Genomic DNA, 72,089 nt, shown 5'->3' on the forward strand with positions numbered 1-72,089 from the left:
TCCTCGACTGAGGAGGACAATCATCACTTGGTGAGACCACCAGAGGAGCATTGCTGCACTGGGTAAACCCCGAATATGTGGCATTGATGGTTGCTTCACAAGTGACCACAGAAGTGGATTCTAGCCAGGAGCTGAAGAACTGAAGATCTGAATTTGGACAGAGTTCACAGCAAGGCTGACCACAAAGAGAACCTTCTGAAAAGCCTCCAGGAAGATGTTTAGAAAGCTCAGCAGCACCATGCAGATAGCCAGAGAGTCCTGGACACTGTCACAAGGTACTGTTGGTTTTTCCCCTCCTAAAGATGAGGCCGTTTGCAGTTTGTAGCTGCTCATGTGGAGGACTGCTCCCCTAGGAGGGTTCCATTCTCCCCTTCAGAGGAGAAACTTATTGCCCTCTGGCAAAAATGGGGTGAAGAGGATGGAATTCTCCTGTTGGAGACAGATTTCTATGAGTTTTTTCGATGGGCAAAGCTCTTTGGGTTTTTTACAAATGTGCTATATGCCCTCGATATGTTTGTCTGGGAGTGTATGGGCTCCATTTTCCAATTCTTTTTATACCGTGGGTTTGGATGCCCCTCGATTTATCCAGCCTTTTTGAAGCTCTTTCTAGTCTTGAAATGGAGAGCAGCTGTTTTTCCCTGGATTGCTAACTGCAAGGGGAAAGCCCCGTTCTCCCCAATTCCGGGGGAAGACCCTTTGGAGGGGGACGATCTGCTGCTTTCCAGCCCCCCTGAACCACAGCGCGGGGGCGAAGTTTCGCCCGCAGCCGAAGTTTTTTTTACCGCGTCTTCGGAGCATGCTCAGACGGAGCCGTTTTTCCCCCCTCCCGTTGCTCTCAGGGGGGATGAGAGTGGGCGGCTCCGCCCCGCGCAGCGCCGCAAGCACCGCCCCAACCCGCCCCGCGCGTGCGGGCGCTTCCCCGCGCGGCCCCTCCCGCGGCCGTCCCTCCGGCAGAGCCTGTGGGCGCTCTGGCCGTGGTTCCGCCGGCTTCCCCGCCTGCATCTGAGACCTCAGAAACGCCGCTTCCCGTGACTGCGCCGATGTTGCTAGGCAACAGCAATCCACCACTCCCCCTGGCCGTCCCGCTGCCTCCCGTGTGGACTCCGCCGCCTTCTGCGACTGCGCTTCTGCGGCCGATGTCAGAGCCCGGCGCAGAAGATGCTGCCGACCCCGTGCCACCCCCACCGCCCCCGTCGCCTCCCCAGGCGGCCCCACTGCCTGCCCCGGCAGTTCTGCCGCCTGCAGGGACTCTGTCCTCCATGACTGCGTCAGAGGCTGCCCTGGAGTCGGCGGCAGCTGCAGCGGCGCCTCCTGCATCCAGCGTGACTTCCTCCCCGAGTTTTTCGGGTTGTCCTGGGGCTCCCCCTATGGGGGGAGCTGGGACAGGGGAAGAGGGCATCAGCCTGTCTTTCCATGGAGGAGGCATGGCCCGACAGCTGGCTGTGGGTGCAGCCCGGCTGCCTGTTTTCAAGATCAGCATTCTTGGCGGGTTGGGGGGTGTTTGGTCTGGGGTTTCCCCCTGGGGGATGTGAATCTCTCTGCCGCCCCTCGTGCGCCCCAGTGGTGAGGGGGAGGCGGGTCCCGAAAGTTCTGCCTCTGGTCCCCAGCCCAGAGGGGGTGGCGGTGGTGCCGTGAGGCAGATGGCAGGAATACCTGTTGCATTTGCATTGCAGAGGCAGAGGGCACAGCAGGAAGCGAGCATCGCTTGTCTGCTGTGGGGAAAGGACATCCCCAGACCCGAGACGAAGATTCTCGGGACAGCTTTTGTCTTCCCATTGCCGGCATGCCTTGGTGATTTTGGGGAAAGGAAGCGTTTGGTCACCCCTTCTGCCACTGTACTGGCAGCAGGGTGCGGGTCTGTGCCAATGCAGAGCCTGCCTTGGGGACTGGGCCTGGGCTGTCTGGCTTGGTTGCTTGGGCCAGGGCCACCTCCCGGCCTCCTGCTGGGTTTGGGGGCTTTGCTTCCCCCTTCTGGTCCTGGGCCACCTTTCTGTGGGCCAGGTCTGGGGTTCCTGATCCTTCCACATGGGCCAGGGCTCCCAAGGGTCTCTCTCTGGCTCCTCTGCTTCTGCTGCTTCTGCTGCTCTTTCCAACAAAAAAAAAAAAAAAAATTAAGTAAAAAAGGGTGAAAGAGCTGACAGCAGCTTGGAGGCATTGAGGAGACAGGGATTTGCTTCAGCAAATTGTTGTTCAATACAGTTGTTCAATGCAGGGCTGTGACAAGACATTTCAGAACTTTTCTCAAAATTGTTTGAATTGAAGACTGTCAATGGACTTTTGATAACTATTCATGGACTTTTCTGTAGCAAGCCTGTTTCAGTACTAAAAGAAACTTTCAGATATGGCAAAGAGGAACATCTTCAGACCATGGACTTTTGCTGAAACTCAGCTGCTTAGACTTGAATTTTAATTGCAGGGTTTTTGCATTTTCTTATATTGTAGAATTGTTTTAGTGATATGATAGAATTTTATGTTCTAAAGGTGAAGAAATTCCCAGTTGATTCCACAGCTTGAAGCCAGCGGGGGGCACTATCCCAACTTCGATGTCGGGCGACAGTGCCTGACAAGGCCCAGGATCCGCCGGTCGATGAGGTGAAGACTGAGTCCCTTCCAGACCGGGCACGCGGGGTTCACTCGGTTGGCCTCGTTCCGCCCTAGCCCGCGTCGGTTCCGCGAGCGCTGTCGGTGGGACACGCCCTGGCAAGCAGGCAGAAACACTTGAAGCCAACGGGGGGCACTATCCCAACTTGGATGTCAGGCGACAGCGCCTGACAAGGCCCAGGATCCGCCGGGCTGTGGGGTGAAGACTGAGTCCCTTCCAGACAGGGTGCGGGGTTCGCTCACGCGGCATCATTCTGCTGTAGCCTGCGTCAGTTCCGCAAACGCTGTTGACGAAACAGGCCCTCACGAGCAGGCCAGAAACCACTTGAAGCCAACGGGGGCACTATCCCAACTTGGATGTCAGGCGACAGCGCCTGACAAGGCCCAGGATCCGCCGGGTGGCGAGGTGAAAACTGAGGCCTTTCCAGACAGGGTGCAGGGTTCGCTCGTGCGGCGTCATCCCGCCGTAGCGCGTGTCGGTTCCGCAAACGCCGTCGGCGAAACAGGCCCTCGCGAGTGGGCCAGAAACCACTTGAAGCCACGGGGGGCACTATCCCAACATGGATGTTGGGCAACAGCGCCTGACAATGCCCAGGATCCGCCAGGCGGCGAGGTGAAGACTGAGTTCCTTCCAGAATGGGCGTGCAGGGTTCGCTCGGGCGGCATCGTTCCTCCGTAGACTGCGTCAGTTCCGCGAGCTCCATCAGCAGGAGACGTGCTGGCAAGCGGGCCAGAAACCACTTGAAGCCAATGGGGGGCACTATCTCAACTTCGATGTCAGGCGACAGTGCCTGACAAAGCCCAGGATCTGCTGGGCAACGAAGTGAAGGGTGAGTCTTTTCCAGACAGGGCGTAGGGTTTGGTCGGGCGTCATTCTGCCCTAGCCCGAGTCGGTTCCTTAAGCGCTGTCGGCAGGATACGCCCTGGCAAGCGGGCCAGCACCGCTTGAAGCCAACGGGGGGCACTATCCCAACTTCAATGTCGGGCGCAGCACCTGACAAAGCCCAAGATCTGCTGGGCAACGAAGTGAAGACTGAGTCGCTTTCAGACAGGTCATAGGTTCTGTCGGGCGTTGTACTGCCGTAGCCCGAGTCAGTTTCTTAAGCGCCGTTGGCGGGACATGCCCTGGCAAGCGGGCCAGCACCTCTTGAAGCCAACGTGCGGCACTATCCCAGCTTAAATGTCGGGCACAGTGCCTAAGGTCAGCACTCTGTGTTAAAGCAGCAGTGCTGCCTTTGATAAGGACGTGGCCGCGATAGCACCTCTTCCCTCAGGAAGAAAGAGAGCGCTCTTCAGTGGTGGCTAGTCTGGGTTTATTGTAGATCCAGAGGGGGCCAGGAACCGAAGAGGACGGGGGAGGGATTACATCAGGTTATAAAGGGTATGGACGGCAGAGGCTGGATGCAGCTGTGCTGTTGAAAGTAAGACGTCCAGCTAGCCCACCAGCACCGCTAGCAGCACAAGGGGCACTTGTCCCGATAGCAGGCTTCGGGACAGTGCCTAAGGCCAACGCCCAGCTTGCGGCTGTAAGCGTTGCCTTGTGCAGGACGAGATCCAGTAGAAGCTGCGGCCAGTGGAACGAGAGGGGGGACTCCAACTGTGGTTTTATCCAGGCTTTAATGACTCCAGGGGAACCAGCAGGAGAAGACAAGGGAGGAGGGATTACATCGGTTTTTAAAGGGTGGAGAATGTAAGGGAAGTGCCAGACCTAGGACCAATAGGAACAGAGTAGGGAGTGGGATCCGAAGGACTGACACAGGGAGAATACCAATGGGGGCAATACGGAGGAGGGACCCCAGTCCCTGGACCAATCATCTAATTCCCCAGCTAGAAACTTCTAGCAATAAAGGTGGGGACGGAGGATGACTGGCAGGGCACCGGGGAGGGGTTGAGAAAGGGATACATTACTAACTGGGGTGGAGACAGGGTGACAGACATTACAGAAATGGGAGGGAGAACCGGGGCAGAACCATTGTCAAACAACGGGGGGAACAGAACAATCCAACTTTAACCGAACACAATACAACAGCTGGAACCATCCAGGAAGGAATGGGAATAAAGGGAGGAGTGGGATACAGGAGATTGACTTAAAGGGAACACCAATAGTAGCGAACCAAGGGAGGGGCCCCGGCCCCTAAGCCAATCACTCAGCATCCTTGTTAGAAAGTTCTAGAGAAAAGGGTAGGCGTGCAGAGTGACTGGCAAGCAGCCGGGGCAGGGTTTGAAGAAGATACATTCGGTGTCAGGGTAACTAGGGAGGAACTTAGGAAAACTGACAGCAACTGGGAGGGGAGGAGAACCAGGGCAGAACCCTTACAAACAAGGGGGAATGGAACATACCAACTTAACACACCACAACAGATTTCAGACAGAGTATAGGTTCTGAATCTTGGAACTATTTAGAAACATACAAATATCAACTTCCTTGAACAAAAACTAATCTATTGAAAACCAAAACATTGATTATACACAAAGATCAATGGAAAATTACCAACTGAATTTATTGCATATTATAACAAGTGTACAGCCCATATAGAAATACAAAAATACCAGAATCTCTATGTAATACCAAGAACTCGATGAATAGAATTCCACCACTATACAACTCCATACACATTTAAATAGAACTGAATAGATATATAACCACCACAATATGCAGATGTTATAGATTATACATATAGAATGTAATATGTAAAATTTAATATAGATTAAATGTTACATATTACATTTAAGAATCAGATACATAAAAAACCTATTTATAAAGGGACAAAGAGCACTACCAATCTAAATAACTGTACTACTGCATAGATACAATATACATCTATATTGTATAGCTATACAGCTATACATCCGGATATATATGTAAATATAACATCTATAGAAATAGATCAATATATAGCTAAAAATATAAAACCAGACATATATGCCAATACAAATACCAATATAGCTATTTAAAAAAACATATACCGAAAACTACATCAATACAAATAGATACCTACACAACTGTATACTTATGGAAATCTAAACACAGATATTACAACATACATAAAGAACTAGATACATATACACACAAATATGTAACTGCAAACCTGTATGTATGTATGCATGTACATATATACATACTACTTTCATAAATATAATACCATATATATAGAAAATATGCCAGTACAAATACCAGGCTACATATGTACATATCCATATAACAATCCCTGTCACATGCAAGTCCATATGTATCTTTAAACAGAGCTCCAAGCAGAGGGATCCCAGCTGCCCCATCTTCAAAGCCTCTCCCTTGGTCTCCTCCTCCCATGCAGAGCAGCTCTCCTGGACAGCGACAGCAGATGGGACATCTGGCAAGCAAAGGGAACACTGAGTGAGTATGGGGACATTTCCTTTGGCAGCAGCTGCACTTCCATCAGGGAAGAGGAAATGTCAGAGCCTCCCCAGGACGGTCGGAAAGAGAAAGCAGCCGAGCAGGCCAGGCTGTGGTGAATGCAGCCGCAGCGGGACTGTCCTGCAGCCCCGGCAGCCCGGCAGAGCCGGCACAGCTGCCGGGCCCTGCCGGCACAGGTGCCTTGCCCAAGGACAGCCCCTGTGCCAGCCGGGGCAGCTGCGCTGAGCAGCCCCAGCACGGGCAGGGCCCGCTCCTGCCCCGCCGGGCAGTGCCCACGGCCACAGCCCACGCCAGCCTCAGCCCCAGCCTGCCTCCCCGGGCCTGTGGCCTCAGCCGGGCTCTCTCCAGGCTGGCAGCAGCCGGTCCCTGTTCACTGCTCTTGCTGCTGGCCTTCAGCTCCTCCCTGCTGGCTCCCGTCAGTCTCTGGCTGTCCTCAAGGTCTTCCTTGCAGCTGTGGCAAAAGTAGAGGCTCTAGAATTGCTTCCAAGGCCTGGCACAGCTGCAGTCCCGGAGCCCTCTGTGCTCCCTGCTGGCCCCCTCCATCCCCTCAACCCCACCATGCTCTCGGTGAACTCCCAGCCCCCTTCAGGTATTTATAGGGCTACTCATCAGTAGTTTTTCAGCAGTTTCTATTGCCAATTTTTTACTCATCAGCAATTTTTATTCCAAATTATTACATCACAATTCTATACACTATTGTGATCTTAGTTTCTCAGGATCTGTCTCAAAAGGAGTACCCCAGATGGTGGCGGTCCAGTTTCCAAAAGAAGAAAGACAAATCCCATCTGGTGGAGTCCAGCTCCCCAGATGTGGGTCCACCTTTTAATTGCAGAGACTATAAACCTAACAACAGTGATGTCCAGCTTCCCTTTGGTTGAAACCATAAATCCTTGAGGTGATGATCATCTTCCTTTCTCAAGCGCTTTTTCCCTGCTTCAATAAGGCGTGAGATAAGCATATTTCTTTTATATATATTCCAAAGCTATAGTTTCAAGGATACAAGTAATATTCTAAAATTATACTTCAAAAGGTTATTATTGCAGAGCTCTTTAGGGATTAACTACAAGCAAAAAGCTACATCCTTAACGCTTTAATTCCAATGCTCCTAAATCAACCAGGGTTAATTGCAAACAAAAGATAGGTTCAAAGGCCTTTTTCCATGCTTGATTTTCCTCAGTTATTCTTAGAATTCACAGCTCTCCCATTGTCAGGGTCCACACATTCGCATTCACAAATACACGCGTCGCCTGTTTGTACCTGACATGAAACACAGCTTTGTATTTCACAGCAGAGGCAGGCGGCAGCGCGGCGGGGCCAGCAGCAGCGGGCAGAGGCCGCAGAGAGCAGCAGCCCGGCTGGGCCCGCTGCGGAGCGGCAGGGAGCTGCCGGGCAGCCCTCGGCCGTGTCTGTGCGCACAGGGCAGGAGCAGAGGCCGGAGCAGAGGCAGGAGCCACGGCAGGAGGCGGCCATAGTGGCAGGCTATTCCATTTATCAGTCGAGGGAATTCTAAATCTTCTATGGCAAGTTGTTCCCAGTCCAGACTTACTATAGTACCAGCTGAAGTCCAATAAATCCCTCTAAATGAACTCATTCATCTCCTCTATCTATCCAATACTTCACAGGATTCACAAACTCCCAGGTGTCAAGTCCAAACCACTGGGGCAGAGGAACTCCTTGAGTTCATCTAGCCATGGTTAAAGTGTGCACAATCTACACAAATCGCCACCTTTGAACACAATAAATGTCCTCACCCACGCTACTCCACTTGCTCCACTTCTTTGCCCGGCGCTCCCTGCCCCCCCAGCCTGCCCCAGCTGGCGCCTCAGGTCTCACTCAGCTGCTTCAGTGGTGGGTGGAAACCCCCCTGCACTGTAGGTATATTCACTTACTTGCTCTCCTTCATACACCACGCACTCACACAATTACAAAGATGAAGCTGGTTGGCCGATGGAGAACGTCCCGGCTAGCTGGCCAGCCCGCTTGCAGCCAATGGGGGCACTCTCCCAACTCTTGTGTTGGGCACAGCGCCTAAGGCTAGCGGTTCACACTACAGTGACAGCACTACCTTTCAAGGACGTGGCCGTGCAGAAGCTCCAACCTGTGAGAATAAGAGGGGACTCTTCAGTTGGTGGCAAGTTCAGGCTTATTGGATCCCCAAGGAGGCCAAGAACAGAAGAGCCCCAAGGGCAGGGAAACATCATGCTTTAAAGGGAGTGGGAGGTAGGGGTAGTAACAACTTAGGAACGAATGGGAGTCCAGGGAGGGGCGATACGTAAGTGATTGACATGAAGGAAGAACCACTAGTGGAGAACTTAGGGAGGGACCCTGGCCCCTTAGCCAATCACTCGACACCCTGCTAGAAGTTTCTAGAGAAAGGGGCAGGAGTGCTGAGCGACTGGCAGGCAGCCGGGGGTGGAGAATGAAGAGGATACATTTGTAACCAGGGTAGCCGGGGAGGAGCTGGGTGATAGACATATAACTGGTGAGGGGAGGAGAATTTGGGCAGAACCATAACAGAATATAAGTGAGGGGCAACAGAACATACCAACAGAACAAACCACAACACAAAGACTCTAACATTAACCACAAAATGCATTTACCATACAATGTCCGGACACCACAAACACACACACAGGTTCACTTGACTCACCCCCAGAGCTGCCAGTGGTCGCTCTATTCAACAGTGAATCCCCGTTTTTAGTCCAGCCGCCCCATTGACTGGTCTACCTGCTGGCACAGGAATGAGGCTGAGCACTCAGATGTCTTTGAGTGACTCATTCAGCTGTCCTATCTCTCTCTCCCCCAGGGCTCCTCAATACATACCGTGTTTACCTCTGCACACCAGCAGGTTCTTGTCTGTCTCTGCAGGAGGCAAACTGAGACAGGCAGAGGTCATCCAGGAAAATCCCAGGGCACGCCTCAGGAGGTCTGTCTTCCCTCTGCCCCTGCGAGAACAGAGATGGTCTCCTGCCTGGCTCCAAAAAGATTTGCAGAAGCAAACAAACTTCACAACTTTTATGAAAGTTGTAAAGCCGGTGTGTCTATAACACCGCTGGACGCATGTGGGGACCACTCCCCTCAAAATACATGCTGTACCTCTGGGAACTCCAGATCCTTTTTTATCCCCCTCTCAAGTACATATACATGCAATTTCACAAGAGGTTCATACATATCCATTCTACTGTTTTCATGTGGCATTTGATGCTAATTCTTCTTTATCAGAAAGAACTCCTGGGTCAGGCTGCCCTCTCTCGTAACAGTCTCTCTGTCTGCCCCCCTTATCTCTGTCTTTCAGCTGCAGAAGTTCCTCTGAGCATAGGTTTTTTATGAGAACAGACAGTCAGACTAAACAGCTATGTTTTCAAGCTACAGACTTAACTCAAAGATGTACATTTCACCTAAATCAAAATGGATTTCTACTCTGGAAAATTTCCACTCTGTCTCACAGGGGAGAACAAAGCACTGAAGGGAGAACCATCCAAATTCAGTGGATGCACAAACTTAGACTCAGTGGATGTGACCTTGGCTGTTGCTGGAACAAGTCGGGAGACGTTCTTGCTTCCTCCAACTTTCGGAACAAGTTTGGAGGAAGCAAGAATGGAAATGGAAAAGGGGTAATAAAAAAATTAAATAAAAATCCAAATAATAAAATAATAAAAGAAAACTGAAATGAAAAAGAGAGAGGAAGAAAATTATCCCTAATGATACTTTCCTCCCAAGAATTTCTGACAGTGGAGCACTGTTACAGCTGGCACCAGAGAAACAGGAGCAATTATTTCTTCAGTGAGGACTTTATCTATTGTGTCCATTCTGTCCTCCACTGCTCAGGCTCCATTCAGGCTCAGCAGCTTGTTTGTAAATCATCCAGTTTTCCTTCTTTCCAAAAGAGACTGATGACACAGTGTTTGGTTATCAGTTTCCCTTGCACAAAGCAGGAGAAGCTTCTTCCTGACTGACCTGTGTGGGAAGGGACCTGCTCTATAAATGCACAGTGCCAGAGGACCTCCACCACTTTCTGTACCTGTATCACTGTCCTAGGGTGATGTTATGATGCTTGTATCCCCAGCTGTCTGTTCTGTTTATGCTAGATATTACATTCTGTGCCTTCAAGACTGGCTCTGGGAGCAAAGTGGGAGAAGAAACGCAGAGTTTTGCTATCAGGCTCACTCACTCCTCCACAGTCTGCTGGAACACAGAACTCCACTGTTGTTGTCTGGGCATGGATGGGGCAGAACACCGTGCTCCTTTTGCTTTTTAGTTAGTTAGTTAGTTAGTTAGTTAGTTAGTTTAGCTGGCTGAGGCAGTCCGAGTTTTCCCTGGACTGTTTTTCTTTCCCTTTTCTTGGAACCATTTGAACCTGCTCCAGACCGGGACCCTGGGACACACCGAGGAAACATCGTACTCTGCAGCTTGCCAGGGCTACTCTGCAGCCTTTCCAGCGCCGGAGGGACTGATAACAGAGCGACCAGCCACCGGGGAGACTTTCTGAATTTGTCATCTCTTCAGAGCAGCGAATCAGTCTTATCATCTGGTATTGTTCATTTTGTGTGCTGGGGAGTGCTTTGCCGGTTAAATAAACAGGTTCTTTCCACTTCTCTCCGAGGAAATCCTTCCTGAACCAGTTGGGGAGAGGGGCTGTGTGGGTTGTCTTTCTAGGGGGCCACTTTTGGAGGTTTTCTCCCAAATTTGCCCTAAAACCAGGACAAGATGGAACAGTATAAGTTGCAGTTCTGCTGCAAAGTTTGGACAATTGCTCACAAATGATCTCTCTTCATCACTGCTTCAATCTGAACATAATTTATGCTAGTCTTATAGAAAAAAAGAGAAAATCAGTTTAAACTGCTTCTGTACTCTCAATTTAATTGTTTTCTAACCAAGATATCAGAGACTTGGCCCTTTTTTAAAATAAAGGCAAACACAGAAAGGCTTATGCAGATTCATAGTTTTCCTTAGAAAAGGTGTGGTTATGCAAACTATTTCTTAAAACTCACTATTTTCATTAGCATGCACAAGGCACAGGCGCAGTGCACTGCTGTGGACCCTCTGAGGAAGGCTCCCCATCTTCCTCGGTGGTCTCCTGATGAAGGCTGGAGGTCTTCATCGCCGTGCCCTTTTCACATTTCTCCTCTAGGCATGTGCAGTCTCTTGTTGGCTGTTTCAGTGATTTCCTCACTGGTTTTAGCAAGCTCTGTCCTTCATTTTTGCAAGTTCTGTTCTGTATTTCTTGCCACATTTCATCCTGTGTCTTTAGCTTGTGGCTAATTATTGCTAGCTTCTGTGTTGGGTACAATGTATCTGATTCTTGCCTGAGTATGTGCCTCACATTAACCTTTTAACCCTTTCAAATATTCACAGTATAGAAAATCTAGGCCTGAGTTTGTTGCTTAGCATTTTAAATTTAATACATTTTGATTAAAAAAAAAATTAATAAAACTGAAATTACTGTAGCACAAATTGAGTATCATTAAATACTGCTTATTACAATTTAACTTTAAACAAATACAACTTTTGCTTGGGAAAGTGAACACAGTAAGAGGGCTGAGGTAGTTAGGTCTGAGCAGCAGGCCTCAGCCAAAGTTGACTTATAAGATGAACCCTGGGCGTTATGGGAGTAACACCATCATTATTGTTTATGCTAGCCGTTTAACACCAAACAAGTGCTTCAGAAACTTACACATAACCTTGTGTAAATATCTGCAAGAAATGTATCATTTTAAGAAATCTTCCCAACTGATATGAATAGAGGCTTGTTCATAGGGTATTTAAGGGAAACTTCCAGACAAGGCCTGGGCTTTGGCCAAGCCCCTGCCTCTGCTGGTCAGGAAGTGTGCCATCAGATCCACGTGTTTCTATGCTAAAGATGTAATCAAGTCACTTTGACTTGGTGATTTGGGCCTATAAAAAGCTGGACCCACTTTCAGGGTGAATTTGGACACTCAGCTACAGGTGAGGATTTTACCAGCTGCTGGGAAGATTTCTCCAGGTCCTCTCTATGAAATGGGGCTCCATGGCAACTGTGGACTCTGGACAATGGTAAAGCGTTCAGACCATTGGTGATGGATCTTTCTCAATCACTGTCCTGTCTCATACAGTAATGAGATTACCTTGCCTGTTTTCGCTTGTCACTAAAGCCAAGCACACAGTCTTTTTGAATGTATTGTTTCACTTTTCTGTTGCCTTAATATTCCTAGTAAAATACGATCTTTCTTTCCATTGGTGTCTATGTCCTTTAAAACACTCCTGTCAATTGACAGAACGAGGGCCTAAGACCTACTGGGATCAACGTTTCTTAGACTTGTTGGAGTTGCCTAAGCAATGGTTTGTGCCCCTCATTTTTTTCAACAATAGCCCAAGTCTGTAGAAAAGGGGAACTTAAGCAAGTATCTTGAGATTCCTGAAAGGAACAAAATTCTTGGACAGCAAGCAGCATTCCCAAAGACCTGGCAGCAAACTGAAGATACCTTGATGAATGGATTAGTGAGATTATGAGCCACGTTTGCCTGTGATGGCAATGTTGCCTTTTTCCCAGCCTGGAAATGAAAGTAGAGATAATTTTAGTAGGGAGATAATAAAAAAATGGATCTTCACTTGGAGGTTTTCAGGGGCAGTTATGGAAAGATGTCCACAAAAGCCCCCTCCCTCCAGAGATGAGTACATATTTGTAGGTTTTAGGAAATTAGCATCATTGATAAAAAGCACTAATTAGGACAACAAGTGGTGATGCAATTCCTCCCCAGGTCAAGTTCCTTCTCTGGAGTCCCCCCTCTTGGCACTGGCTGTACTTTGTCCATTAAAATGCATCTCAAAGAGTTGTTCTTGTGTGTCAGGAAGAACCAAGATGGCACCAGGGCCTTGGATCCCCCAGCGCTTGGAGCTCTGGAATTTGTTTTGTCTTTCTGCTTAGGGAAAGGACTTGGAAAAGTATTAGGAGAACTGGTCACTAATACAGTAGGATACAGAGCTACAAACATATATGCAAAGAATATAGAAAACATAGAAAAAAAGGCAAAACCCAAATGGCATCAGCAAGATCTTGGGCATGAACACGCATGTCCAGATGGCCTTCTCACCCCTATTTCTTTGTATTTCTGGGAACCAGAGGAATCCTGCTTGAGCCTGTGCGGAGATGGATTTGGGAAGTAAAAATTCATTTCTTTTTTTCTCCTTGGGGCAGCTCCTGTTCCTAACATCAGCTGAGCCTCTCTCCACCATGATGCCTCTGATTGTTGCAGCAAAACAATTCATGGCAGACAGAAGACACTGACACTTCCAGGGACATGGCTTTCTCCAGTGCCAGCTGTGAGTGGGAGTGAGAATAAAAACTCCGTAAACCACAACTCCATTGGAAGATTCCCTTCCTTTTCATTCCATAAATAAGCTCTACATTCCCTTCTGAATTGTCAGTTGTTTGCTAAGGATGAGAACTTCTCTTTTATGATTTTTTTTCATGTGGTTTGGAATTAGATAAAGGTCTCCTTCATTCACAAACTCCAGACCAAACTGCCTTTGAAATATATAGCCCACATATAAAAACAGTAGTTTTTGCCCAGCCATGGTACTTCTAGATCAGAAAGCAAAGGCAATGGTATTTGCAGCCAAAACCCAACAAAGCCTGGGACAGCCAAAACATCCTGGGGAGACAGAGGCCTCCAGCTGTTCCTAGAAATCAGCAGAGTTCCTGCCAAATGGTTGTGTAGCACCAAGTGCAATCTCTTTGCCTGGATCAGAGTCTTGCTCAACGGAAAAAACAGAAAGATCAGCAAGAGTGCTCCCAAAGGCCCATCACATTGTTTTTATTCTGCTCATCTGACCTAAGTTTGCAACTCAATATGTGGCTGCAGTTACATTGATGAGGAGGAGAGAAAAACAAACCAAAGAAACAAACAAAAAACACCAATAAAAAAAGAGCTTCAAGGCAGGGCTATGACGTTCCACAAGAGGAATCACTGGTGTGCATTTCATGGACCTCTCTCAATTCTATTAAAGTACTTTAGTCCTGGTTTAAAATAGACAGCTATGAAACAACTTCGAGAGACAGAGACTAAAATGGCTGGTGGATATTTTTTTTAAGAATGAGGAAAATGACCCAAAAGGTGGTTTTTTATAACATTTTAAAATATATTACATAAAAATAAAGCACTGCAATAAGTAAGAATTAAAAAAAAAACAAGTGCTTAGGTATACAAATAATTAGAAACACAGAAATGTGAAGATATGAATGCATATTTTCATAAAAATATGAAATTACAGACAAAAGTCACTGATGGTAGAGACAGGAATGTGACATACACACACACTGAGCTCATGCAGCAACAGCCAATGCTTATTGAATGGCTGTGGGAAATGGATTTGTGAAGAATTCTCACAAGCTGACAGAAAGCTCACAGTCTTGTACACCTGTATGCAAACACTGAGATAAGGTGTGCTGACTTAGGAAGGCCATGGAATAGAAATGACGTTGCTGAGAGAGAGAGAGAGACTGTACTAGAAAAAGGTTTCAACAAGTTTCAAAATATGGCCCTGCAAAAAGACTAGATATTTTAGAGAATTAGAACTGTGAAAGATGCATTGTAGCAGGACCATGTGGGGAAAAATAGAGGTGATTGGTGTTAGAGGTAATAGCAGCATTTTGTGGCAAAAGCTAATAGGTTGAAAAACATTTATAAGGTATTGTAACCAGGAAATAGGTTGGCTTCTGATGGAATGGCATTGAGTTTTACATCTCTTGTGTCTCACTATTCATCTAGACTGATAATGGAATCAAATCTTTTTAAATGCCTCTCAGTTGCCCCGTCTCTGTAAAAGCTGGGAAAACAACAAAAGGCACCCTCTTTTATAGGGGCTTCAAATTTCCCACTCTTACATAGCTGATTGGACAAGGGTTTTAGCTCCGCCAGCTCACTGGCCAATGATATGGGTGCATTCATGGTTCAAATGGATTGGCTAAAGTCCCCTGTTTGAACTTGAATCCAGCCTATCAGTAACACACCCGGGGACTTGTTTGCTTCTACTATCCAATGGATTAGGCTGGTTGAGTTGCTGTCTTGTTATGCCACATTATCTGTGCACCTTTGGCCACCTACAGCTGTCACAACCAAAAACTACATACATTGAACTACTACACAAAGTAGTACACAAAATTACTGTTCAAAGTACTACACAAAATTACTCCTTTTTTAATTATGCTTTAATTAGGTCTTTTTACACTGCTGGATTTTTTTTTCTTCTGAAGAGAAGCTAGGATACTGCTCAAGAAAACTGTCACATCCAATAATTGAATTCCCTGATTTCTTCTGGTGCTGGGTAAGACCTTCAGGCTGAAAGACTTGATTGAAGGCAAAGAACTAGTTCTGCGTGGTTTTGTTGACTGAAGACCCAGTACCAGTTCTGCTCCCTGTCATATGGGAGGCTGCACCCATTGATGACCCAGTACTGTTTCTGGTTGGTGTCAGGTTGGTGAATGTGTCCCTTGATGACCCAATGCTTGGTCTGCTTGGTGTCCCGCTGGAGGATATGTTGCTTGCAGACAAACTGTAACTTCTGTCGGATATCGCATGGGAGGATATGTCCATTGATGATCCAAAACTCGTACTTAGGTTTTGGGTCATCAGTGGACATATTGGACAGTCTGGTGTCACACTGGAGGGTATGCTGCTTGCAGACAAACTGTAACTTCTGTCGGATATCGCATGGGAGGATATGTCCATTGATGATCCAAAACCTGTTCTGTCTGGTGTCACACTGGATGATGTGTCGGTTGTATACAGAGTGCGCGTTCTACGTGGTACCACACTGGAGGGCATGCTGGGTACAGGCACAGCTCTGTCTCGTGACACACTGGAGAGTCTGTCAGTCGCATACAGAGTGCACGTTCTGCATGGTACCACACTGGAGGGCATGCTGGGTACAGGCACAGCTCTGTCTCGTGCCACACTGGAGAGTCTGTCAGTTGCATACAGAGTGCGCGTTCCGCGTGGTACCACACTGGAGGGCACGCTGGGTACAGGCACAGCTCTGTCTGGTGTCACACTGGATGATGTGTCGGTTGTATACAGAGTACACATTCTGCGTGGTACCACACTGGAGGGCACGCTGGGTACAGGCACAGCTCTGTCTGGTGTCACACTGGATGATGTGTCGGTTGTATACAGAGTACACATTCTGCGTGGTACCACACTGGAGGGCACGCTGGGTACAGGCACAGCTCTATCTCGTGACACACTGGAGAGTCTGTCAGTTGTATACAGAGTACACATTCTGCATGGTACCACACTGGAGGGCAAGCTGGGTACAGGCACAGTTCTGTCTTGTGCCACACTGGAGAGTCTGTCAGTCGCATACAGAGTGCGCGTTCTGCATGGTACCACACTGGAGGGCACGCTGGGTACAGGCACAGCTCTGTCTCGTGACACACTGGAGAGTCTGTCAGTTGTATACAGAGTGCGCGTTCCGCGTGGTACCACACTGGAGGGCACGCTGGGTACAGGCACAGCTCTGTCTGGTGCCACACTGGAGAGTCTGTCAGCTGTATACAGAGTGCACGTTCTGCATGGTACCACACTGGAAGGTACCCTGGGTACAGGCACAGTTCTGTCTGGTGCCACAGTGGATGTTGTGTCAGTTCCAGAAACAGTATAGGTTCTGAGTCTAAGCTCTCCCCTGTGTGCTGGAATAATAAAAATAGAAAAACAAATCAAGAGCAAATCTACGTTTCCTGTTAAATACCTCTCACAAGGGTATGTATGTGAAGTACTTATAACTATTCGCTTCTTAAGTGCTTCTTTGAAACACACGGCACCTGATTATAGATACTAATCTTTAATAGACAAAGGACATTAGCACAAGTATCCTGCCCTCAGAAGGGCTGTAAAACAATGGCACTTTATTTGATGTGCTACACAATACTTACAGAGATCTTTTATCCCTCATCATTATAATTCCAAGGCTGTGTTTTTTAATCAAGTAAACACACTTTTTCTACAGTCTCCCTGTCACTGTTATTGGGGAACACTTGCCCTGTTGGCCACAGAAGGGATTTATTTGTTTTTGGATATATTTCACTATTAATTGAAATCAACACTTAATGTTCTTCAAATATTAGTCAGGCATATTGTTGCAGGCAACATTTTAATTAAATTACTGTAATATTCAAGTATGTTACAACAGCGTGACAAGTTAAAAGTTCACATAACTAGAATACTGAGTATCAAACAATTTTTGCATAGAAAAGGCATTTTCTTTACCAAATAGCACGTGTGGGGTTGAACTAATGTGTTTTTGAAAACTTTGTCCTAAGTTACATAATGTGATTTATAATATGAGTTTCATATCGTTGTTATTATTTTAAACTGCATGATTAATAATGTTTGGTTACAACTATTACTTGTGTAAGCATAGTAATAGTTGTAATGACAAGGAGAGCATTTGTACTGGGATATGTGCATTCCTTGGCTATGTAGTAATGTTGGCAAGTGATGCTCAGTTGATTAAAATCAGGTACGAATTGCTAATACTCCTGTAAAAAATTAGTTTCTGGGAGACATCACTGCTTGGTGTATTATAGACACTTCCAGATAAGTAAACACTGTCAGTGTAATTTTCTGTTTTGCCTGTACTGATATCTCCATTCTTTCATGTCTGCCATCATCTCAGTAGCTGGAAAATTCTCTTTTGTGGCATATGTTGGTTTTGCATGGGTTTATTTTTGGTCAGGAGGGAAGAAGCCAGCCATGAAAGTGATATTTCTGTGAGGAGGTGCTAAAAGCTTCCTCCATGCCAGGCAAAACCAATCGCTGTCTCCCTCTGAGAACAGGCACACTGCTAAGTCAATTACAAAAGCTTGTAATGCCTCTATGATAATTTATTTATGAAAGACAAAACCTTGGGAACTCTCTTTTTCTTCCTTGGAGAGGTGGGTGCCAGGGTCTTCCTGGTCCAGGGATGGCCATGTGGCCAGGACAGCGCAGCCAAGATGGGCACAGCCAGGGTGGCGCCATGTGGTGCGGCTGTCTCAGTGTGGCTCACTGTGAACTTTATTTGCTTAGCCGCTTTTAGCCAGCCATGCTGCCAACAGAAGGACCAGAAGTAGTGGCAGTGGATTTTTCTTCCCCTTTTTGGTGCACCGCATGAAGAGAGGCACTGAGTGGAGCTGGCAGCTGGCGCGTCCCGCATGGCGCCGGCGGGAGCCGTGTGATCAGTGTGAGGGGCATGGCGAGCAATTGCCCAGGGTGAAGCCTGCATGGGATCAACCTTTCAACGCTGCAGAGGTCTATAAAACTTTTCAATTGATAGAACTTGAGAACAAATGAACTTACAAACACTAATTCTCTCCTGAGTCAGAGAAAAGGAAAAGGGGAAGACATGCGAGGAGAGCAACATGGCGACACTAAGGTTGGTGCAGAAGAGGGAGGGGGAGGAGGAGGTGCTCTGGGCCTCAGAGCTGAAATTCTCCTGCAAGCTGTGGTGAGGACTATAACACAACAATCTATTTCCTTGTAATTCATTAAGTGTGTGGGAGAATACAGAAATCACCTGCAGCCTGTGAGAAAAAGGTGCTCATCCTGGAATGTGTGGATGCTGAGAAGCTGTGATCAAATGGAAGACTTGAAAGAGAGAGAGATGCCTTGCTTCCAGAGATAGAAGAAAAATACCTTTGCTTTTATACTAGAACAGCTTATCCTTAAAACAAAACCCCATGAACCAAAAGGCTCATGAAAAAACAGTTGTGGGAAGACTTCTTTGCCCTTGGGAGTGACTCATGTTGCAGCAAATTTGGGCGGGGCTGCTACTCGTGAAAATTAGAATCGCATTGGAAAAGTTCACAGAGAACTGTCTCCTTTGGAAGAGACTCCATGGCATAGCAAAAAAACCACCTCTCCCTAAGCAGACTGAAGACAGACTTTTAGAAGTGACAAACTGACTAAAAGCCCCATGTTTTGTCTCCCTCTGTTGTTGGTCAGAAGGGCTATGGAAGGGTTGGTCAGAAGGGCTATGGAAGAGTTTTAAATCTCATGATTCTTTTTAAATTTCATTAACAGATTTTTCTTTATATATTTTAAAGTTTTGAGCCTGTTTTGCCTTTAAAGTGTTTTACTTCTAATCCTTATCTCAGCCCATGAGCTTTTTAATTGTTCTTTCCCCCTCCTCTGCTCAACTGTGGCAGAGGAGAATAAGTAAAGGATTTTTTATAGGTGCATTGGCTTTTAATGCACTGTAGGTGCATTGGCTTTTAGCCAATGTCAAACCCACGACACTATCAGATTTTACTTTACTTACTATCACTGTAAGAACATTCACATGTTTCAAAGCAAATAAACTATTCACTATTAACAGTACTAAGAAAAAGTTACAATTATTTGAGGTCCACATTTACTGAATTCTGTCCTACACTTTTTCCAAGAAAAAAAATGCAAGACAGAGGGTGACAAGAAAAAAGCCCAGTCTGACAAATTTCTACAACTTAGAGAAGCAAAGTTTAAAAGGCAAGGAAATGCAAAGAACTGCAATGGTTGTGGTTGCAAGGAAAGGCTATTGCAAAAACATTAATGGTTTAAAACAGAAAGAAAGGAAAAAGCCTTTTAAAAAATTAAAAATAGTAATGAAAGAAAAAAAATCAAAAACCAAATACCCATCCACCTGCCACCAACACTCCCCCAAACCAAAAAAATCCAAACAACCAAGCAATCAAACAAAAATAAAAATAACCAAGCAAATGGGGACCACTAGGAAAAAAAAAACTACTAAAAATTACAAAAATTTTAATCCCTGTCTTAGCTTTCACCATCCCCTTCCTTTTCTGAAAAACGTCTCTGAACATTTCTGTTTGTGCTAGTTTTAATGCTACATTATTGAATGCTACATTTACAATTCAGTGTTTTGTGCATTTACAATTAAGTGTTGTTGCGTTTGCCTACAGCAGCTGTGCAGCATGAAGGGAGATGCTGGCTGGGAACCCACATCCTGTAATTGCTTGAAAAGCACACTTACCAGCAGGAGCAGGAACAGGAGCAGGAGCTCTACCAGCTGCTTGGGGTGAAATGTGAGGCTGAAGAAGATCTGTTTAGTAAAAGTAAGTCTTAATAAGCAAGGAAATGCGCAGAATGGAAATAGTTATGGTTACAAGGAAAGGTGATTACAAAATGTCAATGGTTTAAAACAGAAAGACAGGGAAAAGCCTTTGGTTAAAAAGAAAGCAAGCAAGCAATTAAAAGAAGTAAAAAAAGAAAAAAATCAAAAATCAAACACCCACCCACACACCTCAACCACTCCCCAAAACCAAAAAATTCTAATCAACCAAGCATCCAAACCCAAACTGAAACCAAAAAACCCCACAAGGAAATAGGAGCCAATAATAGAAAACATTAGAGTAATAATTTTAATCCATGTGTTAGCTTCCACCATCCCCTTTCTCTTCTGAAAAAAGTCTCAGAACATTTCTCTTAGCACTAGTTTTACTACTCCCTTGAGTTTATATTTAAGTATTGTTTGCCCAGAGAAGCTGTGCAGCATGAAGGGAGATGCTGTCTGGGAACCCACATTCAAGTGACTTTAATTGCTTGAAAAGCACAAAGCACACTTACCCACTGGAACAGGAGCAGCAGCAGGAACAGCAACAGGAGGAGGAGGTGGAGGAGGAGGAGCAGGAGCAGAAGCAGGAGGTGGAGGTGGAGGTGGTGGAGGTGGTGGTGGTGGAGGAGGTGGTGGAGGAGGTGGAGGAGGAGGAGCAGGAGCAGGAGGTGGAGGTGGTGGAGGAGGTGGAGGAGGAGGAGCAGAAGTGGGAGCAGGAGGTGGAGGTGGTGGAGGAGGAGGAGGAGGAGCAGGAGCAGGAGCAGGAGGTGGAGGTGGTGGTGGTGGAGGTGGAGGTGGTGGTGGTGGTGGAGGTGGAGGTGGTGGTGGTGGAGGAGGTGGAGGAGGAGGAGCAGAAGTGGGAGCAGGAGGAGGTGGTGGAGGTGGAGGAGGAGGAGGAGCAGCAGCAGCAGCAGCAACAGGAGCAGGAGGAGGAGGAGGAGGAGGTGGTGACCCCTCTGCTTCAGATTCAATGTGGCGGTGTGAAGATTCTGTTTGGAGAAAGTAAATTGTAATAAGCAAGGAAATGCACAATACTGGAATGGTTGTGTTTGAAAGGAAAGGCTGTTACAAAATGTTAATGGCTTCTAACAAAAAGACAGGGAAAAGTCTATGAAGGAAAGGAAAGGAAATTTCAAGGAAATTTCAAAGAAAGGAAAGGAAATTGCAAGGAAAGGAAATTTCAAGAAAATTTCAAGAAAAGGAAAGTTCCAGGACAGGAAATTTCAAGGAAAGGAAATTTCCAGGACAGGAAATTTCAAGGAAAGGAAAGGAAAGGGTAACGGAATTTCACGGAAAGGGAATTTCAAGGAAAGAAAATTTCAAGGAAATTTCAAGGGAAGGGAAGGGAAGGGAAGGGAAGGGAAGGGAAGGGAAGGGAAGGGAAGGAAAGGAAAGGAAAGGAAAGGAAAGGAAAGGAAAGGAAAGGAAAGGAAAGGAAAGGAAAGGAAAGGAAAGGAAAGGAAAGGAAAGGAAAGGAAAGGAAAGGAAAGGAAAGGAAAGGAAAGGAAAGGAAAGGAAAGGAAAGGGAAATTTCAAGGAAGGGAAAGGGAATTTCAAGGAAAATAAATTTCAAGGAAAGGACATTTCAAGGAAATTTCAAGGAAAGGAAATGTCAAGAAAAATTCAAAGAAAGGAAATTTCCAGGACAGGAATTTCAAGGAAAGGTAATTTCAAGGAAATTTCAAGGAAATTTCAAGGAAATTTTAGGGAAAGGAAATTTGAGGAAACAAAATGTCAAGGAAGTTTCAAGGAAGCTTCAAGGCAAGGAAAGGAAATTGCAAGGAAAGGAAATTTCACGGAAATTTCAAGGAAAGGAAAAGAAATTTCAAGGAAAGGAAAGGATATTTCAAGGAAGTTTCAAGGAAGTTTCAAGGCAAGGAAATTGCAAGGAAATTTCAAGGCAAGGAAATTTCAAGGAAATTTCAAGGCAGGGAAATTTCAAGGTAAGGAAAGGAAATTGCAAGGAAATTTCAAGGAAAGGAAAGGAAATTTTAAGGCAAGGAAATGAAAGGATATTTCAAAGAAAGGAAAGGAAAGGAAATTTCAAGGCAAGGCAAGGAAATTGCAAGGAAATTTCAAGGCAAGGCAAGGAAATTTCAAGGAAATGAAAGGAAATTTCAAGGAAAGGACAGAAAATTTCAGGGAAAGGGAAAGATATTTCAAGGAAGTTTCAAGGAAAGGAAATTTCAAGGCAAGGAAAGGAAATTTCAAGGAAAGGAAAAGGAAGGGAAGCAAAGTTCCAGGAAAGAAAAGTGCCAGGAAAGGAGGAAGGATAGTAATATTAAAAAAAAAACAACTCAAAAACCAAACACGTACCCACCCACCACCACCACTCCCCAAAACCAAAACAAATCCAACCAAAATCCAACCAACCAAGCAACATTCGAACTGCAAGAAAAAAACCCCAAATCAAATAATGACCAATAGAAAAAAAATACAATACTAATTTTAAGTCCTGTGTTAACTTTCATCACCTTCTTTCTCTTCTGAAAAATGTCTCTGAACATTTCTGTTTGCACTAATTTTATTGCTTCAATATGTTTACAATTAATTGTTGTTGTATTTGCCTACAGAAGCTGTGCAGCATGAAGGGAGATGCTGGCTGGGAACCCACATCCAAGTGACTGTAATTGCTTGCAAAGCACACTTACCATCAGTAGCAGGAGTAAGAGGCACCAAAGCTGCTTCGGATTCAAAGTGAGCCTGTGAAGATTGTCTTCCTGCACTTAATGCTTCAATTCTGGCAGCTGCCAGTGAGTAGAGATCCCTAAGACGTCTAAACACGTTCTTTAAATAAAAGTAAAAGGAATCATTAGTGCCAGGCAAGCTACACTTAAATGCCAAATAGCAGACATCCACATTTGTTACAAAAGACAGATTTTTTTTTAGCAGAGAAATCAAATACAGTTTGTAAGCCAGGCAGATTCTTAGTCCCAGGACTTGAACATCAAAAAGGTCTAACACTGGATTTTGTATTTCTTCTAGAATGTTGAATACTAATGTAATTGAGGAGCAGGGAATGAGTCCACACCCTAGTTAGAAGATGCTGGGATGTTTTCAAGCATGCAGTACAGCACTGAGCTCTTGATACAAATTTTTCATTTTATTTAAATATAAGACTCACTGCAGGTTCAATTTTTGTTCACAAAAAATTACCACATAGTTTCAAGCTAATGTTCACATTTCCAGGATGAGTCAATTTACTAATCCTTCCACTCCACAGCAAAACAATTAACTTGCAGTAACAAAAGAAACATTGTAAAGCTACAGACCTCTGAAAACAAATAATCTGATTGCACTAGAACTGGAAAAATGTAACTGTTTCCATGTATGTAGTGGAAGAATGTCCCAATTTTGTTATATTGGTTTAGATTGATGATAAAGTCAGCAGGACAAGAGAGCACAGATGATTTGGCAGTACTGGTCACTTTATATCTACCCCAAGTAGTCTCAACTAACTGTTGAAATTATTGGTCTTCTTTACAATGGTTAATCATATTTTTTTTTGTTATGATTTTTCCCTTCAGACAGTATTACATTGGTCTTTTGAATGTAAACCTGTGATACAGACAAAAATCAGCTTAGTATCACAAACAGGGATTTGCAAAGATTATTGCAGTTTTCCTTTCCTTGGTTTCACATTGATGATTTTCAGAATAGATGTTAACCCAGCTAAAATCAGTCGGGTTTTTCATTGTGGTGTCTGGGAAACAGCAGTGGCAAATTAACCTATATCACATCTTTTTTCATCAGAAAAAAATCTCCAAAATGTCTTGGTTCTGTTGTTCTAGTCCTAAAAGAGGATTCTTGAAGACTATAAGGCCTTTAATTGAAATATGCTCATCACAGACTAACTAAGGCAGTTCTAGAGGATGTTCCTGCAAACAACTCCATTGCTTTCAATGACAAGTGTCCCTAAAATGATTCCTAAATGCTTACCTCACTCAAGATTACAGGATTGCCCTTAATACAGTTTGGCATGGAGTAAACTAAAATCCATTAGGTGACCTCTGTCTATAAAAAGGCAAATTTTATCATAAAACCTCAATAATGTGCTTGGAAAGGAATCAAACAGGAACTAGAGATGAGGGCAGATGAGAGAGAGAGGGAAAAGGGGGAAAGAGGAAAAGGTGTGGAGAAAAGGAAGTTCACAGTGACACAGACTGTGAGCCATTGCTGCTGTTTGTATATGTATTGAGTTACCAAGTGCACCTGAGGCTGCCAGGTGAACAAGAACTTCACAGTTCTGCCCCACCAGCGAGCTCCCCAGCACATACTGTACTATCTTATTTATACCACAAGCACTTTGTGCAAATATGAAATGCAACTTTTTGTGTTTATGGTTCTCTTCTGGAGAGAAAGAGGGAACAGGCTGCAGGTGCTTCTGCAATCATTGTGAGGTCAAAAAAGAATGGGAGTTGAGATGGGACTTAAAAAAAAAAAAAAAAAAAAAAAGCAGCATCCACTACCAAATTAGAAAAGCAGGATTTTAAAGCTGGTAATTGCCACAATGCCTCCTGTGGAAAGATGCCACCCATGGGACCTTTTGTGCAGCTCTAAAATGGATCATCACTGTACTGGGGAAAAATTTGAAATTCTGCCTTTTGACAGAAAAGTTCATCTGTGCTAATTAAGCTTAATCGGAATCTGAAGGCATTATATATTTCATATGTCCATATTTTTGTGTGGAAACACAATAATGCGCACATAATTTATATCTTTATCACATTGAAATGTTTCTAAGCATGCAAGAGGGCAACGGTGAGAAATTTCCAGTTTAGAATCTGCCTTTCTTGAATGTTTGATTTTGTGACCCTGATCCTGCAATTGTATTCTGCATTAGAACAGAAAATCTACAATAAATTGGAAGGAATTACTGCAGAAGCTTACACACTGTATACAATAATTACCTTGCCTAAGTTCCTTGCACTTTACTTGATTACCTGCCCTCTCTCTAATTCAGACAGAGAAGTACAATGAAAGAAATATGTACTCACTCTGCCTTTTGTTCTCTCATTGGGAAAAAAATTCTGTCTTAGCACTAATGTATTCTGCGCAACTATAAAGACTAAGGGATAGTTTCTGTAGAAGACCAAACTTAAAAACAATAAGGATGCATGGCACTGAATCTGCATTCAGAGCTGAAAATATGGCACATTATTGGTAAATTTCTCTTTTTTTTCCACTCATTGTTTTGTCCTAAAAAAAATAGTATTTTGAAATGTGCAAGTCTTTAAACCTACATAAGCAAAATAGCTTCTATATTTAAACATTCTAAATAGCAATCTCTTTTAAATGAGGAATGCTCTAAACACTATAGTTAATTCTAGAACCGTGGGTTGAAAAAGTCTGACCAAGAAGGAGCCCGAACATCTCATCTTTTTTGTTTGGTTGGTTTTGCTTTTTTGTGGGGATCTTAGTTTTGGTTTTGTTTGTGGGGTTTTTTAATTAGTCTTGTGTATATTAATGGGAAAAAAAGTGACGAGGATAGAGGGATATTAATTTCCAAATATATATACTTCTGTCCATGTTTGTTTTCCCATCCATTATTTAATACTGTAACTGCAAAACTGAAAGTTGACATCATCTCTGAAATACCATGTGCAAGCGTATACATGGAAATTCTTTCAACCGTTGACTGCAATACTTTTGAAGCTTTTTGCTCTCCACATGCTCAGAGCATAATCTGTCTGCCTGTTGCAGCTCAGATGCAAAAAAAGAAAGAAAATTAAAAAAAAAAAAACAAACAGGATTGGTTTTAGACTCTAACCTGGAATGATGCAGCCTCTGGCCTGTCTCTCATTGCTTCCTCTGAAAGGGTCTTCAGGCTGGGGAGTGGCACGGCTGCTGCAGCATCTGATGCCACAGCCTCGTCTCTGACCTAAAGGGAAAATACCCCAGCATCAGTGGTAATTCTCCTTCAGACACACGAGCGGGGATGAACTGTGTCCCCTTGAGCCCATTGAGTGGACTTGCTTTGATCACTGGAACTAACATCCATGAAAAAAGTCCGACTGATTGAATTTTCATTGCAAATAAATCCCTCATTCACAGTGCTGGGAGAGAATGCTACCAAAAAAAGAAAAAAGCACCCTGCCCTGAAAAGAGAAAGGCCAAGGACATGGCACGACGACGTATCTATCACTGTAAAAACACAGCACTTGCTGCATGACATTCCCTTCCAAAGTTTGAAAGAAGCCAGTATGAAGATGGTGGTGGCACAAAGGAAATTTCTTATCAGCACAGTTTGCTGTAGGTGAACCACGCAGTTTAGGTTCTGTCACTTTCCATGAGCATTAAAGGAAAGAGACTTGAAAAAGATATCTGAAAATAAAGTTAACAACAGTTTTGGTGAATACAGAAACTAAAATATAGAAGAGATTCCCATTTTACTAGGAATTAAAGATGTAGTAAGGGAAATCGACACTCCAAGGTAATGAAAACATTTCTTTTGCTCTGTGCTGCTGTAGATTAAAAGCAGTTATAAAACCATCTACCATGAGAGCTATAGTTGAAAATATTCCTTTCTCCTAAAATAATTCATATGTACAGCTTTGTTGGACCTTCAAATAGTCCTATACCAGGCCACATTTGTACAAGTCAGAGAGAAAACTTGAGATTATTATTAAATTTAAAATGAGCTTTAAAAAAATACCATGGAAGTTTCTGACCACAGATTATGACTTCCTGAATTTTCTTTTCCTATTAATAATTTTCAGAGGTTAAAGTAGCAGACACAAAGCCAAATGTTTTATAGCCACAAAGTATGTGATCTCTCATTATTCAGTAGAGGGTTAACCACAACAATTACTAATTTTTTGTATGTTGCATTAGTCTTGGCAACCAGAAATAGTGCTCAGCTAGGGAAGGAAAGTGAATTTTGTCATAACTTCTACATTTAGAACAAGTTGTGTGTATACTACAAACTTGCATTTTATTCCACTATAGTTTTTTAAGATGGTAGAAGTTGAGGGCGGAAACTGGAACTCTAAGGAAAGGAAGTTGCTTTGCAACAAATTTTCTCCTCCCCTGAGAATAAACAGTTCTAAGAGTTTGGCATGTTTGGAACACAAATCAGAGGGAGCACTTCAAATTCATACCTCATTCAGGGTGGCCTCCGCAGCTTTTATATGATTAATGATCAACTCTTCGTCTCTATTATAAAAGAAAAAAACAAAACAAAACAATGGAGAAACTTTATAGAACTGAAGCTCTTCCAATGTACAAATTAATCTTCAGCTACTTTATGGTTTTGATGTCTTGTAAAATAATTGATAATAAACTGTTAGGATTTTCTCTCTTTTTCATATCTCCAATGCAAACCCTAAAAATAGTTCATGTTGGTGCATTTGGTGTATTTCCAAATGAAAGATGCTTCTGTTGAGGATAAGCAATTAAAGCTGATGTGATTATATGCCTATCAATGAACAACTATCATGGCTTGGATATAGAGGTCATAAAAAGTCTCTAGCAGGATGGAATTATATTCTTGTATTGGAAAACACTGACAGATTCTGTTTATTTCACCTGCTTTGTTTATATGTTCCAAAGGGAGAAAAAAACCCTATTAGTTGTGAAGAGCTGCTAGAACAATGAAGGAAAAGTTATCTTTGTTGGTTTTCAGTTGCTATATACAGAAAGAAAATGCCATTTTTAAAGTCTCTTCACATGAAAATAATCTTTTCTGGATATATGTGTGGCCACAAAGAAGAATGTCCAAAATAGATTGGGGTGATTAGGATGGAAAGGGCAAGCTTTCTAGAACAAATCCTTCTGCAGGTGACAGCTGCTTTGATCAAATCCTACCAAATAACATTTGTCATTTTAATTAGCTTGTTAAACATTTCATGGAGGATTATACAAATTGCATTATTTCCCTCGTGCATAAAGCCCTTACAGCTTCTCAGATGTTGGTCTTCAGAGGTCAAATGAACCCATGTATGACTAAAATTCTTTTAGATCCTAGCCATGGAACAACAATATTCATAATACATGCTTCATACTACGGTTAAGTATTAGAAAACAAAGTCTGCAAAGTTGTTGTTTTATTTTAATCTCACTATATGGTGTAAGAATTGGTTAGTAATTAGCTCCTTCAAGTCAAGGGGGCTCCTTTTGACCACCAGTCTTTTCAAGACCAGTGCCTGAGCCTTTTCTGTCATTCCAGGTGATGGTGTAAGTGGTGTGGGGATTAGGTGTAAATCCAAAACTCCCTGAAATCAGCAGGAAGATCTGTCTTGTACCACAGGAAAGGCGAGATCCAAAATGGGTTTCAGTCCCTTTGGCAGTGAAGACCTGTCCCCTAGCTGATGCTTCTGTATTTACTATAAATAAATTGTATCTGCCTATAACAAGATGGCGTGGAAACACAGAGAACAAACAATCATTTCTTAAATAAACAGTACTTTAAGGATCTGCCAAAGAGATGTTGTCAGATCAGTAAGATCGCACAGGTATTTTGTTTGCCAGTTCTTTCAGCACCCAGAATTTGGAGCACTATTAGGGGATAACTGCATAAAATGTATGACCTAGTATTTTGAACTAGCACTTTTGTTTTTAGAAGACTATGTCTGAATTTCAAAAAAAAAGGAGACAGATGTACTTTTCTCTTATAACCTTACATAGTCCAGGGCTAAAACTCTGCCCATGGAAGTAGGAATTTAAATTTTTATACATTTTAAGTGACATCCCTGCACCCCAGGGCTCACATTGCTCCCTGTTGGATGGCACGCTCTGCCTCCTGGAGAGTCTCCTGCAGCCGCTGCTGGTCCTGCTCTGTGTCTTTCAGGAGTCTATTCTGGTGATCCAGAACTTGGTCTCTTCTCCTCAGCTCTTCTGTTGCATTAGAGAGGCTCTGCCAGCAGAGAGCAGAGTTGCTATTTAGCCCAAATAAACTTCACTTTATGCCACTGGCTACTGACCAACATGGAAGACAAATTGATTGTGGAGTAGATTTGGACCACTGCATCCTAAGGTTTTATGAATTTCCTAGCAAAAGCATTAATGACTCAGAACCCCCCCCCCCCCCCAGTTTTTAGTATATTTCCTATGTATAAATAAGTTTTAGAAAACAAAATGATTGTAGGTTAAAAGCCCAAATCAAACCCCCACTGAAGACTTTTTTCTTAATTGTTAAAAATAAAACATCCATAGCTTAAGAAAAAAAATGGAGTCTTTGAAGTGTTTTCTCAGTAGACTAAAATTCTCAGCAGACTGAGTAGTGCGTGTGTATTTACTCCCGTTATTTTATTTATACAAGGACTGCACTATTTGGCTTATTTAACAGAAGGTAAAACTCTGGTGACTGTTCCAGAAGAATAACATTACCATCAGAGGTACATTGGAGACTTGACTTCTATCTTTGTTGGTACATGAGTGCAATTCCAGTCTATTACTCAGCTCCTGAATCCCTTGCTGCTGTACCTGTAAAAGCAATTGTGCCTCATGCTCATGCTGCAAAGCATTATCTAACTCCTCATGTATATTGTCTTGGTTGATTCTCTGGAAAGAGAAAGAAGTTGTGCCTGATTCTGTAACTATATTCAGTGTTTTCCCTACCACTAAGTGAGTTCCACTTGCAAACCTAGCAAATTCCAAAACAAATGCATGCTTGGATTAGTATTGAGGTTTTTTTAACATGAAGACAGATCACTGAACAGTAAAATGGCAGACCAGTTAATTGCTGTGTTTTTATAAAGAACATTCATGGAAAGTCTTGTCATTCATTATTCTTGTCAAAGTAGCACCCTAGGATGCAAAACTTCAATATTTAGAAGGAAAAATAGACAGATCAATGTTCAAAAACTTAGTGGATAGCTTATTAATCCTTGTAAACACCTTTGTGGACTGCTCTTCTCCTCCAAAAACTGTTCCAGATAGAAGAAATAATTCTTCAAGGAAAGTCATCATCTACATTTCAACTACAATCTAAAATGTGACAAGTTTCATCTAACTGTCCCAAAACACTAAGGGAATAAAACCTGTTAGGAACAAAACTGAAGATGATTAGACATTTTTGAGTTAAAAAAAAAATCCATTTCACTAGCTAGGAACAGGAAGGACAATGGGTGAGACATCATCTAGCAGATATTCTCTGCTTGGAAGTGTTTGGATTGGGACACCCTGACAGGTTCTACCAACTAGGCTTCAGGTTAGGGAACCCACGGTGTTTCAGTAAGTCAATCACCAACAGCAAAAGACTCAGGGGAATTTTGGGCATTTGTGCTACTGAGAATGTTGGAGAAGGCTTTTTCTCCCCCTGCCATAAAGTTACTTCTTCAGGGAAACAGACCCAGTAAAATTTGTATTGTTTTTATCATAACAACATCCATTATTATGTTATTTGTCAACATCCATTCAGAGTTTAAACTGCTGCATTTGTATTTCATGAACTTCTCATGAACAGTCTTATTGAATATGTTCATTCCAGCTGACTTTACTCTGTGGAAGTGAAATCTTCTTTTAGGATACATAAATCACATCAACATTTCCAACAAATGGGAGAACCTGCATTGCTGAAGACCAAACTCTAATTTATACAGGATACCTCCTTCTACAAATCAAAAGGAAACTCCAGTGGAAAAAGGGTATTTCCAAATACATCTGTCTTCTAGTTTAGTGACATTTACTGGACAATTTTTCTGGAAAATTCTATTGAAAGGAAATCAATTTTATGCTTGTTTTCCAAAAAAACACAAATCAAAAAATGTGTAGAAAGTAGGATCTCTTTTAAGCAAGAGAGCCTCCAAGTCAAATGCACTTACTTGCTGAGCTTCACTTAATTGGGTCTGCAGTCTGCGGGCTTTTTCAGCATCTTTTTGCATCTCATTGAAAGCCCATCTGCATTCTGCAAGCTGCAGGTGCAGTGAGCGGGACTCTACCTCTGCTGCATGAAGCCTTCGTGAAAATTCAAATATTTCTTGCTGCAAAGTTGCTATGTTTCTCTGTCAGCAAACAGAAACAAGTTGATGGGCTATAAAATCTGCTATTTTAGCAATAAAATGAATAATATTTAAGACCCAAGAAAGTGAAGACAAAACTATCATTTTTTCCTCCATCTCTAAAAGACATATACAAAAGTCTGAACCTTTCACCTACCAAGGGTTACTGCAAATTCTGTTTACAAGGAAGTACTATTTTCACCTAAGGTTTACTATGAAGATTATTAGAGAAAGAGTTTATCCTTTCATTTTGGTTAAAGGGAAGAAGGTTATCTTTACTGAAAGAAAGGATGGTAAACATGAGAAAGGAGAAAACAATAGTAAAAAGCAACCTTAACATTTACATCAAGCCAAAAGCAAATTTCTTATTATAAGCTAATACAGATCTGATTGGACTTGAAAAAAATCTTTTACTTGGATACAATAAACCTCCTCCAAAAATTCTTTGTCAATAAAAGAAAAGACCTATTCACACCCTAACGTGTGACAAATCTACTTCTGAGTGTCCACATAGTAGCACTTGACTGTCATGGACTCATCACCAGCCTGAAACCAAATAAATGCTGCTATCAAGGGAGCTTCACCGTTGCTGTAAACCTTCTGTTTCCATGGAGGAGGACTGTAAATCTGCTTACTGTGCTGGGCAGTCTGTCATGGAATCCAGCTTCCAGGGCCTGGGCATTTACTCTCTGGAGCCCACGAGCCAGCCTCTCTATCAGCGAGTCCCTCTCCAGGTAGGCTCTGCACCCACGAGCGTTCCCTTGAACTGTCTCCATCAGAACGCTCAGGTTGTCCATCAGTTTTGCAAAGCAGTTCCTGGCTGTGCCGATCAGCGAGTTACTAGAAAGCCAGAGCTCTGAATCTTTAAGAAAAAACAACAAAAAGGAAACATCGAGCAGGTTATTAGTTCCCATTCCTTGTAATATCACGTTCTTTTTCACTTCTACAGGATGGAACCTGTAAATATTCTGAAACACAGAATGCTGAATCTGAACCACTGTTCTAACTTTGCTTTTAAAGGATATGAATTCAATTTCTTGAAAACGGCATGATCAAAGAAGAAAGTGCCTGAAACTGAATCGAAGGACATTTGATTCAATGGCAACTTTGATACCAATTTAGTGTTTAGGCTTCTGGAAAATGCATCATCTTGTCTTTCTCCTGCTATTTCCCTTTATTCACATAAATTATCCCTCTTCTAATATCCTTTCTTCTGTGACAAAAACGTGGGGACTCTAAAACTAGAGGTTAATAAAGAACCAGGGATGGCAGAAATGCAGATGAACCAAGGGAACCTGTATCAGTTCTCACTGTAAATAAACTCCAGAAACACTCTCCAGCCTTCTGCTTCCATGACTCTATATACTGAAAGCATAAAATATCCTATCAGCTGCTTAAGAAAAGTAATCTGTTCCAACAGTACAGAAATGTGATCATTCAGAGAATGTAGAAAAGAGTTATTATTTTACCCTGGAATCAAATTACTCTTTCAGGGAAACAGCCCCACTACAATTTGTATTGACTAGCTCAGGACATAACCTCTAGTCAAAGGCATCTATCATAAATATCAGAAATATCTCTTCAGAGCTATGATCCAGAATAGTTTAGATAAAATCATAAAAATGAAAATGATATGACCACCTGACTTATTTATTTTTAAAATATATTTCTGCTACAACAATATACAGTTAAAATTACCTTGGTTGCTGAGAACACCCTCCAGTTCTGAGATGGAACTGACTATTGCGGTATAGAGGTTAGAGCTAGACAACCAGTTAACTGCTTCAATACAGTCAACTCCTTCCTCTCCAAAACCTGTGAAACAGAATTGCAGCTAACGGGATAAGTAAATCACTAAAATATGGCACACTGCTATCTCCAGCTCTTTCAGAAATTAACCAAAAATTAGCATTAAACAAGAAATTAGTCAGGACAATTTAGACTGTTTTAAGCATGCTTCCAGAATGACGAAAAAAAAAAAAGTAGATGAATCTTCTAATTTGGAAAACATTTTTAATACCATTTATCATTGTAGAGGGAAATATAAACTGGTCTGGCAACAGAAAGGGGCAATCTAGACATAATCTCTAAAGAAAATTTTGAAATCCTATGCTAATATTTTATCTGAATCAGAAAGCAATTTTTGTGGATTTTTAGGAAATAAATATTAAAAATTATTTTTAAAAAAAGAGGAAATAACTTTTCCAAAAAAAAAAAAAAAAATGGGAACATTGCAAGATATTTACCACAGAGAAGATGCTGTAGCATCTAATTCTGAAATCCATAAAACAAATATCAAAAATATCAGATAGTGTTGAGTTCATGTGCATAATTGCAATTTTACCTGCAGTGCTTAACATAAGACTAGGCATTTCCTCTTAGAGTGAAATAAATTCGTCAAGCAATATAAAAATCATAAATCCGTAAATAGCATTTGTCAAAATGTCATTAAATATGTCTTTATGCCCTAGTAATAATAATATTACTCTTTGTTATTCTCTAAGCATGTAATTTGATTTAACTCTTTAAGAACATTTCACTTACGTGGCACAGGATGCCTGCCTCTGGATTCTCCCAGACAAACTTGAATTCCAGAGCTTCCTCTGCATCCATCTGTCCAGATGAAAAATGTACAAGAATATCGGGCCAGAGCCCTCAGCCTGTTAGCAGCCAGAACTGCGATCACAGCTCTTCGGAACACATAAACCAGGTTCTTGGCTCTTCTCTGCCTCAGCCTGCCTTCGTCCTGGTTTCTTTCCACCACAGCAGGGAGAGCATAAAGGAGGCTGACGATCTTGTGGTTCAAGAGTTGGTGCTGGTTCACCCGTTCCTGGAGAATGTCTCTTTGGCAAGACGTGGCGCACAGTCGGCCGTAGAGAGAGCACAGGGCCCCTGACAGCAGCGCACAGGCTGCCAGCAGGGATGAGCGTGCCTTGAAAGCATCTAATAATGAATTTTTCAAGGATTCGTTTTCCTGGGCCAGTTTGTCAGAGAGTTGTTCAAGGCCATAGAGTTTTTGCCTCATTTTCTGCACTGTTTCTTCACATTCCTGCGACAGAAACAAACCAAACAATAACGGAAGAAACATTAACTACATGGTTTTTACCTAGACATGAATGAAAAGAAAATTTAGCTTTGCCATTCAAATGATGCATTAAAGGAGCAAAAGTTGTTAGTAATAATCGTGATGAAAGTGTCTCTTCTAGTAAGGAATTACAGAATCAGATGTATGAAACAAAAAAAGTGGTAGGAGGGAAATTTACACGATCATCAACTGTAAATGGACTCCTGATTTCTGAAAACAATCCACCAACACCGTGACAGCTCACAGAAGGTCCAACACCACCTGTCAGCCCACAAGACAGTTTTATGAATTGACTTAACAATGGTAATAACATCCTCCAATTTCAGAGAGAACACTGCTGTACTAAGCAGAAAACCAGTGTAAGTGAGAGGAAAAACATAAGGAAGTCTGGAACATGAAAGTAGACAGATTAAATTTTTCAGCATGCAAAGACTTCCAGCCCTGAAATCTGCATCAAATACAGCATTATTCTGTGAAGTAAGTTGCAGTAACTCACAAATAACAAGGGACATCTATTTCCTTTATTCACATCGCTTTTAATTGAAACAGGTGCGAAGGAGTGTGATGATAAAGACAGTAAATGGTGGTTGTGGAATAACAGGGAACATTCTGGATTGCAAATAACTCATCTAATAAGGAGTGACAGTTTCACACTTTTAGGCCACTCCTCACTGTAGTATCAGAAAAACAGAGTTGCTTAACACCGTTGAAATCTACCACTGCTCTTAGGGTCAGTACATATGTAACTAAATTTATCCCCAGGTGATACCACATTATTGTTATTCTCTACAATCTCTGCAAATGATGATGCTGAAAAAGTAGCTGCTGCCCTCAGTAATTCTCAAAACAAGCCAATTTGATCTTACAGCTTTAACATTCTCAGAAAAAGAATACTGCCATCTGTAGATGAAATCAGGCTTCTCAGCTGGGCCTGAAGACTAAATTCTCTTCAACAAATGCTTGATCAAAGTAATTGATTTCTTATTTTAAGTGATGGTAATATTAGCACAGGGATGGGTTGGCTTGTTGTTTGGTTTTGGATTTTTTCAAACTTTAAATGTATACTAAAATTCCCAAATGACCTTTAACTGCTAAGAGGCTTCAACTATTGAAATAATCCATTCAATTTTTAAAGAAAAAACAAGTAGAAGTTCACAGCACCATACCTGTGATCTTGCATGAAATTCTGCAAGGACGTTTGAGTACTGCTGTTCAAGATATTGCTTTTCTTTCTGCCACCAGCGTTCCTGTGCTTTTAATTGTTCAGACATTTTCTCCAAAGCCTCCTCCTGGTTCTGCTGAAGGTCATTCATAGTGTCAGTCTTGTGCTTGCAAATATATTCTAGGTGAGATATCTGTGTGACAAGCATTTAAGAAGAAATTATTATTTACCTTTTCACTTTAAGTTAAGCACAGACTATTCCAGCATCAAATCTAAACTGCAGTTTTTTCAATATTTTTATTAAAACTAAGTAAAACCCTTTCACAACAGATGAATTACTTGGTTCTCAAAAAAAAAACTGAAAAATATTTTGAAACAAAGTATTTTATTTGGTTTTGGTTTTGCTATCCTTCTACCAGCTTGCAGAGATATTTGTCACCCTCTTTGCAGGAAACCTGAGCCAGACACTTGATACGTTTTTTTTTTTAATGTTTGTATTAAATTTTAGTAAATTAGTAATCCAAGTATATCCTTTAGAAGTTTGTGATGATTGCAAACAATAATTAAAACACAGCCTTTAATTTTTTTGTTTGTGGTTTTGGTTTTTTTCTTTTGTTGAAAAGCCAAGACATTCCAGATTATTATTAAGTTTTAAAACAATTTCAGGGAATTCTAGCACAGAGAATTTTTTCCTTACAAGTAGCTCATACGTTTAGGATGTATTTTAGGATGTATTTTCAACAAACATGAAGGGATTCACTCTTGTGCTTGAACACTGCACCTCATGCAAGCTAAATGGAGGAATGAACCAAGCCAACAATGATCCTCAAATGCACCCACCTGAACTTTCTGCTCCTAGAAAATATCGAGATACTTCCAGATAGACCACACTGAACTGTGTGGAAAAAAAGTTTTTTCAGCCCAGTCTAAAATCCCAGAAAAGCTGCTAAGTACATGAGAAAAGCCCTAGAAGACCTCATAATCAGTCTCAATAACAATGCTTACTTAAAAAGCAAGCAACAATAAGACACAAGCCCTACAAACGCTGCCAGCAGTGTTCACCTTCCCTTCCCTTTCCTCATCTACTTCAAAAGAGAAATAAACCAGAACACAAAGTGATACCCTAAAGAGCTCTTTAGGCATAGCTTAGTCTCTGGAGCCAGCTGAGTTATTTAAAAAGGGGTTTTTCCTTCATAAAACAGAAGGCTTTCTGGGGAGAAAGGCCATGTAAGCTCACTTGCTTTAAAACCACTCAGAAAAGTACAGCTCCTCCTTCCTACAGATCCTGACATGTTTTATAATAGGTATTTCTGTTGTGTTTCTGAATAAAAATGTCATAATCCAAAGTTACAATTCAACAAAAAAACCCCACACTGGCATTCTTTCAAGTAGTACAGCTGAATCATAAAGACATAATTAAAAGGTGATATTCCTGGAGAAAGTGTATTTGGCCTCTGGATTATAGTAAAAGAAAGACTTGATTTATGACTGTAAATGACTAGGTTCAGTGAATTTCTTCATCACTACGATGAATTTATTATCTTTTAATTAGGTTCCTGTGGCTACTATCAGATTGTCCTTTCAGAATATCCTGCACAGAAGGTGGAGCTGAGAGACTTGATGCACACTCCAGTCACATCTAAATGCCCCGGCAACAAAGTGAGCAGTGGACAAGCCAGAATTAATGGTGCTCATTTGTTAGTGTCCAAATCCTTTTGGGGGGATGAATATCAGTCCTTTTTAACGAGACTGCAGTATGAGCAAATGTCACTGAGCTCAGCAGAGGCAGCTGATGCCTGGGGACACTCACCCTCTGGTTAGCCTTGCTGAAGTTCGAGACCAGGGCTTCAACATTCTCATGCAAGAGGGCACAAAGCTCTGCCCAAGGTAACTCTTCCAGGGGGACGTTTGTCGGTCTGGAAAGCACCTGGGCATTTGCCAGGGTCTGGTATGTGTTCAGGAGGATGGACATCTCCCTCTGGAACACAAAGAAAAAAATTAATTGCTGTAGCTGGGCAATGTTCAAATCAAAAGAGATGCATCATATGTGTGGTAGCAGAGCTGCCTGCAGCTGAAAATGAGCCCTCAAGGCTCCTTCTCACAGCTTCACAAAATTCCTCAGTTCATTTCTAATAATTGCAGCCATAATATTGCCTGATATTACAGCAGAGTAAGAAAACAGATTTCACAAAATTTATCTAATTAGACACAGTATGTAAATAAAGTATGTGAGTAAATCCCAGTCCTGTGGGGGCCACAACCATGACCTGGCACAGATAAAAATTTCCATGCTCTAGTGGATGCAATTCATTCACCCATGTTAATACCTTGAGGTGCCTCCAAATTGTGCCCCAACACTTGCACAGCACACAGAAAACTGTCCAGTTGGCCTGGCAGCACAACACACTCTAAATTCCTTTAAAAATTTGTTTTGCATGGATTAGATATGATTAAACAGCTGGCCAAAATGGGCCTACAGCTCCATCAGTCAAACTCCAAAAGCTGTGCCTCATTTATTTACAGTGATTTTAATCAGTGGTATATTAACTTGATTCAGATTATAAATAAATTTTAGCAACAACAGCATGCAGTAGAAATTCAATTCTTCATACTTTTAGTACATACAAGTGCCTTAGAAACTTTTTAAAGTTAAGATAATAGAAAGCTGTTTCTCAAATGCTGTATTAGTACAGTCAGAGATCAAGATAAGATTATCAGACTAGAGTGGAAAAACATATTCAGGAAGCATAAAAATGTTATAAAATATGAAAAAATACTGTACAGGTCAGGAAAGCAGGAAGGGAGAATGAAGGGAAGGAAATGCACTGACATTTTTACCCAATTTAAGCATGGGTATAGCAAAGACCAACAGCAATATATTAAATGTTATCTATACTTAGGTTCTGCTACAGTCTTCTGCTTTTTCATTTTGCGCAGCAAAATCAGAGCTATCTCAGTGGAGTAAACAGGATCACACACAGGCAATTCTGCTTCCCAAACAAATACAAACAGCTTTGGGAAAAATGCAAAGCCATCCAAGGCCATAAATACCTGATCTCATAAGGCAACCACTAATACAACTCTTCCAAAAATGAATATTTTTATCACCCGCTCAGGACAGTCTTGTGGTTTGAACGCCTTTGAGTAAAATAATTAAAACAACCAGCTCTATGAATATGACAGTGAGCTAATTATTATTATTTTTTACCCTTTCAATACTGTAACATTAATTTTGAGTCTAGCATTAAATACTGTTTCCATTACCAGAAATCTTGATCATGAATGGAATCTTGTCCATAGTTCTTGTCATGTCATATATTTTACTAAGGAATACAAATAAAAAGGAAAACTCCTACCACAGCAACAGCTAGCAAGCACTTCAGGTTTGGAAGCAAGCACTTCAGTAGAATATTTGCAGCTTGCAATTGTGTTTTGTAGTTAGAAATAGCAATCATTAATGCCTGTAGTTAGGGCAGACAGTTGCTTTTCTCTGTATGCATTCCTTTTGTGCCTGATGAAATGACTTTTTCAGGCTAACTAGGCCAGCAGATGTCTTTTAATACATTAATGCTTGCATGGAAGGAGCTGTTATTCTCCCAGAAAGAAAAAAGAAGATCCTGATTTTATTTGTCTCCAGTTTATGAATGACAGATCTGCCTGGGCAGTGGACAGCACTACCACAAAGTGTGGAATAACTCCATCAGCTGAACAAAAGACACCCACAGATCTGAAGACTCTCTGATGCAGGTCTCTGCTCCTCTCCACAGGGAACAGACCTCATGTACCCTCCATGCTCAGAGCTCTGACAGAGAAAGAGGAGAAGTTTCCAAGCCACCAGCAAAAAAAATGTATATTGCTAAGAGTAGAAAGAGAGCAAATGTAACCACACAATGAAAGGAGAGATTTTCTAAATATGCTGACAACTTTCCTTTGTCCATGCTGCTGTGCAAAGAGATGGCAAAATTGTTATTCAAGGTGTAGCTGAGTAAAGACAGTAGAAAAGCCCAAAGTGGTCATATAAGAGGAGAAATTTTTCAGAAAATAATCCAGCGAAATACATCCAATGTGCCAAATCCACAGCAAAACAAGTAAAAAACAAAACAACAACAAAAAATCCCCTCTGCTTTTCCACCTGAAAGCTTGAAATAATTTTCAAGCAATTTTTACAGTCAAATACTTGCACTAAAACTAAAAGGGTGTATGAAATTAAAAAAAAAAAACAAAACATTTCTAGAATGATAGCTCATGAAACTTGACAAAAAAGTTAGGTAGAAAGAACATTCTTCACATGAAATGATCATCAATATCTACAAAATGCCTTAATTAGGAATGCCAGTACATCCTGCCCATACTTAAATAATATTTTCAAATTAGCTTCTCCAAGGCATTGCTTACATTTATTCATGTAGTAATTTTTTTTAAAGGTAACATAATAACAAAAAGGGTGAGAGAATGGCAGAATTCTGCCACAGCTCAGCGCAGCAAATGCAGCAAATTCTCCCCACAGTAAATATTTTGACAGTATGCTTTAAAAAACCCAAAGCAATGTGTGCCACATTTTTTTCCTTACTACTGAGCTTTTTTTTCTATTTACTATTTACTATTGAGGCTTTTTTTCCTTACTATTGAGCCTTCCTTCAGGCTGAAGCTGTCTGGAGGAGCCACTAATGTTGCATTGGCATCTTGAGCTCTCTTCCCTTCCTCAGCCTGGTCTTTCCATTGCACACCGGAGGATAAACGCTGTCCTTGTGAACTGGAAAGTTTCCACAAAAAAGATACTTTAACCAAAATTACTTTTGTCAAATGCACTGTGTTCTTTTAAAGGATAATCAATGGATATGACAGATACTACTTTAGCACCACACATGGATTCTGAAGCTGCTTGCCTTTCCTAATTGAATGAAGAAATTTATATTCCTTCTAAGGAAGATTTTGCAAGAGGTTATATTTTCAGTTACCAAGCCTCGTGTCATGCAATTCATAAGATTATATGGATGTGGCCTCAAAGTTACATATAACAAACAGAATTTTTCGTATTTTAATTAACACAACAGCTGTCTTCAGAGAGACCATGTCACATCTTGCATCATCAATGCTGATTTCAAGTACAGTTCTTGCTCTCCAGGTTTCCACATGCCTGACTCTACTCTGTCTGGCTTTTAAAGCAAACTATCCAGAATTTTAATCTGTTCTTGTACTGTGTCACTCAGGAAAACAGATCTATCAAGAGCCTGGCATGACTAAACAGGCAGCTGATGAGGAAACTCCAAGGCCAAGCAATAGCATAAAGGACACAGAAGCACAGAGAGGGAATCCAAGGAAGAATTTTAAAAGATTGCCTGAGTATTTAGGCATGGTGTCAGGAAAGCCAAAAGCTTGCTTCAAATTGATGTTTGCACAGGATGACAAAGGCTTTTCCAGCTCAAGTTTTAAATATTTTACTAAAAACATGGCCATAATCATGAATCTTGAATGAGTTGCTCAGGCCACAAACTTCCTTCCTTGTGGGAAAACAATTTTTTCCTTCTCCACTGCTCCTTGTGTGAGTAAGTCAACATAAACACCTGTGTATACAGGCTGAAAGAGAGCTCACCCAAGTTCTGCTACCACAGGCACAGCAGACTGTGCTGGCCAGGAAACATCCCAAGAGATTTCCTCTGCTCTCACACTTTTCGATACTTTTTAACCATTTAAAGCTTTCTACGGCCATTCAAAAGTTGAAAACAAAGATTATCCACTATAAATGATACACAACTTCTTGACAGGAGTCTTAGAGATCCAACTGACTCACTGAAGTGGAAAACAATGTCTTCATAATAATCTAAGTGTATATAGAAAAGCCATCTTTTCTAGACCTGCTGGATATCTTTTCCTACACTCACCCCAACCATTACTGGACCCTGGACCTAACCATAACTATGATTTGCAAAATTTTTGGTTTGGCAAATAATCTGTAGCAGGCCAGTTATTATCTGTACCATTCACAATACCTTTGGTTACTGATATGGGCCTGTTATTAATGGACTGCCAGGTTCTGAACCTTTAGTTTGGTTTGGCACTTTGCACCAGATTTTCTGCTGACTGAAAAATGCAGGGACTGTAAAGTGCGAGTTGTACTGAGGCTGTCTAGTGCCATTTTGCAATGGCTTTAAAAGGAAACTTACTCTTTTTTTCCTGTCTCAAGTGCATTTACTGGCTCTCTGAACTCTTCCCTTGCTATCCCTTCTGGAAAATCTTCTCTCCTGCCGCGATGCCCTTCATTCAAAATGTCTTCCAGTTCTTGAATTCTCAACTACCAAGTGATAAGAAAGCAGTTGAAGGAAGTTAGGAAAGACTGCCATGGTCTTTAATGCTGTTCACGGTTCTGTTCTGCTTTTTATAGGTGAATATCTTCTATTAATTCTATATGGAATTAGAAAGCATTTAACACACATAAAAATGGATTTATACATAGAGTCCAAAACAGAAAGAAATAGATATGCTGACCCAAAGCACCTTTTGTTCTCCTTGCATGGTGTTTGGATTTTCCTGTTTTCCATTATTTATATTACTGAAGTTTTCCAGGGGAATTCTATTCATTAAGTAGACTCATAAAAGGGTAGGATTAACAGTAAAAGCTACACTTGCACTCAGAGCAAAGCTCATGTGGAGCTTGTTCATGTACATAAACAAGGAAGAAAACCTTCTGAGGTCTTCACCCATAAAAGATAAATCTCTAACTTCACGGAATGTTACTTTTCCAGCTCCTTTGTATGTTGTAAAAGTAGAGAGGGAATAAAAAAACCTGAATCATCACAATTTATTTAATCATCACTTCAGAAATCCAAGTGCCTGTACTTAGAGAAGGTCATAAGAAAATGACTGAAGAAGTGGCAATGCTTGTTTGTGTTCCTCAGAAAACAAGAAAAAAATAATGAAATTCCCTTTTGTTTTCTCATTTAGTTCTTCAAAAATCCACTAGGAAGGCTTCCTTAGTCACTACAAGATCACTCAACAATCACCTTACAGGATTTTCACTTTTGTTTTTTTAATAAACCCTAATTACTTTAATGGATCAAACCCTGTGTGACACAGTTTAGTGATACAAAAATTTAATATTCAAGTATACATATCACATTTTTTAATATATTCAAACTTTTCTGGCAACAGCAGATGTAATAGCTGAAATGTACTCTGAATAGTTACATTTGGAACTGCAGTCTCAGGATGCATTAATATCTCACACCTAGAGAAGTTGGGTGAATGCACTCTATCTCTGAAATTACCTAAGTGCCCATTCCAAAGATATAGGACAGAATATCTCAGCAGTTTAACTATTGTGAAACATTTCCTTTCCCCTCACTCTTTCAATGCTCCTTTGAATTCTAAAACACAAGAATGTGTTTCCATATCTCCTGGAAATCAAGGAGATATTTTTCTATTACCTTTTACAGTCTTGACAATCATCAATCACTGCAAAAAATCTACTCAGTGTTTTCACTGGAGCAAGGAAGTCTGAACATTTTTGGAAGATTGCACCTTTACAAGTTCATCTTCCATTTTACTGCAAACTTCTACCAAATATTTAATCAAAAGTTTACCTGCATGACTTCTGTAGTGTATTTACATTCTACATGCGCTCGTCTTGCTGCTGCAGCATCATCCTCCAGTTTCTTTATTTTCACTGCAGCTGCCTAAAAGTACATTTTAAAAATATCTAAGTCCGGAAAGATGATGACATCATGCAAAGACAACTTAATTTCTTCAGTTTATTAGGTCTCCATACACCAACCTGTGGTATCTGAACTACTTGCACTTTGGAACTGTGAAAACTCATGTCAATAAATAAATGAAAGGAAACAATTACATATCCAGAATATTAAAGTAATATTTTCTGTTTAGTTAAAGAAATTGATGTAGGATTACGTTCTTGCTACAGTTTTCATAGTCACAGATACCTGTCTCTATCTAAAGGCCTGGACATGGTATTTCAATAGAAAAAATGTTTTTAGCAGAAGCAGTAACTACAGAGCTGCTATAATAGAAATCCACATGAAATTTTAGCTACATTGTTTCCTATCAAAAACATCATCTCACTTTGACTGATGATTGATTTGAAAAGAACAATACACCCCAAAATGACTTCTGCCTTCAAGTGATGCCAGAAAGATGAAGAAAAGGACATTCATATTAAAAGTAATTTAAGACACTCAAGGTTACACAGATACAAGTCAAGTCATTGATTTTGGACAGGTAAAGCAAAGGAGCAAGCATGTGAGACTGAATCCTAACTCCAAGCACTTCAGTTAGGGAAACATTAACTGAAAAATAAATTAATACATAAAATGAACATACGAGCTGTTGGCAATAAATTTAAACTATGTATAAGCTCACACATTCACAAAAGGAAATAATTGAGAAACAGAGATCTGTGGAAGGCCTATTAAAGAGAAAGTCACTGCACAGAGCTTACCAAACCCACTCCACAAAAGCATCAGCCAAAAGGCTTAAGCTTTGCCTCCTCCCACAAGATCTATCTGCTTAAGATGCTTAACTAAAAAATAAAAAAGTCACAAATCCTGCGCAAATACTCCCTCTGTACCCATATTGCTAAGAGTACTTTCCCAGTGACATAAACCCCTTTCCATCTGCAGTTCAAACACCACTCTCAGGTCAGGCTCGCAGCATTCACCTGTGAATCCACCTTTCCTGCCAAGTGATGCTCTGCATTTTGTTAATCAAACACGGGGCACTCATAGCCTAACTCAGAGGTTTCACCCCTCAGAAATGAAACCGCTCAGTTGTGCCAGTGCTTGCTGAGGCTCCCAGCAGCAGGCAGAAAGCTTTACCTCCAGTTCTTGGAGGAGCCTCTCCTGCCGTTTATTCTTGATTTCCAGACAGGCGGCCTGGAGCTTCAGCACCTTGGTGCAGCCACTGTGCTCTGCCTCCAAATCCTTCAACTTCTTGGCAGTGCTTTGCAGGGCAGCATTAGTTTTCTAAAGATAAATAGGTAAAGGAATAAATCAATACATCAAGAGGCACTTTTTCTAAGATAAAGTATTGCAGTTGAGAGTTCAGCTGCAGTTTGAGAGGAATGGAGACTGCATCAGAAGATGACGTTAGAATTTTAAAATCTACGACGCCAGCACACGTCAACAGAAGTGTTTACCCAACAACAGACGTGCTTTTGATTCACCACCAAGAAATCTGCGTTGGCCCAAAAATCACTGTGAACATGATCTTCTGTGGTAACACTAAAATCAGAGCCAGATCTCCACTGGAAACCTTTCCTTAAAAGAGTACAGCCCTTCAATCTCTTCTGTCTCCCAGCTCAGTGGCAATGATAGAAACAGAGTGCATTTGGGGAAATTATGCATGGGGACAAAAGTTCATTTTTGTTATGATTGTGATTGCTGAAACTTCAGATGTTTTTAGAAACAGTTAGTCCCACAGACTAAATAATTTTGATTTCTGCTTTTCTGAAAAGCATTTTCTTCTTTCTAGAAACTGAATTTAAAAATTGATGAAATATGAAGTCCTCAGTAGAATAAAATGATCTGGTCCCCACTTCAATTTCTGCATACAGAAATTGAACTCAGCTAGAGGCTGGAAGCATTATTAACATTACTGGACACTGCAGCTCCATGAAGTCACTGCTACAAAATCCCCATTGTCCATATGAATTTGGATTAAATTTAAGCTAATCCTCTACCTTTGCACGTCCAGCAAGACAGTTTTCTACTCTTCAGAATGCAAAATAAATAAATAAAGAAGCCAAAATTAACTGTTTTCTACATTTTCTAACATTTCTTCTCTATATCTGGAAAGATACAGAAATATTTATTCCTTCAGGTTTATCTTCCAAATATTAACAAATGTGAGCTAGGAAATGTGAAATAAGTAACAGATAGTTTGCTGTGAAATACAACAAAAAATTTTAAAACATTTTCTACTGGAAATATAATTAACATTAGAAAACTAAAATTGTTGTGAGTATATCAAGCTCGTTAAACAAGTCGGCATGAGCTGCAGGATTTCAGAATTTTGAAGAATTTCTGAACTTTTTGGAGGTGATATGACTGTTGAATACTATCCCCGTAGCCACCTGCAAATATTTGCTCATGAAAAACACAGCTGGTCTTTTTTTTTTTTTTTTTTTTTAAACCGTTTGTGAACGACACACTCTCCCAAGTATTTGAAGGAAAAAAACGTGCAGGGATATGAACTCCTGCCTATCCACGAGTTGATGCTATTGCCCTTCCTAGCGAATGCGACCCCTCCCATCCCGGGCCAGGATCCGCCCAATAGATCCTGTCACACAGCAGGGAGGGTGATTTTTCCTGTGTGCTCGTTCCAGAGGCACATTTCAATACTCCATGACTCCACTCCCACGCCTACCTCAGCATTTTCACAGCCAAGTTCAGAATTACAGTTTGTGTAGTTTTTCCAGTCAGGATTTGCCTACATGCTCAGAATCCCACTTCTCTGCATGTATTAAGACCACAATTAAATCTCCTTTCATTTTATAACTCATTTCATTTTATAACTCAGAATAACTCAAGGAGATTTAAATTTGGGCCTATAAATACACAACACAAAAGACTGCAATGCATTCAAAGTCATCATTTATAAACCCAGATATTTCTGATGTTCATCTGACAAGCTCAAATGAATTAAGCTTTCAATGCGGTCGAGTCAAGGACAATCAAGATGTAAGATTTTTTTATTTCCCAGAATTTTATAATTATATGTAACATAACTCTAGGGTGATGGGCAGGGGAGCAGCTACAAAAGCAAAGTGGAAAAATGTAACATTTTTACTACTGAAGGCAGGTTAGGGTTTGGCACCTAGCAGTGAGTCACATTTTCCTTTCAGTGATTCTTGAAAGTCCTGAAAGACTTCTGAGTCCAGTGACATCAAGATTCTGAAACCCTACAGCTCACTCTGGCCTGTTTAACGAGCTACATGTATTCATGGCAATCTTAGTCTACTCATGTGAATTACATTTCCTACAAGTTTGTAGCTTTAATACATTTACCAACAAAACCCCTTCCTCTACAACCACTGTCAGAGAACACTGCCAGGGAACTGACAGAGAAGACAATGTCCTGAGCCATACACTGCTCCTTTTGTCCTTTTTCAAGGACAAACATCACTCAACAGAGCATGGCATACTTTTTCAACACTGATTTTTGATGCAGCATTAAACTCTCTGAAGGTAGCTTCTACAAAACACTGTGCACAACAGAAGGCAATACCCTTCCAGAGCCTCCTCAAACTAACTCAGCCACTCACTGTTAGGCAGAACTCAGAGCTTACCCTGCTGCCCCTGGCAACTTAAAAAAGAAAACTCTATCTAAAAGTAGGCTTCTTCACAGCCTATGTCCTGCCCTACCTTTACAAGAATCAGCTTTGAATAAAAACTGGCTTCTTTTGAGAAGGACATTAGGTCCTGTCCGCAGCTCCTGTCCTGTCCACAAGCTCCTCTGTTTTTCACTACCAGCATTACACACTAAGTGTAACTTCATAACTCTGTAACTTCATTACTTCTGTAATCTTCAGAACTATTCTGCAGTATTTAGCTATTTGGGGGATTTTTTTCTCCCTTAAACCCAAAAAACTCCAACCCACCACACACTTGGCATCAAAAAACTTTCAGCCAGCATCTCATGGAACTTTCCATCTATTACTACATCATACCTGAAAAGCCATTTCTGCTTCAGCTTTTTCTTTAAAAAGGAATTCTAGCTCAGCAAGGTGTACTCTGTGGATGTTCTCCATCTCCACTGCAAATCTTTGAACTATTTTCTCAGTCTCTGATGCTTTCTGCTGGTGTTCGTCATTCATTTCTGTTGTTCACAAAACAAACAAACAAACAAACAAAAAAAAAATAAGCATGTTCAGAAAAAAAAAGAGTATAATGAACATAAGTTCCTCTGTGTATTGTGGTATCCTGTGAAACACTGGAACAGTAACACTTCCAGTTTCACTACAGAGAAACAATCACATCTTGTGTTCCTGTAGCATCTTTCACACAAGGACATAGAAATGCTTTGGAGATTTCTCAAAAGCATTGAGAAAATTAGATTTCAAACAAATGAGATTTCAAATTGAAGCTCTTCTCCCTTTGGAAAGGAATAAAAATTCAACTCTTTCAAGTGAGGCCTCTATAGCATAGGGAACTTAATAACTTAATTACATTTTTCTGCAACACTTGGCTAGCTTATTGCCAAATAGTTATGAGACATTTCAGTCTGTATCAATTAATTTCAAGCTCAGTTTAAGTAACAATAAGGACAGACACTTGCCACATGAAAATGATTCAAGGAAAACCTTAGGCAGGTTGGGCTAATGAGCAAAGGCTTAGCTTTTCTGGGGAAATTTACTGCTGCTCAAGAGATTTAAATCTTCAGCCCAATGGCTGCCCCAAGATAGGGAAATACTGGATCTACTTCTCTGTGCAAGCTTAAATGCCAAGGAAGAGTTCTTTTCCTAAAAGCAGTTTTACTAGGAACTTTGCTTCATTTCACAAACTCAGTCAAAATATTTTGTATTATTTTTTTATGTTACTGAGTACAACTAGCTATGTTGGCATTTATGTGATCACCACTTTCTAAGAGATTTTTACTTCAAATTCATCCTATTCTTCTGAAATTTCTTCCTAGGTGGAGAAGGGTGAGAAAACCAGAAGAGACATGTTGGGAAAACACAGAGAATTTGTGGACACAGTGATGGAAAAGACCTGTCAGATGTCAGGAAGTCAAACCTCAAGAAGAACAGCAGAAAAACATCTTGGAGAAAATACTAACGAAAGGGCACAAGTGAGGTGCTCTGTCCAAGAAGTTAAGTTGAGATTGTATCCAAAACACCACACGAGGTGAGCAAGGCTCCAAGGGATAAGGGAGAAGAAGCAGTAAGTTAAAAACTGAAAAAGAAATGAGAAGAACACTCAAAGCCAAGTCTTTGGCTTCTTTGACATTTGTAACAATAAAAACAAAACCAGGGAAAAAAAAAAAAAAACAACAAAGAACAAAACAAAAAAAAAAAAAACAAACAAAGAACCCCAACCCAAAAAAAAAAAACTGTTTGCGAAATTTAAACCAAGATTTCTGTAATCTGTGTGTTCTCCAAATGAATGAAAGTGCAGAATTCTTATTATCTTTTTAAAAAAACCTGGCAGTATAAATGCATTTCAAGTTTCAGAGGCTCCTTCCATCCTTGTAAGGTTACAAACTCCAGGAGTCCTCCAGTCTTTTCAGTGAACACCAAAGATTCACAAATACATCTCTTGTACTGAATTTAAACAGTATTATATTTACTTAGGTAACAATAAAAAAAAAATCTCCCCAGCTTTTAAGAGTGAGAAATCCCTCTCTGTTTGAGAAGGATTAAGAAAATTTGAGTTTCTGAATGCAAAACTAGTAGGGGGAAAATGTGTAGGTAAAACCCTTCCTTTCCACGTACTACTGTCATAACCCCTGTTATTTGTATAAAAACAAAACCAAAGATGACTTGAAGAGGCCAGATATGAGCAACAAAAAGCCAGAAATATCTGAAAAGGTGAAAGAGAAAAGCAGCACGATGAGAACTCCTGGGGGAAAAAAAAGTTTTTGGAAAGAGTGTAAACAAATAAACAGGACTTGATTTTATTTTTTTTCCCCCTGAAAATAAAAAGGAAGAACAGCTGGATATAGTGATAAGCAGGAAGTGGAGAGGGACTCCTTAATTACAATTCTGTGCACACTGAAGGAAGGAAAAACAGAAGGTAAGGAGCAAGAGAAAAAAAAAGGTATTGATAGGCTTAGCAGGTTATATTTAATTGGTATGAGACAGCAAGGGTTTTGCAAACTCTTATGAGCTTATAGGAGCAGATGAGTAAGACATGGGAAAATAAGAAAATAAGAGACTTTCCAAAAAACACTGTAACTGTAAAACCTTGTGCAATCTCTGCTTTTTTAATGACTTGGGACTGATGTAGCCTCTGGCCTATGATTTTTTTTGTTTTTTTGAAAATTACCTTGAAGTTCCATAACTTTGGCTTTTGCATCACACAGTTCATCCTCTGCAGCATAGAGCCGTAAATCAGCTTCTTTACTAGCAAATGTCATTTCACTCTCCAGATGTTGACGAAGAGCTTCTCCTTTCTCAAGTTCCAACCTTAATTTCTTTATTTCTTTTTCATAGCAAGACATCTAGAAAATAAATATTTCAGAAATTGCATTCATAGCTGCCATCTTATCCCATCTGATTTTGAAATACAGTCTTGCAACCACACATTTTAGATCCTTTTTTTTTTTTTATGCAAACTGTTCCTAGATCATTTTCATGTACCTTAAATGTACCTCTCTGTTTTTCCAAACATGCTCTGCCTTAAGAAAATAAAAGCTACAATTATATTTATTCCACAGGCAATTTTATGGTAACTGTATTTACAACTAGAAAAGCAGTTGTGTTGGGATACTAGATTATCAGACACCTAGGAACTCAGTGTGTAAACACAAACTTCAGTCCAATGATGTTCAGCAGTCAAGCAGAATGCTATTAAACACAACAAACAAAACAAAGAAAAGGCTTCAAAAAGGATTCTTATCTGGTGTAAGAAAGATAGTCTAGTCACCGCTGCCAAAAACTGGAGCCAGGAAACCACATTCAAGCCATTAGAACTCAAGAAGGTGGAAAGTAAACCATGAATTTCTTCAGAACATCTACAAAGCAGCAGCATCCTTCATGGATGCCCCATTCATAGGAAATAATTTAACAGGAGCTCCATTCATAGGAAATAATTTAACCCCATTACAAAGGTTTTCCCTGATGCTCTTGTGGCAAACTAGTACCTAAATGAAGTAGCAGTGAGAAAAGACTTCATTAAAATTTTCTTTACTTTGAATTTTATTACTGCTAAAAGTAACAATTCTGCTCTTAGCAGTTTGTTAGGGGCATCTGGTGTGGGTGCTCGTTCAGCTGTTTCCTGCTAAACACAGCCAATAAACCAAGTTTGTTGTTCCCTATCCACTTATTTAAGGATTCCTGCTTCTTACAGAGTGACTTGCCCTTGTCATGATCCCGTTGCTCTGTCAATGGTGGGGTGATTCTGTAAAATGGACCCCTGGAATTCCTGGGATTAAAAGACTCAAACAAACAGACAAACCACATCTTACCTTGAGAATTCCAAAGCTGAGGGTGCAAAATATTCTTCTGCATGATTTTACTGTTGTGTAGTGCTCAAGTTTCTTACACACACCTTCAGCTATTAGCAATGACGCTAAAAGTGATATCAGTTTCTAGGGACAGGCATGAGATGTCTGTACAGCGCTACTTTGTTATTTTCCAACTACTGAATGTCATTTTGACTCACCTGATGAGAGGATTATTTCAAGGAAACAAATTGCATTTAAGGAAAGAAATTACATTTATTCTCCGGGTAAAATAAAGCAAACAAAGAAAAAAACTCCTTACCTCTTGATTGTGTTGATTGTTTAATTCCAAATTTATTTTCTCCAGACTATGGAGTTTTCTTCTCAGATCTTCAACAGTGTCCGTTTCCATTTGATTTAAATTCTGAGGCAATGGTAACTCTTGTAACTGATTATCTGAGCTGAAAAGTGTGTTTTGAAGAAACATGAGCATTCCTTTGAAGTTTTAATGCTTCTTTACCTCAATTAGCCAATCATGGGTCCAGAGTTTTAAACCTTCACATAAGTAAAATTATTTTGTGCAGTTTTCATCTTACTATTGCTCTTTGAAGAAAGGATTATATAGAATTGCTTATTGTGCAAGATATGAGAGATGTGGCAGCAGGAACTTAAAAGAGAGATTCACTTTCCACTAATAAAGTTGATTTAAGCATAACATATTTATTATTATTTTTTAGTATCTTTGTTCCCCATAATGAACTTCCATAATTTTTGATAATTAACTTCCAGGAGGCTTAGAAACGTAATTCCAATTATGTGAGTTAAAACAACTGCAAGCTTTTTGTCTCCACAAAAAGTCTCATTTTTTAACATTAGTTACCATCTCAAAACCATCTCTGTCATGAAACAAATCCACAGATGTGGGAAAAAAACCTCTCTTTTTACACTTTGTCTTCTGAGATACATACATTCAAACCACAGACATGCAACTGATCACAGACACAACAGAAATTGAAGGTTTAGGCCTCCAAACTACCCTGTTTTATCATAATTTCCACTACTATTTTAGTTAAAGCAAAATCTACTTGGCAATTAGCAGAATCAGCCCTCAAGCACCACAAACAATTACAAAAGAGTCAACACCAAGTTTCTATATATAAAGTGAAAAATTTATACATACAATATATAAATTTCTATAGATACACACACACAACCATGTATAGATACAGATATATATGTTACATATATATATAGATATGTATGCATATACATATATATAGTTACATTAAAAAATATTTATTATCCAGGTAAATAATTTAAAGTGAAATTATTATAACTTCAAACTGGAAAACTTTTCAGTTATTTCAGTTCTTGAATATCAGTGTTCACATTATTTGATATGTTCATTTTCACATTATTTTAAGTATGTAAGACTGCAACAATTATTTTATCCAGACTTGCAAAAGTGCAAGAGTTTATGGGCAATAAATGTGAAATACACTGATAAAAGAAACATGATTAAATTAAGCACTAAACTGGTATCATATAATGCAGAAATGTAAATACTAAAATACCATATCTTTGTCTACATGAAGTATTTTTTACAGAAGTAACACTGTCCTGGCATTTAATTAATAGATCTTTAAGTCACCACTTTACCCCTAGATTTGTGTATAGGTACAGTTAACATTTTTCATGACCAAAAATTTACCTGATGTCATATTTTTCTCTTTTTTTTTTTTTTGGCTGGCCAAAGAGATACAAATACTATCAATAAGGGGATCTGTAACTTAGATAAAATCTTGCCTTTGAAGACATCTCTCTTAAAGGATGACATTTCAGTATTTTAGCTGCAGACCATAAATATCTTATAATTGAATAAACAGTAAGTATATTCCCATTTAAAAAGAAGACAGACATCGTCTGTCAGATCAGAACAGCTCGATGTCATCAGAAATTGTTCCACAAGGTGCCGTGTTCTTAACCCATTTTATGTATTTAATAAATGTAGGAGATAATAATCATTAAAACCTGCAAGAAAACCACAAGGTCATGATTAGTTTTCAGAACTTACTACCAAAGCCATACCCAAAGCAAGCAACATGAACCAAAGAGCAAGAGATCAGCAACAATTAAAATCACTATTTTTAGTGTAACTCTGCTCCTGCAGTAAGAAGATTGGGAAATAATAGAACCTGAGCAGCTGGAGCATCTGTAATAAAATCGGAATAAAATCTTGTTTGTGGACATCATGTAATTGGTTTGAGTGACCCTTTTTTCTCCCTTTCTGGGGAAAACACAGAAGAAATAAAGGCAAGTAATATTATTCAGAGATGATGAATGAAGTACCAGTCTCAGCTGAAAATAGCTAAAAGCCAGACAGCACCAAGGGGGAAAAATGAAACCCAAACTGAAAACTGGGGAAGACTTGGTCCAAGAAACAAAGGTTATGGAAAGGGGAACCATTTATTTGGTCTGGAGGCAGCAGGGGAGTCATTGACCTTATTTAAACTTGGTGAGATGCAATATTATTTTCATGGAGACCACACAGAATGGAAGCAAGAGAATAATGACTTTTTGTAAAAACCTTTAAGGCTTTCATTAAATGACATTGGTTTGTGTGGCAGTCAGAGCTAAAGCAATCTCTTTCTTTCAGCTCTCCTATGAAATCTCCACCAACAAAAAATCATAATGGAAAGACATTAAAACTTACTCGGAGGAGAAACTAACTGCAATTAACTATTCTGCTTAACTGAATCTGTGGGGGAGAATCAAAAAAAAAAAAACCATACCATGCACAAAATTTGTGATACCACAAGCATTAGCAAATTAAGGATGCCATGGAAATGAAAAATATGTATCAGAGCATTAAAACAGGGAACATAATATTAAGTATTGGCAAAAAAAAAAATTAGACACCTTTTGAAATAGCATTTTACGCACAGCTTCTGAAGTCACGATGCAATTGGTGGAAACTTAAAAATATATATCAGAAAACCCTAATTTTTTTCTTAGTATAGAACAAAAAAACCACCCAAACCAACAAAAACAAACAAATGAACAAAAAATCCCCCAGCTAACAAAAAATCCCCCAGTCCCAGTGTCAGAACTGTTGAACTATTACTTATGTTGCCCACTTCATTTTGGTTGTCTACTTATACATTTTCAAATAAAATGGAAACTAGCCTCAAGAATTTTTGTTTCTGTAATACTTTCTTTAATTGTCACAGCATGGCCAGCAAATGCAATACTTTCTGAAAGCTTCCTCCTACCACTTCTAGGAGATTTTTCCTCCCATCTTCGTATAACAGCTACAAGTGTTACAACCACAAAGCTGTCAGAAGATTCAGTCAAAGACAAAACCACACCAAGTCCCTAGAAGGTTTCGAAATATGCACAATTTGCAACCTATCAAAATTCAGAGAATGTTTTCTACTTCCATTTTCACATATTAGGAGTTCATCAACCCTTGGTTTTGAGCTAAAATATGGTTTTTTACCAACTACAGCTTTTAATAAGATACCATTTTTATTAAGACACCATTTTTAACAGGAATTTAAGAGGTTTCAATAAAGCATGTGAGCAGGTGAAATAGCTCCTGATTTCTACATTGTAGAAGTTATTTTGTAGCTCAAAACCTAAATTCTCAGTTTTCACTTCACAAGTCCACTGGTTACAGTCAGCATTGACCATTGCAGAAAAGCAACTTTTCACTAGCTTCAATTCCACAGCTGGCAGAAAATGCAGAGTAGTTTTGCAATTGAGAGAAATGTTCTTGCACTTACTACCTAGGAGTGTAATTTTGCTGAACTTCTGCAGCTAAGAGAGCAGCCTGCAGTCTGATTTTCTAACCAAACTCCGTATTTGTGGAATTTTGCAGTTCCCATAGAACTGGCAGTTTTGTACAGACTAAAGAGAGACAAATTGTTTGTGCCAAAGATCAAACTCTTATCACGTTATAAAACACGGGGGTCATGGTAAGACTTCAAGCCAACATCTACCAGCCCAATTAATGTGGAACACCCTCCTGTGCCTCCTGGGCTGTGCTCCTGCTTGCTGGCAGAAACTATCTCTACCTCCTGATGACTCTATGACACTTTGCATGTGTCACACCATATCTGGTTCTTCCTCTGCCTGAATTGTATCATTTCAGGCATCTAGAAAATAAATAAGCCACAAAAGCAGGAATTAAACTGCTACACTTAAAAATCCAGAACTGGACCTCACCGGATAGGTTCCCTGGAAGCAATGTTGTCTGAAGGGGCTGAACTCATGGTTTCCAAACTGTGGTTTTCTTAAGTCTATAAACTGTGGAGGATGAAGAACACAGTTAACCATACATACTTCTACTTGATGAGCTTCAAAGATTAGTCTCTTCTGCATCATTAAACTATCAAGGCCTCTAGCAGACACATGCTTTGCTTTATTTGTCAGCCTACTAAAATATTGATTTTTTTAAACACTCATACTACCATGTCACGTGAACAATTACCACAACTGCAATTTGACATCAGCTTTAGAAAATAGCATTGTACTGTTAGTCTTCTAAGCCTGACTATTGTAGAGAAATAAATATATATATGTAGCAGGATATCCACTGTCAGAGTTTTCAGAACACCAATAAAAAAATGTTATGTTTGCATAGATTGAGCTACCTTCCTCCTAAGCAGTTTACAAACTCTGCTTCTCTTCAAAAAATTCTACACAGTTCTTAGGGAGATAAATGGTACTATAAAAGGTACTGTGATTTTTTAAGTAGATCAGATAGCCAAGGTTGCCTGCCTAATAGAACACTTGCTATCCTAAAGGCTGCTAAGTCTTTCACAAATTGCGCAGAATTTTTGCTTTAAGATGTAGCTGTGAAAACTAACAAATTCGTTTTTCATAACATCATTCTTTTTGGTATTGCAACTTACACCAAAAACTCATAATGAACAGGGGAAAAAAAATTGTAGTTTCATAACAGACTCAAAATGTTTTCTGTCACATCCACATCATTCTGAAGTTTTAAAACTTCTTTAAATTACTCTGAAGTCACATAGAGGAAAAGAACAAACTAAATCTGAAGAGTGTCCCCTGAGAATGCTAAAGATTTTGAATATGCAATATTCCTCTGTTAATATACCTATGAATAGCTTACTAGCACACCAAGAGATAAATTCAAAAAATGGGCTATTTCACCTAGGGAAAAAGATAAAAATCCAGTGCCATGGAGCAACTTGTGGAAGCTCCATAATTAACCAAAACAGCAGAGGAAGTTTTTGCTTGGGGAATTACATTTGATGTGTCACTACAAACTTGTGTCAGCTTCTTCTTGCAAACTTCTGAATATATGCTGAATACTTCACAATAGGCCACTGATTTAGATGTGAGGAATAAATTCTCCTCAGTGAGGGTGGTGAGACCCTGGCACCGGGTGCCCAGAGCAGCTGCGGCTGCCCCATCCCTGGGGGTCTCCAAGATCAGGCTGGACAGGGCTTGGAGCAGCAACCTAGGATAGTGGAATGTATCCCTGCCCACGGCAGAGGGTGGAACAGGACGACATTGGAAGGTCCCACGACGTTTGAAGGTGATGGAGACCACTCACGGATAAACCCAACCGTGATCTTAAGGGGCACTAACTTAGAGCAGGCAAAAGCCCCGACTAGTAACAAATCCGCAGCGAACCTACAGAAACTCACCGGAGTGTCTGCAGCGCATTTCTGGAGCTGTCCCGACGGTGCTCGCCCTCCAGCATGACAAGCTGGGACTGCCGCAGGAAGTCCAGGGACCAAGGCGGAGCCCTGGACGGGAATTCCGCGGCTGCCTGGATACGGGGGCTGATGTCACAGTGCCCCGAACCCAGTGTGGGGCTCCGCCGGGCTCCCGCCGCTCTCTGCCGCCGCCCAGAACTGTCTAAAGGCTTAAAAAAGGTTCCCCAAGGTAAAATATAATGCAGGCAATCAAAAGGACCGACTGACACCACAGCCAGGCAGAGATGTGCGTGTCCTCAGGGCAGCACCCAGGTTATGGAGAGCAAACAGGCAGAAAGTTTTGAATGTCTGTGGACACAATTCAAAGCAGGGCCTCTCTGGACCACAGGAGCACATCTCCCTCCATGAGGAGGGACTTAGGGTTAGGGAAAGGTTCTTGTGAAACCTCCCAAGCGGCGAGATTTCGAGCCCCAGCTGTGTCAAACAACAACTGAATAAAGCTCACTCCACAGTATCCTGGGAAAGCACTTGCTCCCTCTCCAAGCACTGCTGTACTTTCTGCAGCTCCGTTTTTAAAGTTCCTGTTAAATTGTCTCTGTCTGCACACTCAGAGTGCAGATGATTTGACAATTTGCTGGCACCAGCTATGCTATCCTGAGCTTTTTTCAGGTTTTGTCTTATGGCACACATCTATCAGGATACCCAGGATATATCCTTTAAGACTAAAGATTTCAATTGCAAGAGATAAAAACTCCACAACATTCCACACACTCTCTGGGATAGCTCTCAAAACTTCATTTCTCATATGTGACCTGATCTTTGTAAATGGCTTTCAGCTGTGATTTTCTTCATTCTATGTCATGTAGTTCTTTTAAAGATATTGTGTCAAACGAAATAAGGAGGGGATGGAGGGTGTCTTGTGTGTTGTTTCATTTTTTCATAATTATTTCCAAGAGATTTTAGTGCACAAGGTTGTGATTTTAAAACAAACAAATAATAAAAGTAGAGAGTAAGACAACAAACTAACTCCATGGAGAAATCACACAAAAGTAAGGTTTAAGTTTGGAGATCTGAAATAAAGATTGAGTTATGAAATGCAGACTTTATCACAGTTGTCTTCTATTTCCTTTTGTGAAGAGAAGCTGTCAGGTCCAGTCCATGGCCATGCTCTCTGTGTTTTCTTTTAGAGTTTTGTACAAGGCTTGGCTTTTATCTACTTCTTCACTGGGGTGCAATTCTAGTTTTTTGCTTGACTCCTGTAGCTGTTCCTCCTGTCCATTCCAAAGTGATTGTACCTGATGCTTCCAATGGAATGCATTATTTAATTCTCCTACACTGTCAAACCTCTCACAATGCGATGAATCTTTGCTGAAGCATATTTAATTGCTCTCACAGGCCCTGGGCTTGGTCAGCTTCTTTTTTTCATCTTACTGAAATTCCATTTGAATTCTGCAAGTTGTAGGTGCAGTGAGTGGTGTTCCATCTGTGCTGCATGAAGCCTTCCTGCAAATTCAAATATTGCCTTCTGCAAGTATGATTTTCATGCTGGACAGTCTGTGACACAACCCACACTCCAGACAAGGACTCTTTCTCCAGATCAGTGGTGCACTTGTTGTGGGCTAGTGGAACTGAACTAGTGGAAGATTTCTACATTCAGCTTGTCCATAATTTCTGAAAAGGAGTTTCTGGCTGCACCTAGTTTTAAATGTCCACAAAGCCAGGACTTAGGTTTGTTAACAACATTCTGCTGTCCAGTCATGGAAGTGATTATTGCAGCATGGAAATTAACTAGGAAACCAGCTGAGTGCTTCAAAGCTCTCAATTTCTTCATTTTCACAAACTGGCAGATTATGCCTGTGTTTGGATACTCCTACACACACTTGAAATCCAGAGCCTCATTTTAAGCCCTTTTGTCCAGGTGAAAAGGGAGCAAGAAAACTGGGCTAAAACTTTAAGCCTTTTAGCTGCCAAAACGGCAATCACAGCTCCTAGGAACACATAAGCCAGGCCTTTGGTTCCCCTTTTCCTCATCCTTGTTTTGTCTTCTTTTCTTCATCAGCAGGGAGAGCATTCATTAGGCTCCTGATTTTCTGTTCCACTGATTTGTGGATGTTGACCTGGTCATGGAGGGAGTCTCTTTGGGAAGACATTAGCACACAGTAGAGGGGGCACAGCCATACCATGCTCCTTTTTGCCCACTCCTACTTGTTGCAGTCTCTAAATCCTTTCTATAATTGCCTGCTAATGTCCTGCAGGTTGCCTGAAGTTCATAAGTAAGAAGAATTAGAAGCTTATGGAAGTTTTCTGTGCATGGAGAGAAATAAAAAAAGGCCACCATTAAGCAAAGGTGCAAATAAGGAAAAATAAAATAAAAAGCAACTGCCCAGCCACTGTTGCATACAAAATGTATGAGAATTTGTTTCTTGGTCTCAGCAAGACCCAGCTACTGAGGATTTGGAAGGCAGCAGATCTGTTTGTGGCAGCTCACCATTACTCTGGAGCCCAGCAATCACATGCCCTGACTATCATGGATATCCTTTAGGAGGAAAACATGCCAGAAAAAAGAATTCTCTTCCAGAGGCCACTCTGATTTCTGCAGGAATAATGATGATTTGTGTTGTTCTGAGCCAGTTAGCTGGTGGGAAGAGAAATCCTCATGCAAACCTGGTAGTTCTAAATTGGACAAATTAGGACTGATCCTAGGAAGCTGAGTTTTGAAGCATTCAGCAGTTTACTCTCCATCCATCAGCTCTTGAGGCATGGACAGTGCAAAATGAGACACAGAGGGAGAATTGGAACAGAGAGTTTGGAGATTTCAGTGTTGTTACACCAAGCAGAAAATGCTGGAGAGGTTTTAGCCTTAAATCCTGCTGCTGAGAGCAAAACCTCTTACTTAATAACCCTGTTATTCTCTGTTGCTTTTGGGAATTAAACCTCTGTTGCAGGCAAGGATTTTAGAGACATTTAACCCCAACTTCAATTTCCTTGATGCATGTGGGGAAAGGAGCTGTTTTCCTTGCTATAAATCGTGCCCTGGGTGCTGTCATCACTGTCACAGGTGCTGGTAGAAGATGCCTTCAGGTTTGATCTCATCAGCCAGATTTTCAGCTGCAAAAAAGCAGCTTAAACATCACTGAACACTGCTGAAATTCAAGATGCAGTTATTTTAAGGTGTAAGAAAATGGTATTGAAAGTGGAGCCCTGGAAAATGTTAAAAATAGTCGGTGGTCAGTGTCTTGATCATCATTCAAAGACTGATGACTGATGGTCAGCACTTTGGCCACTGCTTGAAGGTTGCCTGCTGGCCACATTCTGTTTCTGATGTTGCAAGTCAGGGTGAACACTCCTTGCAGGTATCCATCGTACCCCGGTACCTGCGGAGACATATGCATACCCTCAGGCCATAAGGTGGCACGGGCCCTCCCACTTCTTGGTGGCAAGGTCCCATATCCAGACCTTGGCTCCAGGCAGGTGCGTCTCACCTGCTGAATTCAACGAGAGAAAATGATTCAGAATTACAGGAATCTCTGAATTCTTTGGCACTGTAAGGTGATTAATTGGATATAAAGCTTTTTCTAGTCGACTGTGTCAAGTCTCTCCCGGCATTCCCCTTTTACATTTTTCCAGAACATGCTTCAAGTGCATGAGCGCATTCAACAATAGCTTGACCCATTGGGGAATGCAGAATACCAAGTTTATGCAAGACTCCCCATAAGCATACATGTCGTGAACAGCAGAAGAATTGCAGCACACAATATGCGTGAACAGCAAATCCCAAAGTTTATTGATAACTCACACATATTTATATTGGTGTTAATGAAGCTTATACATATTGCAAAAGCTGAGCTCATTATTGGTTAAAGCACACTTAGATCAACCACACCTACTTCTATGCTCTAGTGATTATTTTGTTTCTATGTTTACATTCTTATAGCTACTCTACCTAGGCTATCTTCATTTTTTGGCAAACGATTTTCTCCCCTATCTTCCTGTTGAGACGAAGGTCACCATGACCTCTGTCAGTGATTGGACACTTATTACTTAATCCCCAGCTTGTTTCCCTTATCCTTATCCAACGGTATCACATCAAAGTGGCCTTTCTCAGCTAGCCAATTATCCACAAAGTTCTCCACACATACAAAATGATGTGTTTTCTTGTGAGACAAGGCAGGGCCATTGTCAGTTTCCACAGAAGAAGGTAGCCCCAAAACTGCAAAAGCCATCCTCCAAGGGGCAATCACGTCGCAACCCCTTTGAGCAAATGCCCATGTGGCAGAGTGTCGTAGACATCTTTTCCCTAAAAATCCTTTCTTTAGGATTTTTCCTTCTGAGAAGCTGAGAGGCCTCAGAGACAGAATGTAAACAATGCTGATCTGCTGCTGTGGAATGCAACAGGTTCACCTGAGATTGGCCCATCTTCGCTGTTTATAATTAATGGCCAATCAAGGACCGAGCTATCTCGGACAGAGTCCAAGAGAGCTGCCTTTGTTATCATTCTTTTCTCTTCTCTTCTTAGCTTAGCTAGCTTCTGAGAAAACCTGTCCTTCTTTTTCTTTTTAGTATAGTTATAATGTAATATATATATATATATATAATCAAATAAGAAATCGAGCCTTCTGATCATGGAGTCAACATTCTCATCTCTTCTTTCACCTGAAAACCCCTGTGAGCACGGTCACAGCAGAGGAGAAGGTGTCAATAGACACATGCACATAGGAAACTCGGCAATGTGAGTAACATCTATTTGCCAAAGCTACAAGCCCCTTAAGCCTCTGGGGTTCAGCCCTGCTGGTAAAGGTGCAGCAGGTCCATGACAGTCAGCACAGGAACTGACAGTGTCATGAGCTTCAGTCAACATTAACTGAAATTGCTTTTGCAGAGTAGGTGCACTTTGATGAAAAAATCATGCGATGCTTTGGCTTGCGCAACCTTGTCAGGCTGAAGCGCTACCCATGCAGGGTTAGCCAACCTGTCAGCCCTGCATTACCTTCTGCTATGAAACCTGGTAAAGTGGTGAGACTCCGCATGTGCAGGATGGAATACAAATGAACCTGGCTTTCAATTGCACACCACAAGGCTTTCAATACTGAAAACAAGCTGCCTTCTTGACCTCTCTCAGAAGTGAGCAATCCAAATGCTTGGTTATGTCTGCCACATAGGCAGAGTCAGTGACCAAATTCAGAGGCACCTGAGAAAATTTCTGGAATGCCATAGCAACAGCCTTTAGTTCAACCAATTGGGCCGAGCCGGACACGTGGCCTTCCAGCACTTGCCATCCGGACTCATCCTTCCAGGTAACAATAGCCTTCCCTGTTTTTCCTGAGCCGTCAGTGAAGACGGTGGGTCCCTGCACTGGCACTCAACTATTATTTGGCCGTAAGGACCGACTGATTGCTTTTGCCAGCTGCAGTAACTTGTGACTGGGCAGATGATAAGCAATGTAGCAGGCATAGGGCCTGCAAGGGCTCCCTGGCATGCAGAAGCCTAAGACAGGAAATGCCAAGTCATGGTGAATGGGCTAGAAGTCCCTCTCTTCTGCCTTCAGACCCCTGCTTATCTCTCTGTAAGACTATAGGTCACTTTCCTTGAACCCTTTCTACTGGACAATTTCTCATACGCCTGTACCCTAGATAAAGAGCTGCTTTTGCCCAGCTCGGGCAGAACAGCTGTCACTGGGAACTTCACAGAGGAATCAATAAAGACGCTCCTGTGGAACCCCACAGAGACTTCGCCTCTCTCTCCCTGTGTCTGCCTGCCTAGGCACCTAGCAAGCTGAAGGGCTGCAATCACAATGAGCTGATAGTCACTAAAGAGCTGATATCACTTAAACTTGCTAAGGTGGCCTGCAGCTAAGAATTGCTTGGGAGTTTGGGCAGTCTGTCCTGACCCGGACTGCGCTACCTGGGCCGCTGCAGCCTGCTGGAGACACCCTGAAACCCAGCAAAAGGTCGCAATAAATGGAGAACAGAAGGAACTCTGGAGCAGCATTTCTTTTGAAATCCTTATTACCTTCAGATTGCTAGGACCCCCGAAGAAAAGCCTCCATTATAGCAGGCCTCTTCTGCAGGGGGCGGTCAGTCGACCCTCACAGCTGACATCTGAACGAGTGTTCGAGGAGACTGACAACAGCAGACCGCTTCCAGCAGACCCTTGACCCACACCCAGCTGAAGAAGTGTAAGTTTTAAAAGAGCTTTTATCACAGGCATCCCTGGTCCCCTTTTTGTTTATTTTTTCTTTTTGTCCTTTTGTCTGCTGGTAGGGAACGGGAAAACATGGGATCAAAACTTAGTACATTGAAAGGATCCCAGAATGAGAGGGATTTATACTTAGTAATCCTAGAAATCCTGTCTTCTAACAACTTTTCTTTCTCTAAATGTAATCTTTCAAAAACTAACCTGAAAAAATTTATAAAATGCATTTTTCTCAGTTTCCAGATACTAACACAGACATCATTACTAAAGACTTCTTTTGGGACAAAGTCGGAAACATGATATAGAACTCCAAACTAACCAAGATTTCTCTGTAACTCAGTTCTTTCCTATGTTCTACATTATAACTAAAGCCATAGAGAAAGCCAACAGAGATAGCTCACATTCCCTGCAACCTCCTGCAGCAGGGACAGACAACCTCCCTTCAAATCCTAATCGCACTGATAACAATCTTTCCCTGGAATTCTGCCCTCCGGCTCCGGGTCCCATTGGTCCCAGCTCTGCCGCTGTTCCATCCTCTGTCCCTTTCCCTGCAAACCTCTCGCCGCTTCCCCCCACCACCTCCGCACCTGCAGGGTTCCAGTGGTCCCCCCTTCCCCAGCCTGGACGCGCCAAACGCGAATACTGCAGCATCCTGTGCGTTATCTGCAAGTGCAAAAGTGCCTCTTTCCACGGAGTCAGCTCCCCCCACCCTTCTTGCTGCTTCTCCTACCCCTACCACGGCTTCCCCTCCCCCCACTGCGCCCGCCCCCACTGCAGCCACCTCTGCTGCGGCTCCCCCTACCCCTCCTCCCGTTCTCCCCACCCCTCCCGCCGCAGTCCTTCCCACCCCCGCCACCAGTCCCTCAATCCCAGCCCCCACCGCTGCTGCTGCCGCCTGCACCCTGGTGTGTATCCCTGTCCCATCCCTGCCTGCCCTAGCGGGAGGTCTCCCTGCACGCCAGCGCACCCCAGCCCCAGCACACCTCGCTGTACCCGCGGCAGCCCAGACCAATCCCACCGCCCCCTCTGCCCCGCTTCTCCCTTACCGCCACCCCCAGGCTTTCCAGCTGCCCACCCACCCTCAATGTCACCCGAACGCAGCCTCAGAGACCCCCCACGGTACCAGCCCACTTCCCCAACCCTGTGCATGCCATGGTGCTGCCATTCCAGCTCCACTGCTGGCTCCCTTGGCCAACCTCTGCCATGTGCCTCTTCGCAGCCACAAAACCCCTGCAAAATCTCGCTCCAACACGCCGTAAAAAGCATAGGGCATTGTCTGCTCGCTCTCATTCCTCCTCTAAGGACAGCAGTGACAGTGATTCTGATTCTGACACAGAGGACATTGACTCATGGGCTCTAATTAAGATAGAAGCGACCAAGGCAGGAGACTGGCAGATGGCACAAAAAATTAACACCTTCTCGGTAGATTTAAAAAAGGAAAAAAGAGGAGGGGCCACTAATAGAAAGACATGGGAACCTAACTCAAATAAGAACTCATACAATTAAGAAATATTGCCAAAGAAGATGGCAGAAGTTCACATCTTTTTAGAAATTTCCTAGAAGCTATGTTCTCAGCACATGTTTTAGTACCTCATGACATTAAAAATATTGCTCACTGCCTCCTTTCCCCAGCAGAATATATCTTATGGAAAAGGCATTGGAAAAGACAATTAAAAACATTATCAGACTCATATTCTACAAATGCTGGTAAGTCAGATTTTACGGTTGAACAGCTGGCTGGGGAAGGGGATTTACAGAAACTCTCTGACCAAGCTGATAGCTAAGGAAGCATTACAAGATGTGGCACTTGCAGCAAAAACCTCCTTACTTCTTACCTACCCCAGATGACTCTTTCCCTAGCCAACACTTTTCTAATATTCAACAAGGAGTAGATGAAAGCTTTATCAAATTTGTGGACAGAATTAAAGATACTCTGAAAAAACAGATAGAGAGCACAGCGGCAAGAAAGGGGCTGGTATGCAAGCTTGCCATGAGTAACTCAAATGAACAATGCAAAACAATTCCGAGGTCTCTGCCCTTGGATACAGAACCTACCTATTACATGCCCTGTTCTAAAAGACTTTTCTACTGTTTTCCCTCTCCGTTTTCACACTTGTTCAACAAGGTTTTCTTTCTAAGAATATTAATCAGAATATCTCAAAGGATTAAAAGATGCTTGGGTATTTCTTCCCTAAGTATTTACAAAGGAACAATTAAAAAAAATCTGTATACATGCTGGATGCAAAATGCAAATAAAAATAAGCTTGAGAGTTCTCCCAAAAAACCTTAAGAAAAAACTCCATGTATTCTGTAAAACCCAGAGTATTCATCTACAGAATACTAAAATGGGCACGTTCTAGAAGAGAAAATTTGTACAGTGATTCTGCACAGAACTATATGCTTTCAAGCTTTTTGCACTTCAGGGGCAGTGCCATTCTCTCAACTGTAATGCTCTGAGCATCTTCTGCTCACCATGGCAGCTTTCTGCTCTCCCCTGGTACAGATCACCCTCCCAGCAAAGGGAGAGTGCAGCCACCACAACTCGCAGCCCCTTCCCACGCAGCAAGAACCTGAAGGAGAGAGATGGCTTTCACCAGCTGCTGCGGGTTCTAATAGTGCCAACTCTCGGCTGCTGAAAGCCTGAATGTCTGTGTTGCAGTGTGTTAGTTTCTGAGTCAAATCTTCTGTTATCTTGTGCTATGTTCAAGCGCCCCCTGAGTTACTACAGTTAGTTTCTCCCCTGTGTTTTGCCCTCCTACACAGGCGTCCCTCAAGGAATCCCCTCCCTCCTTCCCGGATTTTTCCCTGTCTGTCAAGACAACCCAGCCCCTTCGGCCCATCCATCAGCCCAAACCCTACCCTTTGTTCCAGAAAGTTCCCTGTCCCTCACCCTAAGATCCAATCCCTATCCCAACCCTCTCTCCTCCCCTTGTTCTGATTTGTTGTAGCCCTCAAAACCACACCCTGAGAGTCGCTTATTGCTTACTATATGGTGTCCACCCTCCACTTTGAAAGATTTTAAAAGCCTGTGCAGAGGGGTGCTGGGAGTGCTTTTTACTTCTGCTTGCTTTTAGGGTGTTCATGTCTATGTACCTTTCCCCTGCCTATCCTGAAAAATTTGCTGTATTTTACACTGCAGAAGAGCCTCTTCTGCCTCCTTCGCCTGGTCCTCGTCGATCCTCCAGGGATCTTCGCTGCTAGGCAATTGGCCTAGAGGTTCTGGCTAAGGCAAAACTCTAGCCTAGCCAGTTCCCCGCTCTTGCCATTGCCTCTGGAACATCCCAGAGCTAGCCAGGGCTCTGGAGGCCAGTGACAGTGACCCATGCCCTGGCATGTCCCAGCTTCCAGAGCCGCACCTGCCAGGCCACAAGCCCCAGCCCTGGTCCCCACTGCCGGCCTCAGCGGCTCCTGGGCATCCTCACCCAGGATGCAAAGGCAGCCACAGGAGCCCCCAAGGGCGCTCTGGATCCAGGCTGCAGACACCCTAAAGCCAGCACTGAAAGGGATGTGGATGGGGACTGCAGCTGGATCTTGCAGTGCTCACCACCCCTACCTGCCCTCTGAGTGAACCCAAACCTCACCTGCTGCACCTTGAGCACATTTATGCTTCTTGCCCATCCTGGCATGTGGTGTTCCCACATCACAGAGCAGCCCTTTGCAGGGAGTGACCAGCTCCCAGCTGCTCTGCTAGCCTGGCCTTACTTTCTGTTTCCCAGCAATCAACTGAACGGATACACTCATGAGAATTGTAGCACAACGTTGGCTTCTCAGGAGCTCTTAGGCAAAAAAACTCCACTGATGACTAGTTTTTGCACAGAAGAGGAGGTGCCGACAAGCATAAGGCACAGGCAGGGCTCTGGCATAAGAATTCCTGAGCCACAGGATTGCAGGCACTGCTGTTGCAAGCTGCTTTGCTCATATTTTACAGCCAATTGTGGACAAAGGCTGCTGTTGACAGGGTAGGAAAATGTAGAGAAAGAAAGGTGTAGGAAACAAGCAAAAAACCTCAAGAGAGCAAAGGCTTAGAAATAGAGAGCTCAACAGAAGTCCTGGGGGAGATGGTTCAATGGAAAATGGCAGCAGCAGTGAGTAGAGCCCGAGGCTGCTCACTGCCACCCCAGGGGCTCCTCAGTCGCCTGCTGCTTTGTGTCTGATCCCTGCTGGGCTCTCTGTGCCCCTGCAGTAGATGCAGCCCTGCCTGGAAAAAGGGCTCCATGCTCTGGTGTTGCAGCTTGCTGCAGGCTACATTCTTAGCAGCACTGAAGGAAGAGGTGAAAGCAAGAGGCATTTTCTGTCCTGCCTGCAAACTCTTGTCCTTCAGTGCCACTGGCAGAGATCATCCCTGTGTCAGCTTGGCACTGTGCCTGCTGCATCGTGGTCCCTGTGCCTTCCATCAGCTGGAAGTCTCCTGCACATCAGCACTCGCTATCCCACATGATGAAGAGAGAGCTGTGTCAGAAAAGCAAAGCTTGCATTTTCTTGGTCTTTCTAACAGCCAGAAGAAACATGAGTCCAAAGAACTTTGTTGGTTGTTCCTGGCCTCCTTTTAGACAACTCTTTTCTGCTTTAATGCAGAAGTCTCTTTTCTCACATGGATGGAATGTGGTGGAATTGGCAGTTGCTTCAGGCTGTCAGGCAGCATGGGAGTTTTGTCTTGTCTCTGCTGAGGATTTGGTGAATTTTCCATTGGTCACTTGGTGGTGTCACCATGGGCTGAGCTCAGCGGCCGACTCTGCTGCCCGCAGGGGATGCATTGGGACGCCAAGGCCCTCAGGGCTGGAATTCGGGGGAGGGTGGGCTCGGAGCGCGCGGAGGCTGGGCCCGTCAGGAGCTGCTGCTGCTGGCGCTCGCTGTGCTCAGCCCGCTGGGCCGAGCAGCCGCGGCCATGGAGACACAGGCGGGAGCTGTGGCCGAGGCCGGCAGGCGGCCCGGGCCGGCTCGCAGCTGCGAGGACGGCGGCAGCCCGTGCCCTGAGGCCGAGGCCGTGGCGGGCGCTTTGCGGGCAGGGCTTTTCCGAGCCGGCCGCAATGTGCTGCCTCCCGTGTGGGCCCGGCTGCGGCAGAGGCAGGCAGGAGCGCGGCGGGGCCGGCAGCGGCGGGCAGAGGCCGCAGAGAGCAGCAGCCCGGCCGGGCCCGCTGCGGAGCGGCAGGGAGCTGCCGGGCAGCCCTCGGCCGTGTCTGTGCGCACAGGGCAGGAGCCGCGGCAGGAGCCGGCCATAGCGGCAGCTGGCCGTGCCCAGGGCCGCAGCCGCAGCTCTCCCCTGCCGGCCACAGCAGCAGCCGCTCGCCTCCGAGGCTCCGGTGGTTGCCGAAGATGAGGGGCCCGGCCCCCAGCGCGCCCTGGAGCCCCGCAGCGAGAGGAGCCGCCGGCGCTGCAATGGGCAGCGCAGAGGGTGCAGGTCGAGGAGGAAGAGCACATGAGGCTCGGGCTGGGGCAGCTTGGGCCTCTCGGCCTTCGCCTTGAGCCCTTTGCTTCTTTTCAATGAGCCCTGATGGCCGTCCTCGGCCAAGGGCCCCTGCAGCTCTTCCCAGGGCTGCAGGAAAAGCTGCCTCAGTCAGCGATGCACAGAATCACTGCCTTGGAAGACAGGCACCTTTGAGATGATGGAGTCCAAGCCATGCCCTAACACTTCAACTAAAGCACGGCACTGAGTGCCACATCCAGTCTTGTTTGAAAGGCTTGCAGGGATGGGGAGTCCACCAGCTCCCGGCAGGGCTCTGTCCAGGAAGAACCTAGCTAACACTGGGGCCTTCTACCCCCCAGCGCTTGGAGCTCTGCAAGTTTGTCTTTCTGCTTAGGCAAAGGCCATGGAAAAGTACTGGGAAAAGTAGTCACAAATAGATTTGCCTACAGAGTTCTAAAGAGATGTGCAAAGAATCCAGAAACCCAACAAGAAAAAAAAAAACGGGGGCAAAAGCCAAATGGCATCAGCAAAGTCTTGGGCATAAACAGCTAGCTGCAGATGGTCTTGTCAACCCTCCTTCTTTGTATTTCTGGGAAGCAGAGGAATCCTGCTTGAGCCTCTGGGGAGATGGGTTTGGGAGGTAAAAGTGACTTCTTTTTTTCTCTTTGGGGCAGCTCCTTTTCCTAATGTCAACTGAAGCTCTCTGCAGCCTGCTGCCTGTTGTGATTGTTGCAGCAAAACAATTGATGGCAGGCAGACAGAAGACACTTGACACTTGCAGAGAGTTGCCTTTGCCAGTGCCAGCTGGGAGTGGGAGTCAGAAGAAAAACTGGAGAAAGCACAACTGCATTGGAAGATTGCCTTCCTTTTCATTGGGTAAAGAAGCTCTAGATCCACCTGTCAATGGTCAGTTGTTTGTTAAGGATGGGAAGTTGTCTTTGAGGATTTTTTTCATGTGCTTTGCAAGTGGATCATGGTCTCCTTCATTGACCAACTGCAGACCAAAGTGCCTTTGCAATATGAGCCACGTGGCAGTTTTTGCCCAGCCATGCTACTTGTGGCTAGAAGAAAGCAATTGTTTGTTAAGGATGGGAAGTTGTCTTTGAGGATTTTTTTCATGTGCTTTGCAAGTGGATCATGGTCTCCTTCATTGACCAACTGCAGACCAAAGTGCCTTTGCAATATGAGCCACGTGGCAGTTTTTGCCCAGCCATGCTACTTGTGGCTAGAAGAAAGCAAGGGCAAAGGGTATTTGCAGCCAAAAGGCAGCAAAGCTTGGCTCAGCCAAAATATCCTGGGGAGATAGAGGCCTCCAGCTGTTGCTAGAAATGAGCAGAGTTCCAGCCCAATGGTTCTAAGTGCAGATCTTTTTGCCTTGCTCAACTGAAGAAGCAGAAGATGAGCAAGGAGTTCCCAAAGGCCCATGACATAAGGGGTTTTTTTGCTCATCTTGTGGAAGTTTGCAACTGAAGGTGTGTTTGCAGTTGAGCTAGTGAGAGGAAAAAACAAAGAAAGAAGAGGCTTGGGACAGGGCCATAACATTCCCCAAGAGGAATCAATGGTGTGCATTTATTTTATGGACCTCTCTCAATGCTCTCAAAAGTATTGTAGCCCTGCTTTAAATAGACTGGTATGAAGCAACTTGGAGAGACAGAGACTCAAATGGCTTCTAGGGGTTTTTTTTAAGAGTGAGGAAAAGTACGCAAAGGGTGTTGTTTTCTGACATTTGAAAAAGAGACTAGTTGAGAATGAGCAACTGCAATAAATCAAGAGTTAAAAAAGAAGACTTTTGGTATAGAAATAATTAGAAAGACAAAACCTGTGAAGATAGGAATGGATGTTTTGATACAAATGATGAAATGATAGGGAGAAAAATAGATGCCCTGAAGTACAATGCAAAGGCAGGTAGAACTGGACTTGAATGATCTCTTTTTCCATTGCTGGAGTTTCTTCCTTGTGAAGAGGAGCTAGGGTATTGCTGAAGAAAAGTGAGACAAGCAGGACGGGGCAGCGAGCCGTGCTCCACGCAGAGGCTGCCAGGGACTGCGCGAAGAGCGCCCTGCTGCAGCCGGAGCCCTCCTGGCCTGGGGCCCGGCAGCAAAGGGGCAGGGCAGCCATCTCCTCCTCGTCCTGACCCTGCCACTGCTTCCTGCTGCTGCTGCTGCTGCTGAGGGAAAGAGAAGCAAAGGCCGTCAGTGGAGAACACCAGGCCAGCACTGCCGCAGCCTGTCCTGCCCTGCCCAGCCTTCAGTGCCCTGCCAGAGGCATGTGGCATCGTGGGCAAGGAGCAGCAGCTGGCATGTGCCTGTGGCTCGGAGGCTCCTGAGAGCTGGCATGTAACTGGGAAAAGCTGCCCCAGGCCTGGCCCTGGCCTCTCCAAGCTGTGGCAGCAGTGCAGACTGTCTCTGCACAACCACCTGCAGTGCCCACAGTCCACTTGGTTCCCTTGCCTGCCCAGGGGACGCCCTCCCTCCCTCAGGGTGCCACAGCTCCATGGCTCCACTTGGGGGAAGAAGTGAGCACAGCTTGGCCAGACGAAGAGGTCACCTTTTGTTCCCAAAGTCAGGTGGTGAGAGGTCAATACTTGGATGTGGCCGGATGGGGCGGGGTCAGGCTCTTGCTTGGGATCAAGGGCACTCTTGACTGCTTGTTCCTTGTCATAGCCTCTGTACACGCTTGCAAGCGTGTCAGCAGCTGCCAGCGGGTGTCCCTGCACTGCCACCAGCACCATTTTTGGGGAGCTGGCTGTCACTCCAAGCAGCCCCACACCCACATGCCCGGAAGACTGCAGCTGACCAAGAATCTACTGAGTCAGCTTGACAGAGCTGTCAGTTCTGAGAAGGATGTTGGCGCTGTAGACATCTTGGTGGATCAGGAGGTTTGAGTGCAGAAAATGTAGTCCTCGCAGGCCCAGCGAGAGAAAACAGAAAGAGGAGGGCAAGAAATTGATGAAGCGAGTTCATCACACAAGAAAGGAAAGAAAGACTCTGAAAGATTGCCTCTCCAGGGCAATGGGCAGTAATGGCAGAACACGGTGCCATTGAGAGGAAGAGCTGGCTCAGCCACTGCCAATATCTTCCAGTTCAGTGAATTTCATGTTGGCATTTTCCTGCTTGACTATTTTCCCGGAGGCAAACAAAATGCAAGATGCCTACTTGAAAGCAGAGATCCCAGCTTGCAGGAGATAGAAAAGGCAGCCCCACTCGCTGGGGCTCTGAGCCCTCTGTGATCAGCTGGGGAACAACAAGCACAAGAACAACAGGACAGGCAGGCCTGCAGCTTTCTTTTCCACCAGATTTCCAGAAGAAGACCAAGCGCATCTACACCACCACTGGATCTTCAGAGGAAGACTCCAGCCTTCTCCAGGATCACTGCTTGAAAAGAAGCACATCTGCCACTCCAAGAAAGCTCCAGCCACCATGTATCTTTGGACTGCTCCCAACACCTCAACCAACAGAGTGGCAGGGCATATGCTGACTCTGTCAGTAGCTTGTTTTCCTACTAGTGCATTTGTATTTTAATTTTCCTAATAAAGAACTACTATTCCTGCTCGCATGTCTTGGCCTGACAGCCCCTTAATTTCAAACTGATAATTCAGAGAGAGGGAGTTTGCATTTTCCATTTCAAGGGAGGCTGCTTCCTTCCTTAGCAGACACCTGTCTTTTCAAACCAAAAGACAAGGCCATGACATTCCACAAGAGGAATCACTGGTGTAGATCTCATGGACCTCTCCCAGTCCTATTAAAGTATTGAAATCCTGGTTTAGAATAGACAGGGATGAAACAACTTTGAGAGACAGAGACTAAAATGGCTTGTGATTGATTTTTTCTTTAGGAATGGGGAAAAGTACCCAAAAGGTGTTGTTTTCTAACGTTTTAAAATATACTACATCAAAATGAAAAACGGCAATAAAAAGAGTTGTACAAAGAAGTGCTTTTGACTTAGAAACACAGAAAAGTGGAGATATGAATGACATTTTCCTAAAAATATGAAATTACAAACCAATATATACAGTGAACTACAATACAAAGGTAGGGAAGAGTGTACTTTATTTAGATCTTCTTGTACTGCTGGAGTATTTTCTTCTGAGGAGAAGCTAATATTTCAATGAGGAACTGTCTCATATCTGATAATTAAATGTCCTTATTTCTTCTAGTGCGTGGTAACACATCCTGGCTGAAAGGAGCTACTGAAGGCAAAGAACTGGTTCTGCGTGGTCTGAAACTAAAGGATGGTTCCATTGCTGACACAAAACCTGTTCTTTGTGGCATCGCAGCGGAGGCAATGTTGGTATCAGATGCGCTGTAGGGTCTGGCCGGTAGCACAACGGGAGGTACGTTGGTGTCAGACACAGTATGGACTCTGTGTCCAGGCACTCTCCGCTGTGCTGGAGTTAACAAAAGGATAAAAACAAATCAAGAGAGAATCTATGTTTGC

General features: G+C 42.5%; 1 protein-coding gene across 1 annotated transcript; it reads right to left on the bottom strand.

The window, feature by feature from the left end:
• Window positions 1-25,820: 25,820 nt before the first annotated feature.
• LOC136569418 (coiled-coil domain-containing protein 171-like) lies at window positions 25,821-60,472 on the bottom strand. Its single transcript, XM_066569809.1, has 20 exons — window positions 60,458-60,472; window positions 59,431-59,541; window positions 56,045-56,265; window positions 50,686-50,824; window positions 49,247-49,421; window positions 46,930-47,078; window positions 44,078-44,224; window positions 42,830-42,922; window positions 41,414-41,541; window positions 39,873-40,002; window positions 37,060-37,227; window positions 35,254-35,442; window positions 33,547-34,051; window positions 32,701-32,817; window positions 31,638-31,864; window positions 30,826-31,005; window positions 29,390-29,485; window positions 28,771-28,916; window positions 27,163-27,217; window positions 25,821-25,943 (listed from the first exon to the last, which is right to left on the bottom strand). Exons 1-20 carry the CDS (start codon window positions 60,470-60,472, stop codon window positions 25,821-25,823), a joined length of 3,114 nt encoding a protein of 1,037 aa, XP_066425906.1.
• Window positions 60,473-72,089: the final 11,617 nt, after the last annotated feature.

This window comes from Molothrus aeneus, chromosome Z (genome assembly GCF_037042795.1).
Source record: "Molothrus aeneus isolate 106 chromosome Z, BPBGC_Maene_1.0, whole genome shotgun sequence".
Classification (NCBI taxonomy): domain Eukaryota; kingdom Metazoa; phylum Chordata; class Aves; order Passeriformes; family Icteridae; genus Molothrus; species Molothrus aeneus.

Excerpts from the sequence above, each read along its gene's own strand:
- LOC136569418 (XM_066569809.1), bottom strand. Across the intron at positions 50,825-56,044 it reads AATGCGCTGCAGACACTCCG|CTCAGATAATCAGTTACAAG; the intron begins GTGAGTTTCTGT and ends CACACTTTTCAG. Across the intron at positions 34,052-35,253 it reads AATTTCATGCAAGATCACAG|GAATGTGAAGAAACAGTGCA; the intron begins GTATGGTGCTGT and ends TTTCTGTCGCAG.